Below are 72,089 nucleotides of genomic sequence, written 5' to 3'. Positions count from 1 at the left end.
ACCAATTATCATAGCAAAACAGCTTTTTCAAACAGTCTGTAATGCATTTTGGAAACGGGAGATGGGCTCATGGTGTAATGGGCCACCTGGCCTGAGAAACATAAGGAGGAAAGAAAAAGTAAGGACTTACTTCTGGTCATTATTTGGGTAGAACACACATATCTTGAATGCCTTCGGCAGTTTTTTTTTTTTTTTTTTTTTTTAGCCATTTTAAATCCAGGATTGCAGATAGATTAATCTAGATAATTTTTTTTTTTATCTATGCCCACCTCTAATTTATATATAAAGTACATGTTACCTAAGCCGAGCGCATACAGTACAGATATCCTCATAAGCATCTATTAATTCGTATCAATTAGATACTCTTTGGGCTTGTTTGTATCTACTTATTCTGAAAGAGTTTAACTAATTATTTCCGCTAGCAATAGATCTCATTCGATTATTCATTCCATTACCTACTGCCATCAGGCACCTTTAAAGAAATATAATCTGATTTATTGGGGTAATGAGGGATTTAACATTAGCCTATAGATTATGCATTTAACTTGTCGGCGAGGCTATTGAGCCGTACTGTATTGTACCCATTCTGCAATATGTTAATAAAGTTTTAAATCAATCAATCAATCAATGCCGTTAGAAAATCAGGATTTCTGCGATCGACACCTGCTTTCTTTTCAGCTGAGGCGGCCGCGTGCAATTATCCTGAGTATCAAGTCTGGTTTGAATTAACGAGACTGAATCAGTGTTCGAGGAACAGGGAAAGCGCGGAAATCAAACATCAGGTTAATTGAATCTGGATAATGGGACTTTTGATCGACTTAGTTGAACCAGGTACGGGGGAATAGGGCCCAGGTCACATGACCACTGCTCAGCTCTTCAACAGGCGGGGCTAGACTAATCTGTTTAATTGATCCTCCATTGGTTGTCGTTGTTGTTGTTGTTAATGGTAGTTTATATGTCTTTGTGACTATTGTTGTCTGCACCCTCTTTCTCTTTTCTCTAGTCTCCCTATAGGATGACATTCTTATGCCCTGATGCCAATTGTCTGAATTGAAGGAATAAAGTCATGCGTTCTATAAATAGACTGTCCTCTCGTAGCACAGACCAGGAGATTTGACCCTAATCCCACAAGTGAGACGCTACTTAACCCGTTCACTACCGCACTACCAAAACGGTTAACCCTTTCACTGTGACAATACACAGAAGGTTAACCCCCTTCACTGTAAAGGGTTAACCTTCTGTAGTGTGGCAGTGAAGGGGCCGTTAACGATGAAAAGAAACTGAACCGAATCTTGACTACTAATTTAGTTTTGTCACGCGAACACTACTTTGAAAAAGTAGTTAAACTACCTCCAAGCAATACGGTGGAAAATTATCACAATCTGATAATATGCAATGTACAGAATCTGTCACATGGTGCACAACCGAGAGAGGTGTGGGTGTGTTTTGATCTTGTGACCAGGGCGGGCGGAACGTATGTGTTTTAAGGAGAGGGCGGAGAGAAATTGTTGAGGTGGAATCAGAAGATTTTGAATTTTTAAATATATACATTTAAATATGGAGTTTATAATTAACTACCCAAACTGCATGACCCAAAGTAGTCAACGACGGAACACAAACGAGCAACATTTGAATGTAGTTAAACTACCACCCAACTACTGCAAAATGTAGTTAAACTAGTAATTGAACTACATGTAGTTAACCAAGTCCCAACGTTGCCTCGTGGATATACCGTACAGACACGTAATCCCCTACACGTGGAGAGGTCAGAGTGCAGAGGTCGCCCGTAGGGTCACTGGTGCGGACAGTCGGTTCAGTGCCTTGCTCAGAATCAAAATATGCAAAGCACGTCCAAAACATGGATCCTAGGCTAGATTGGCAAATGGTAAAAAGAAATAGCATTTTATATAACAAGCTTTTATTCACATTTTACCCATTCACAGTGGAGGCGACCACGCAAGGTGCCAACCTGCACATTGGGAGCAGTTAGGGGTTAATAAGTATCTTGCTCAAGGACACTTCGACACGCTGCCCCCCGGGGAGGAGCGGGAATCGAACCGGGAACCTCCCGGATTACCAGACGACTGCTCTACCTCCTGAGTAGTGACCGGGATGTGCGTGTGATTGATTGATTGATTGATTGAAAACTTTATTAACAGATTGCAGAATGGGTACAGTACAGTACAGCTCAATACATACAATTGTTAAGGGGATGCAGACCAGAGAAAGACTTTCGTCTTGTTTACATCAGGGTCCCCCATTTTCAATTCATCGTAACATATGTGACATACATGACATACCGATAGACAGTACTGCTACATCTATACATTTATGACATATAACATCGCATGTTGTTGGGTCCTCCCTGGTGGACGGTGGATTACGAGTTTAGCAGCACTAAGACCGTTTCTCCAGCCACCGCCACCGTCTGGCTCAGTGGTTCATTAACGCCCCGGACGCCACGACGCAGACACACACCTGACGGAGTCCCTCTGCTCAGGTAACACAGGAATCCTTTCATAGCGGTCAACGAGTTGTGCTCGACGACGTAGATATATGACATGATGATTGTGTGATCTCTTCTTGTGGTCAATTGGGATCATTCGTAATAGTTTTCATCCATGTCACCGGCTATATTTATCTTGTGTTAAATACAAGACACTTGAGCAGTTAAGCAGCCTGTCGACAGACGACTTGGTGCTGGAAATAGGTCCAGTTGGCCGGTGACATGTTGAATCCATGTGCGACTGTAGCTGGTTGTCAAAAGAGGGTTGGTTTAGTGCCGTGTTCTCGCATGGGGGATGTCAGTGTTTCTGTTGAGATTCTGTGAACTAAGGGGAGGTTTTGGCCCATGTGTTGTTGTCTTACTCTGTTCTCTCGATGCTTTGATTCTCATGTCCTAAGTTAAAAAATGTTTTTTTTTACTAATTACTAGTGCTGTCAATCGATTAAAATATTTAATCTGATTAATCGCATGATTGTCCATAGTTAACTCGCGGTTAATCGCATTTTCTTAAAGGGGACATGCATTGCTATTCCTAGCACTATTTGGGCAACTTTACACAATGCCTGTGAGTCTATGGAAGACATCTGTAAGGTTTATATAAAAAAATAAATGGTTTTATATTTCTAATGGAGTACTCAAAAGCATCATTTTCCAGCCTCAGGATTTTAGCCTGTTATTGGCTGGGCTCCGCCCATAAGCACTTTCAGTGACAGTCACCCACACAGCGTGATACGAGAGAGAGAGAGAGATATAGAGATATATATATATATTGAAATTATTTTATTGGGAAAACCACATTGAGATACAGTATCTCGTTTTCGAGAGGGTCCCACATAGGGGTGGGACGATACATCGATCCAGATCGATATATCGATCTATTATCAATAATCAAATAGGATCGATGCAACGTAAAAAGATCGATTTATATTGCGATACTCTTATTTTGAAAATCCGGCGACGGCGACGTCATATCCGCCCCGCGGATTGTTGTTGTGAAACTCTGTGTAGCTCTGTACAGCAGAGCAGCGCTAGGGAGCGTCTGTAAACTCAGTGTAGCTCTGTACAGCAGAGCAGCGCTAGGGAGCGTCTGTAAACTCCGTGTAGCTCTGTACAGCAGAGCAGCGCTAGGGAGCGTCTGTAAACTCTGTGTAGCTCTGTACAGCAGAGCAGCGCTAGGGAGCCTCTATTTTGCGAGCCGATATAAGTCTGTGCAGTTTTCCCCCCGCAACGGGTCAAATGTATCTAACATGCTTTGCATCGTCGCCATTCTTTTATGCCCACGTCGCGCGTGTGTGTGTGTCAGATGAAGTCAGGAGTATTATTATATTGATATTATTTACTGAGGATGGACAGATAATGTTGATATTTAAACATGAATACATAATGAATGTATTCATGATCATCATGCAACATAAAACAATGGACCTGTCTCAAACCCTGCCCTCTTTTCTTGATCCTCCAATCACAGCTGTCGCTTACCTCGGACTTCCTCGTACAAACAAAGTTTGTCCGAGGTAAGCGACAGCTGTGATTGGAGGATCAAGAAAAGGGGCAGGGTTTGAGACAGGTACGGTTTGGGAGAGGAAGGGGTTTTAGCTTGCGTGTTGTGAGTTCCAAAACATTTTACTTAAAGTTTAAAGCTCAATATATAAAAACGTGGCACTTTACAGTGAACAGGAGGTCTATTTGTATTAAAAACAATAGATTGTTTTTAGTTTAAATGTCTGGAAGAGCTCAAAAATAAAAACGTCAATTGATATTTCCGTAGCCTTTTTTTAGTTGATCTAAATGTGACTGATTGTGTTAAATGGGCACATAATATCGTCTCATCGATCGCAGGCACCTGAATCGAATCGAATCGTATCGTATCATGGCAGACTTTGTGATATCGGCAAATATCGTATCGTTGTCCAAAGAATCGATATCCTATCGTGATGAAACTGGTGATTCCCACCCCTACTCCCACATGGGTCCCACAATATATAGAGAGAGAGAGATGTAAATAGGGCTGCGTCTGTGAGATTAGCAGGTCCCCTTGTCTCTCTCCCTCTCCCGTTTCAGGAAGTGTTGCACTGTGCCGCGCGCTATAGACGGGGCGTTAGTTATGCTCCCGAATCGAGAGAGAGAGAGAGAGAGAGAGAGAGAGAGCACTGTGTAAACAGGGCTGCATGTGTGAGATTAGCAGGTCCCCTTGTCTCTCTCTCTCCCTGACAGTGCGCCGCGCGCGTGTGTATGTGTGCTCTGTCGCGAGGGTGTATTTCTCCCTCTCTCTCTCGTTCGCTCGAGCTACAACCACAGAGCCAATCGGATCACTATCCGCTCCATCCTCGCCACGTGACGTCACCATGCGAGTCAAATCAGAATGACCTGATTTTTTTCGACCAGGAAATGGTCTGCCCTGAATGAGAGCAATCCGCCAATATGGTATTTAGAGACACAGACACATTGATACTAACTACTATTACTATAATACAATGCTAGACACTGAAAAAAGACATTTATAATGCATGTCACCTTTACATTTTTTGTATCTACCTTAAACATATTTTTCAAGTTCCAAGTTTTAATACTCTTATCAACATGAGAGTCAACAAATGCTTGCTTTATGCAGCCATTTAACACAAAAGGATGACCCTCATGCATTGCAAATTTGCATCAAATTCAAAACAGAGTGATGCACAAAATAACTTAAAAGAAAATAATAATTTAAAACAATGAATAAAGTGTGCATGAAATAATAGGGGAAAGAAAACATTAGGAACTTGTTACATTCACCCACACAAGGGCTGAGTACTCACACCCCCCCTTCACACTGCCAGCTCTCTTTCTCTCTTGCCCCTTCCTCATCTCTCTCACCCCCCCCCCTCTCTCTCTCTATCTCTCTCTCACACACACTCTGCCAGCTCTCTTTCTCTCTTGCCCCTTCCTCATCTCTCTCACCCCCCCTTTCTCCGTCTATATCTCTCTCACACACACACACACTTTGAGTCAGAAACAAACATAGTATCAATGAGAGTATCAATAATACACCTGAGTGAAGTCTATAAAAAAAATAAAAATACAAAAATTCTAAAAAGTTAATCGTGAGTAAAAAAAGAAAATAGTGGCGTTAATAGAATCGTGCGTTAATACCGCGTTAACTTTGATTATTAATTACTCGTTACAATTGATTGCACTGTGCATTAATTTAGCTTCACAGCATGTTCATAAGGAACCGAGTGATATTCACTGGCGATGTTCTACATCAATATTGTTAAAATCTTTGGTAATGATTTACATTAACTCATTGACTGCCACGCTCTTTCCCCATCTGTACTGCCTGGCGCCAGCCTTTTTTTTTTTTACTCCTCTTTTTATCTGCCTGATTTTCTATTTTTTTTCCCCATCCCAACTTAGTCGTTATGCCAATTCCCCCCCTCCCCTACCTGGTCGTTGTGCGCATGTTCCTCCTACTGGTCGGTACAAGGGAACCCTCAATGAATGAATGAATGAATGAAAACTTTATTAACAGATTGCAGAATGGGTACAGTACAGTACAGCTCAATACATACAATTGTTAAGGGGATGCAGACCAGAGAAAGACTTTCGTCTTGTTTACATCAGGGTCCCCCATTTTCAATTCATCGTAACATATATGACATACATGACATACAGATAGACAGTACTGCTCCATCTATACATTTATGACATACCAGATTTGCAATTACAGTACTGTTTGTGATACAAAAAGAGTCCAGAAAGAAAAGAGTATATACATTAGGCGTGGAAACTGTACATTGGATTGGGTAGGTGGGGGTGGGGGGGGACTGTACATTGGAGGTGGTTGGGTGGGTGGGGGGGGGGGGTTGGTTAGGAGTGGGGGGGGGTTGGGTAGGAGTGGGGGGGGGGGGGGGGTTGGGTAGGAGGGGTGGGTGGGGGACACTGTACAACTGTACAAACAACACTGTACATTGGATTATTGACAAGACCATACTTGGTAATTTACTGTACATTGGAGGGGGTTGTGTTCGGACATTTACAGGGGCCAGTTTCGAGTTGCAGTCTCCCTTAGGTGTTTTTTGAGAGTGTTTTTGAAAGTGGGTAGTGATTCACATTCCTTTACAGCTTTGGGTAGGGCGTTCCACATTGATGTGGCATAATTGCGAAACGTGTTTAGTCCCTTGTTTGAGCCGAATCTGGGTTTAACATGATTTGTGGAGCTCCCTCTGGTGTTGTGATCGTGGTATTCACTGACCTTTGGGAAGTATTTTGTCATGTACATGGGTACCTTGGTCGTGTAGTGTATCTTGTAGACCAGGCCCATTGCAAGTTGCTGTACTCTGTCGTCTACTCTAAGCCATCCTAGGTTGTCAAAGTGGGCAGGGGTGAGGTGGGTTCTAGGAGTAAGGTCAAGCAGTAGTCTGACCAGTTTGTTTTGAGATGTTTGTAATTTTGTTTTTAGCGCCTTTGAGGTGCTTTGGTACCATGAGGTGCAAGCATAGTCGTAGTACCCTTGAATGAGTGCTCCTGCTAGAGTCTTCAGGGTATTCTTGTTTACCAGTGAGGAGATCCGGTACAAGAATCGAGTTCGTTGGTTGACTTTTTTTATTACATTGGATGCCATTTTGTCACAGGAAAGATTTGCCTCTAGGATGGAACCCAGGTAGGTAATATCTTCTTTCCTTGTGACAATATTGTCACCCACTGTAACTGAGAAGCCGTCGGTCTTGCTGAGTTTGTTATTTGAACCGAAGAGAATGGACTCTGTTTTGCCCATGTGTAATGATAGTTTGTTATCAGCGAGCCATATGCAGATTTTGCCTAGTTCTGAGCTGAGGGTTTTTTCAACCTGTAACTTGTTCTTGTCAGAGACCAGCAGGGCTGAGTCGTCCGCAAACAGGAACAAGTTGCAGTCACAAGCTGACGACATGTCATTTGCATAAATTAGGAACAGTAGCGGACCTAGTATGCTTCCTTGTGGAACACCACAGTTTACTGTGAGGGGGGGGATAGGGTACCGAGAGGGGAGAGTCCACCACATGCTTCCTCCGACACATGTGGAGACAGCCAGTGGCTCTCTTCTCACCTACGCCACCTGACCGCTGGTGCCAGCTTTTTTTGACCATTTTCACTATCTTTGCGGAGCTATTGTATATTCTATAGCTATAGAGACGATAGTATGGCTCATTTGACAGACACTATTTATAGTCCAACATGTAAAAAAGAGAACTACATACCCTCGTTCGTTCACAATCCCGAGCTAAACATTGCCCTGTTTCAAAATAATCCAGGCTGGTTTTCTAGATTGTGAGATAAAATGTGTTTTGTGCAGCGTATGCGCAAATCTCCCGGCTGCTCGCTTGAAACGTATATTATTGCCAGGTCAAAGGTAAACAAACACATGGCCTTGTTTCTTCACAAAGCCGGGGGGGGGGGGGTCGTATTCCGACGCTGCAATCATACAAACGCATGTTTTATGATGGAGTTTCAGTAAAGTAGAAGTAAAATAGGCGTTACCTTTGTTTTAGAGGTACTCCTTTTCTCGCTTCGAGTCCAAAAGTGTCTTGAATCAGAACAGGATCAATACATATAACGTTAGGTAGCCCTCATCCGTTGTCATCTTCATCTGCTCTGGCCAGACTAGAAGAGTCCAACATAGTCTGGTGGAAACGCACCTTATCGTCCATAATCATCCATATAATCCATTTTGTCTTTTTCATAATATCCAATAGTTCGCTCTAGGCGATCGCCATTGTCGAACGTGTCCTAAGTTGCTCACTGCTGCTCGCAACGAGTCCCTAGTTGTTTGGGGGCTGTGGGGCTGGCACTAAGCTGGCCCATGCATGTTCATAAGGTAGGTGATACTGCCACCTGGCGGGATTCAATAAGTGCAGACTTAATAATGGCATAAAATAAGTAGGGGAGAGTGTGGTTTACCTGCCAGGTGCGCAGGAAGGACACGCCAGCGACTAGAGGTGTTATTTAGAAGCAGGATTAGATTACCCAATTCACCAGATAACTCTACAAACCATCAAGAAATAACGTTTTGTTGTGTTCAGTGGCGGCCGCTGGCGCTGGTGCCTTGTAGGTTGCAGTTCTCGTTAATAGGTCGAGTTGAAAATGTAATGCTCTGAGATGCTCTGGAGCAATCTCTCTCTGTCTCTCGGATCAATCAAATCAAATAATTAACACATGTATGTTGTCATTTTAAACAACTCACCATTCAATCATTATGCATCAGCAGCAACACAAACACGCACAGCTCTCTCTCTCTCTCTCGCTCTCTCTCTCTCTCTCGCTCTCTCTCTCTCTCTCAGATGATGTCAGATCCATTCAATAATAAACACATTTGTAAAGCTCGTTATTTTAAACAAGTTACCATTCATTGTCTGAGTGGTTATGTCCCACATGCGGCGAAATTAGAGAGAGAGAGAGAGAGCGAGAGCGAGAGAGAGAGAGAGAGAGAGAGCGAGAGAGAGAGAGCATTTTAGTAAAGTTACATTTTCAACAAGATTGCTGCTATTTAAACACTTCATGGAAACGGGGTAACGTTAACCTTATGTCGACTGTAGTATTGTATGACCTCGACATAACGTTTAAACGTTAACGTTACTCCGTTTCCATGCAGTAATTATAAAAGTGGCCAGCTAAGCTAACGGAGCTAATAGCTAGCAGTAGCTGTAACGTTACAACGTTATGCGGCATCAGTAGACAACGTATCATGTTATGTATTAAACTAGAGTTAAGATCGCTAATCTACCTTGTTGTTGGCTTGTTGATAAAGTATATCCACTCCATGGCATTGTCCATCCAGCCTGTGTTGATGTCCATCCATTGTCCGCATTCATATAGCTTGTTGTTAGCCAACAAGCTGTGTGAGTGAAGAGCTGTGTCTTTGTCCATTTCCGCCTCGAACAGCCTGCAAACTACCTGGCGTTCTATCGCCATGCTCTAAGACAAACTCTAACCTTAACCAACTTTGAAAGAGTGCCTAAGCTCAGTGTAGTTGCTGTTGTTGTTGACGAGTCGACTGAACTGCTGTTGCTGTGTTGCATTCTAAGCCAACCCGAGAAATGCGGCTATGGAAAAAAACTGGCATCGCGTCGGCCAATCAGAGAGCGTCTCCACGAAAATGCGGCTATGGAAATTCTTCACGGAAGTTCACGCTGCTGCCTAGACCGCTTCAAATCGTGCTCGGATTCCAACATAATAGTCATATTTCAACGCACAACGCCGTATGCACTGATTGGCTGTGACGGAGACAGCGATCAAACTGTGACGCGCACTCAGAGCGCTATCGCTTCTAGCCCGGGCGAGAAATACGAAAAAATTAAAAAAAACGTCACTTCCTGCTCATGAAGACCTTGTTTTTTTAATTTAGATAATAACGTTATATTGTGCATTGGAAATACAAACATACTTAAAATGAGTAAATATTATTCATTTTAAACATGTTTATATTATTTATAGGGCTATAAAAAACAAAAACAAAAAAGTTTTATTGTCTTCTTCTCTGATTTAACAGCAGCTGGCCAGCAGGTGGGTCGGCGCCCTTGCGCCCCTAGTGGCGAGCCGCCACTGGTTGTGTTGTTTACATTTACATCGCCATGGTTCATTGTGAGTGCGCAACATTCCAGTGAGTGCTAGTGCTACAATCTCCCGATAATGGATTTATAAACACCTTGTCGTTTCATCAGGGTATATCTGCAGAGCCGCACTGCCCAATGCCTTGGGGTCTGAGCTCGGATGGGCGGGGCTTCGGGGGTCTGAGCTCGGATGGGCGGGGCTTCAGGGGTCTGAGCTCGGATGGGCGGGGCTTCGGGGGTCTGAACTCGGATGGGCGGGGCTTCGGGGGTCTGAACTCGGATGGGCGGGGCTTCGGGGGGCACCCTTCCGTTTGACAGCAAAACAGCATAAATAAGCGTTTGTTATCAATAACATTGTTTCCAAAACAATGCTGATTTATATTGCACACATGCGAAAACTATAAACAGTTTTGCACACATTGATTTGGTTTGACAGTTATTGAGAGTAAATTAGTTTGAATATAGCAGCTCAAAGAAATGATAAGGTAGCAGTCCCTATCAAGACAAGATTTTATGCCGTTTTTTCATCTACATAATTTCACAGAGCTGTAATTAACACAAGGAACACTGTCAAACTAAATTAATATGTACAAAACTGTTTTTGGATGTGTGAGATGTAAAAAATAAATCGTCAATCTGATGAATTGAAAATGGGGGACCCCGATGTAAACAAGATGAAAGTATTTTTCTGGTCTGCATCCCCTTAGCAGTTGTTTGTATTGAGCCGTACTGTAATCTGTTAATAAAGTTTTCAATCAATCAATCAACCATGTGCCCCTTTAATTCCCAGCTGGAGGTATGTGTGTGCGTTTGCGTGTGTGCATATGTTGCTACTACTTTAGCGATTACTCTTTGTGTCACCAAGAGATTTAAAGTGGCTAATACTGGTGTATTAATACATTGTAAATACAAGGTGTGCGAGTGAATGTGTGTGTGTGTGTGTGTGTGTGTGTGTGTGTGTGTGTGCATTTATAAGTGTGTGTTTTCTCACCTGACCAATGGGAATGTTGCCAGTTTGTCATAATCCCCATAATCCCCCACCTGCAGACAGTTGACTGATTCTGGGAAAAGCAACAAAACAACATATATGTTTAGTAGGGCTGACCCCTATTATCCTATTAACCCTTAGTCGGGGACAGCCCTAATGTTTAGGTATATATCTGCTTCTCTCTCTCTACACCCACCTAACGGTTTTCATCATCAACCAAAACCGCGTTGGAGACATTATTTCTGGAGCAGTTAAAGGCTATTTAATGCTCGCTTCAGAGCCAGCTTCAGCACGTTTTTCCCTTGAAGCTCTTTGTTTAGCTGTCTGTACTTACTGTCTGTGCCTTGTATATATTATATATGTATCTATTTTTACCTTATTTTCGAGCACTCGCTTGTATTTAAATTAGGGATGCTCGATATTGGCTTTTTTACCGATACCGATATACCGATATTGTCCAACTCTTAATTTCCGATACCGATATCAACCGATACCGATATATTCAGGGTTTCCCCCCCAAAAATGGAATAATTTCAGGTAATTAACATTACATATCTCTTGTTGTGAAATTAACACAACATTATGCATACTTTTGACAATAAATAAAATCAGAATTTGTTCTTACTTGCTTGCCTGGGTAAATAAAGGTTATAGAAATGTAAAAAAGAAAATTAGAAAATTTAAAACCGATACCGATATTTTCCGATATCACATTTTAATGCCAATATCGGCCAATAATATCGGTAGGCCGATAATATCGGACATCCCTAATTTAAATATGTTTAAGTTAAGTATAGTGTGATTTTGTGTGAAGGGCGGACTAGCAAAGTAAGATTTTCATTGTATGGCAAACTGTCTGTTTAACTGTCTGTTTAACTGTCTGTTTAACTGTCTGTTTAACTGTCTGTTTAACTGTCTGTTTAACTGTCTGTTTAACTGTGCACATGACAATAAACAATCTTGAATTTTTTATCTTGAGCTTGTTGTGCTTTCTGGATGGTCTTGTTTCACCAGAGGGGGCCAGGGTCAGTGCCTTGCTCAAGGACACTTTGACAGGGATGAACACATCTCTCTCTCTCTTTACCAACTCTTATCTATCTTTTGTATTGTATACTCTTTGTATTTCTCTCTCTCTCCGTCTCTCTCTCTCTCTCTCCCTCTCTCTCTCTCTCTCTCTCTCTCTCTCTCTCTCTCTCTCTCTCTCTCTCTCTCTCTCTCTCTCTCTCTCTCTCTCTCCTCTCTCTCTCGCTCTCTCTCTCTCTCTCTCTCCCCTCTCTCTCTCTCTCTCTCTCTCTCTCCCCTCTCTCTCTCTCTCTCTCTCTCTCTCTCAGCAGGATGAATGGTGTGGAGGGTGTTCCTCTGAAGATGGCGATAGGAGCTCAGCAGGAGGAGGTGGAGTTGATCGTCGCTCCTGATATCACCGTTCCCGACTACCTCACTATACTGAGAGACACAGAGGTGAGTGTGATGAGGTTAGATTAAAACAAGACATTTATTGTCCTCCTCGACGAGGCACTGTCTGAGCGAGACTGAATTATGAATTTTCCGAACACCTCCAACACCGTCCGCCAATCCATGAGCAGTAAAGCATGTGTTTTACAAGATGCTACAAGATGCAGAGAGACTCAGAAGCAGCTTCTATCCTCAGACCGTCAGTACAGAGAGACTCAGAAGCAGCTTCTATCCTCAGACCGTCAGGACAGAGAGACTCAGAAGCAGCTTCTATCCTCAGACCGTCAGCACAGAGAGACTCAGAAGCAGCTTCTATCCTCAGACCGTCAGGACAGAGAGACTCAGAAGGAGCTTCTATCCTCAGACCATCAGGACAGAGAGACTCAGAAGCAGCTTCTATCCTCAGACCGTCAGTACAGAGAGACTCAGAAGCAGCTTCTATCCTCAGACCATCAGGACAGAGAGACTCAGAAGCAGCTTCTATCCTCAGGCCGTCAGTACAGAGAGACTCAGAAGCAGCTTCTATCCTCAGACCATCAGGACAGAGAGACTCAGAAGCAGCTTCTATCCTCAGACCATCAGGACAGAGAGACTCAGAAGGAGCTTCTATCCTCAGACCATCAGGACAGAGAGACTCAGAAGCAGCTTCTATCCCCAGGCCATCAGGACGCGTCTATGCCAAATACAACGCAGTTCGGTTTCCGGGTTCCTCTGATTGGCCACGACACCCATGTGACCCCGCGCTAGCACGCCCCCTTATCCACGCCTGCCGCTACGCCGCGCCAAGCTCCTCTGTGTTGCAGCGCGCGGCAGAGCGGCAGAGGTCCCTGTGTGTTAAGCGAGCCTTGTAATGTTAAGCGACCTACTCGCGGAAATGTAATGTTAATCGGCGGAATGTACATATTTATCAAAACAACTACCAGATTCACTCTACCAGATTCACTCTACCAGATTCACTCTACCAGATTCACTCATAAACGTTATATAACATAACGTTATATGCGTTTTATTCATAACGTTATGGGTTTGAATCACTGTACATTGAGGGGGGTTGAATCACTGTTTACACTCCCCACTACATTCGTCACTCAGTTTTAACATCGACGGTTAGCTCAACTCGTTCGTCAGCTTGCTGTGTTTCAAGTTCAAGTTTCTTTAATAGTTGTCATACAGAAGTACAGAATACTTTCATACAAAATGCTTCTTACTGTTACGCTCCAGAGACTGTGCTAGACAAGATAGTATCAAATAACATAGTATAGCATGTAATTTAGAAGAAGAAAATGAGGTCACAGTGTTCGGTATAGACATATGTACAATGTTCTGAGTTACCATATAATATACAATACTATGCAGTGTACTAATGTACAGTACTATATAGTGCAAAGCAGAAATGGGATGAGGTACAATTTAGGTACAATTTACAGTAAGGTGTACGAGTTGTAGTGCAATCCTTCATCAATAAATATAAAGTGTGGGGAGTGGGTGCTACAGTGTGTTTGTTTAAAGTGGGTGTGTGCTATAAAGTGTGTGGAGTGGGTGCTACAGTGTGTTTGTTTAAAGTGAGTGTGTGCGTGTGGATGTGTGTGCTATGTGCGTTTGTTTGGTGGTTGTTGTTGTGTAGTGTTCATTGTTCGTTTAGCAGCCTGATGGCCTGGGGATAGAAGCTTCTTCTGAGTCTTTCTGTGCTCGCCTTGAGACTGTGGAGCCTGTGGTCAGTTGGTGGCAAGTTTGAATCACTTCAATTATTATAATTTTTTTTTAACGTTTAATTAATTGATCATCTCTCTATATACACGTAACTAGCTATTCATATCAATCGAAATAACGTTCATCTCCGCGAGCCTTCAGAGCTGCTCTTATTTGTAAATGGAAGAAAAAGGAGTTTTTCATTGTTCAAGAGTGGATATGTTGCAGAAAAAGAATTGAAGTGATTCGAACTTGTCACCAACTGACCACAATAAGAGCAGCTCTGAAGGCTCGCGGAGATGAACGTTATTTCGATATGTTCTGTGTTATGTATATATATATTTTAAGATCTGGGGTCAAACAGTATTTAGAAATTATGCTTAGCGTTTGTTTAACCTGCTTGGAGTACATGGGCGGGGTTTTCTACATCGGGACACTTCAGATAGTGTCCGGTAAGTGGTCACAGCCAGGGAAGCAGAATACATTGACTTTCGGTCTAAACTTCCTGGAACTCTGTGTATTGTCCTACTCAGCAAACCCCACCCCTCCGGTATGCCAAGCAGGCTAAACCCTAAGTTATTAGGAAATGCTTTTTTCACCCAGGTCTGGCCTAAAGACTCTAAGAATTATTCTTCTTCCTGCTCCTTTTGCCCATGGTATGGTATTTATGATTTTGTATGAAAACTCTGATGATTGTATTGCCTCCATGTGGCAAATAATAAAACTCTGAATCTGAAAGATATTCTATTCTATTTTATTCTATTCCAAATTAAATGCAATTGAAATAAATCTTAGTACAGGTGATATTCAGAGAACCAAGGTTGTTAATGTAAACAACGGTTCACTCTCGATGTCAGCTAGTGCACCTCTGCTCATCAATTCATTTTACAAACAGACTGAGAAACACACAAAGTTATGCACGTTAACAGGAAATAAACTTGCTGTACAGTTTAAAGGAACACGCCAACATTTTGGGAAATTAGCTTACCGTCTTCTCCAGAGAGAGACAAGAAGATAGATACCAGTTTCCTCTCTGTGTGTTCAGTAGAAAGCTATCTGGCTGCACGTTAGCCTAGCTTAGCACAATGAATGGACATGGCCGGTTGTTAGTTGGACAATGCGGCACTGTCCGCTTCCATTCATTGTGCTAAGCTAGGCTAACGTGCAGCCAGATAGCTTTCTACTGAACTCACAGATCGTTTTTCACATTAGGATCTAACATCCCAATAGGCCGCTTACGAGTTGAAATAAAGGTTTGAAATGGAAAAGAAATGCACAGCCTAAAACATCACTAACATGCAGTGGTGGAAAGTAACTAAGTATTTCTACTCAAGTACTGTACTTAAGTACAATTTCGAGCTACTTGTACTTTACGTGAGTATTTTCATTTTAGGGAACTTTATACTTTTTACTCCACTACATCAGTTACTAGTTACAGTACTTTGAGGAAAACGATTTTGCATAGAAAACATGGCAAATTCTTTTGAAGATTATATACCGTAATTCCTCTAATAGTAACCCCGGCTTGTATTTGTTTCAAATGTAGCGGGTACCAGGCTTGTATTAGGAGGAGGCCTGTATAAGAGGGAGGCCTATATTTCAAATTTTCAAACGGATCATAATGAATAAATCAACATTTTGTGTCAGTTTGAACCCAGTAAAATGTACTGGGTTCATTTATTGAAACCAAGTACTGTATGAAATAGTAAACAGTGCAATTACAGGTGGTCACTGGTCATTTCAACGTTTTCAAAGTGAAATCACGTAACTAGCTCAGTATGCAGCTCAGTATATTAGTAACCCGGCTTGTATTAGGAGGCCGGCTTATAATTGCTTAGCTCAAGAGCGCACCCGGCCATTAATAGAGACCCGGCTTGTATTTGAGACCCGGTTACTATTAGAGGAATTACGGTACTTTCACATTTGAAGCCTGTCGACCTCAAGAGGACGTAATCAGAGCAGCATAACTGGACCACATACCACTTTAACATAACCTTTAATCAGAGCAGCATAACTGGACCACATACCACTTTAACATAACATTTAATCAGAGCAGCAGAACTGGACCACATACCACTTTAACATAACCTTTAATCAGAGCAGCATAACTGGACCACATACCACTTTAACATAACCTTTAACCAGAGCAGCATAACTGGACCACATACCACTTTAACATGACCTTTAATCAGAGCAGCATAACTGGACCACATACCACTTTAACATAACATTTAATCAGAGCAGCAGAACTGGACCACATACCACTTTAACATAACCTTTAATCAGAGCAGCATAACTGGACCACATACCACTTTAACATAACCTTTAATCAGAGCAGCATAACTGGACCACATACCACTTTAACATGACCTGTAATCAGAGCAGCATAACTGGACCACACACCACTTTAACATGACATTTAATCAGAGCAGCATAACTGGACCACATACCACTTTAACATAACCTTTAATCAGAGCAGCATAACTGGACCACATACCACTTTAACATGACCTGTAATCAGAGCAGCATAACTGGACCACACACCACTTTAACATGACCTTTAATCAGAGCAGCATAACTGGACCACATACCACTTTAACATAACCTTTAATCAGAGCAGCATAACTGGACCACATACCACTTTAACATAACCTTTAATCAGAGCAGCATAACTGGACCACACACCACTTTAACATGACCTTTAATCAGAGCAGCATAACTGGACCACATACTACTTTAACATAACCTTTAATCAGAGCAGCATAACTGGACCACATACCACTTTAACATAACCTTTAATCAGAGCAGCATAACTGGACCACACACCACTTTAACACAACCTTTAATCAGAGCAGCATAACTGGACCACATACCACTTTAACACAACCTTTAATCAGAGCAGCATAACTGGACCACATACCACTTTAACATCACCTTTAATCAGAGCAGCATAACTGGACCACATACCACTTTAACACAACCTTTAATCAGAGCAGCATAACTGGACCACATACCACTTTAACACAACCTTTAATCAGAGCAGCATAACTGGACCACATACCACTTTAACATGACCTTTAATCAGAGCAGCATAACTGGACCACATACCACTTTAACATAACCTTTAATCAGAGCAGCATAACTGGACCACATACCACTTTAACATAACCTTTAATCAGAGCAGCATAACTGGACCACACACCACTTTAACATGACCTTTAATCAGAGCAGCATAACTGGACCACATACCACTTTAACATAACCTTTAATCAGAGCAGCATAACTGGACCACATACCACTTTAACATAACCTTTAATCGGAGCAGCATAACTGGACCACACACCACTTTAACACAACCTTTAATCAGAGCAGCATAACTGGACCACATACCACTTTAACACAACCTTTAATCAGAGCAGCATAACTGGACCACATACCACTTTAACATCACCTTTAATCAGAGCAGCATAACTGGACCACATACCACTTTAACACAACCTTTAATCAGAGCAGCATAACTGGACCACATACCACTTTAACACAACCTTTAATCAGAGCAGCATAACTGGACCACATACCACTTTAACATGACCTTTAATCAGAGCAGCATAACTGGACCACATACCACTTTAACATAACCTTTAATCAGAGCAGCATAACTGGACCACATACCACTTTAACATAACCTTTAATCAGAGCAGCATAACTGGACCACATACCACTTTAACATAACCTTTAATCAGAGCAGCATAACTGGACCACATACCACTTTAACATAACCTTTAATCAGAGCAGCATAACTGGACCACATACCACTTTAACATAACCTTTAATCAGAGCAGCATAACTGGACCACATACCACTTTAACATAACCTTTAATCAGAGCAGCATAACTGGACCACATACCACTTTAACATAACCTTTAATCAGAGCAGCATAACTGGACCACATACCACTTTAACATAACCTTTAATTAGAGCAGCATAACTGGACCACATACCACTTTAACATAACCTTTAATCAGAGCAGCATAACTGGACCACATACCACTTTAACATAACCTTTAATCAGAGCAGTATAACTGGACCACATACCACTTTAACATAACCTTTCATCAGAGCAGCATAACTGGACCACATACCACTTTAACATAACCTTTAATCAGAGCAGCATAACTGGACCACATACCACTTTAACATAACCTTTAACCAGAGCAGCATAACTGGACCACATACCACTTTAACATGACCTTTAATCAGAGCAGCATAACTGGACCACATACCACTTTAACATAACATTTAATCAGAGCAGCAGAACTGGACCACATACCACTTTAACATAACCTTTAATCAGAGCAGCATAACTGGACCACATACCACTTTAACATAACCTTTAATCAGAGCAGCATAACTGGACCACATACCACTTTAACATGACCTGTAATCAGAGCAGCATAACTGAACCACACACCACTTTAACATGACCTTTAATCAGAGCAGCATAACTGGACCACATACCACTTTAACATAACCTTTAATCAGAGCAGCATAACTGGACCACATACCACTTTAACATGACCTGTAATCAGAGCAGCATAACTGGACCACACACCACTTTAACATGACCTTTAATCAGAGCAGCATAACTGGACCACATACCACTTTAACATAACCTTTAATCAGAGCAGCATAACTGGACCACATACCACTTTAACATCACCTTTAATCAGAGCAGCATAACTGGACCACATACCACTTTAACATAACCTTTAATCAGAGCAGCATAACTGGACCACATACCACTTTAACATAACCTTTAATCAGAGCAGCATAACTGGACCACATACCACTTTAACATAACCTTTAATCAGAGCAGCATAACTGGACCACATACCACTTTAACATAACCTTTAATCAGAGCAGCATAACTGGACCACATACCACTTTAACATAACCTTTAATCAGAGCAGCATAACTGGACCACATACCACTTTAACATAACCTTTAATTAGAGCAGCATAACTGGACCACATACCACTTTAACATAACCTTTAATCAGAGCAGCATAACTGGACCACATACCACTTTAACATAACCTTTAATCAGAGCAGTATAACTGGACCACATACCACTTTAACATAACCTTTCATCAGAGCAGCATAACTGGACCACATACCACTTTAACATAACCTTTAATCAGAGCAGCATAACTGGACCACATACCACTTTAACATAACCTTTAACCAGAGCAGCATAACTGGACCACATACCACTTTAACATGACCTTTAATCAGAGCAGCATAACTGGACCACATACCACTTTAACATAACATTTAATCAGAGCAGCAGAACTGGACCACATACCACTTTAACATAACCTTTAATCAGAGCAGCATAACTGGACCACATACCACTTTAACATAACCTTTAATCAGAGCAGCATAACTGGACCACATACCACTTTAACATGACCTGTAATCAGAGCAGCATAACTGAACCACACACCACTTTAACATGACCTTTAATCAGAGCAGCATAACTGGACCACATACCACTTTAACATAACCTTTAATCAGAGCAGCATAACTGGACCACATACCACTTTAACATGACCTGTAATCAGAGCAGCATAACTGGACCACACACCACTTTAACATGACCTTTAATCAGAGCAGCATAACTGGACCACATACCACTTTAACATAACCTTTAATCAGAGCAGCATAACTGGACCACATACCACTTTAACATAACCTTTAATCAGAGCAGCATAACTGGACCACACACCACTTTAACATGACCTTTAATCAGAGCAGCATAACTGGACCACATACCACTTTAACATAACCTTTAATCAGAGCAGCATAACTGGACCACATACCACTTTAACATAACCTTTAATCAGAGCAGCATAACTGGACCACACACCACTTTAACACAACCTTTAATCAGAGCAGCATAACTGGACCACATACCACTTTAACACAACCTTTAATCAGAGCAGCATAACTGGACCACATACCACTTTAACATCACCTTTAATCAGAGCAGCATAACTGGACCACATACCACTTTAACACAACCTTTAATCAGAGCAGCATAACTGGACCACATACCACTTTAACACAACCTTTAATCAGAGCAGCATAACTGGACCACATTCCACTTTAACATGACCTTTAATCAGAGCAGCATAACTGGACCACATACCACTTTAACATAACCTTTAATCAGAGCAGCATAACTGGACCACATACCACTTTAACATAACCTTTAATCAGAGCAGCATAACTGGACCACACACCACTTTAACATGACCTTTAATCAGAGCAGCATAACTGGACCACATACCACTTTAACATAACCTTTAATCAGAGCAGCATAACTGGACCACATACCACTTTAACATAACCTTTAATCGGAGCAGCATAACTGGACCACACACCACTTTAACACAACCTTTAATCAGAGCAGCATAACTGGACCACATACCACTTTAACACAACCTTTAATCAGAGCAGCATAACTGGACCACATACCACTTTAACATCACCTTTAATCAGAGCAGCATAACTGGACCACATACCACTTTAACACAACCTTTAATCAGAGCAGCATAACTGGACCACATACCACTTTAACACAACCTTTAATCAGAGCAGCATAACTGGACCACATACCACTTTAACATGACCTTTAATCAGAGCAGCATAACTGGACCACATACCACTTTAACATAACCTTTAATCAGAGCAGCATAACTGGACCACATACCACTTTAACATAACCTTTAATCAGAGCAGCATAACTGGACCACATACCACTTTAACATAACCTTTAATCAGAGCAGCATAACTGGACCACATACCACTTTAACATAACCTTTAATCAGAGCAGCATAACTGGACCACATACCACTTTAACATAACCTTTAATCAGAGCAGCATAACTGGACCACATACCACTTTAACATAACCTTTAATCAGAGCAGCATAACTGGACCACATACCACTTTAACATAACCTTTAATCAGAGCAGCATAACTGGACCACATACCACTTTAACATAACCTTTAATCAGAGCAGCATAACTGGACCACATACCACTTTAACATAACCTTTAATCAGAGCAGCATAACTAGACCACATACCACTTTAACATAACCTTTAATCAGAGCAGTATAACTGGACCACATACCACTTTAACATAACCTTTCATCAGAGCAGCATAACTGGACCACATACCACTTTAACATAACCTTTAATCAGAGCAGCATCACTGGACCACATACCACTTTAACATGACCTTTAATCAGAGCAGTATAACTGGACCTCATACCACTTTAACATAACCTGTAATCAGAGCAGCATAACTGGACCACATACCACTTTAACATAACCTTTAATCAGAGCAGCATAACTGGACCACATACCACTTTAACATGACCTGTAATCAGAGCAGCATAACTGGACCACACACCACTTTAACATGACCTTTAATCAGAGCAGCATAACTGGACCACATACCACTTTAACATAACCTTTAATCAGAGCAGCATAACTGGACCACATACCACTTTAACATAACCTTTAATCAGAGCAGCATAACTGGACCACACACCACTTTAACATGACCTTTAATCAGAGCAGCATAACTGGACCACATACCACTTTAACATAACCTTTAATCAGAGCAGCATAACTGGACCACATACCACTTTAACATAACCTTTAATCAGAGCAGCATAACTGGACCACACACCACTTTAACACAACCTTTAATCAGAGCAGCATAACTGGACCACATACCACTTTAACACAACCTTTAATCAGAGCAGCATAACTGGACCACATACCACTTTAACATCACCTTTAATCAGAGCAGCATAACTGGACCACATACCACTTTAACACAACCTTTAATCAGAGCAGCATAACTGGACCACATACCACTTTAACACAACCTTTAATCAGAGCAGCATAACTGGACCACATACCACTTTAACATGACCTTTAATCAGAGCAGCATAACTGGACCACATACCACTTTAACATAACCTTTAATCAGAGCAGCATAACTGGACCACATACCACTTTAACATAACCTTTAATCAGAGCAGCATAACTGGACCACATACCACTTTAACATAACCTTTAATCAGAGCAGCATAACTGGACCACATACCACTTTAACATAACCTTTAATCAGAGCAGCATAACTGGACCACATACCACTTTAACATAACCTTTAATCAGAGCAGCATAACTGGACCACATACCACTTTAACATAACCTTTAATCAGAGCAGTATAACTGGACCACATACCACTTTAACATAACCTTTCATCAGAGCAGCATAACTGGACCACATACCACTTTAACATAACCTTTAATCAGAGCAGCATCACTGGACCACATACCACTTTAACATGACCTTTAATCAGAGCAGTATAACTGGACCTCATACCACTTTAACATAACCTGTAATCGGAGCAGCAGAACTGGATCACGTACCACTTTAACATAACCTTTAATCAGAGCAGCAGAACTGGACCACGTACCACTTTAACATAACCTTTCATCAGAGCAGCATAACTGGACCACATACCACTTTAACATAACCTGTAATCAGAGCAGCATAACTGGACCACATACCACTTTAACATGACCTGTAATCAGAGCAGCATAACTGGACCACATACCACTTTAACATAACCTTTAATCAGAGCAGCATCACTGGACCACATACCACTTTAACATAACCTTTAATCAGAGCAGCTTAACTGTCACCACTTTAACATAACCTTTAATCAGAGCAGCATCACTGGACCACATACCACTTTAACATGACCTTTAATCAGAGCAGTATAACTGGACCTCATACCACTTTAACATAACCTGTAATCAGAGCAGCATAACTGGACCACATACCACTTTAACATAACCTTTAATCAGAGCAGCATAACTGGACCACATACCACTTTAACATGACCTGTAATCAGAGCAGCATAACTGGACCACACACCACTTTAACATGACCTTTAATCAGAGCAGCATAACTGGACCACATACCACTTTAACATAACCTTTAATCAGAGCAGCATAACTGGACCACATACCACTTTAACATAACCTTTAATCAGAGCAGCATAACTGGACCACACACCACTTTAACATGACCTTTAATCAGAGCAGCATAACTGGACCACATACCACTTTAACATAACCTTTAATCAGAGCAGCATAACTGGACCACATACCACTTTAACATAACCTTTAATCAGAGCAGCATAACTGGACCACACACCACTTTAACACAACCTTTAATCAGAGCAGCATAACTGGACCACATACCACTTTAACACAACCTTTAATCAGAGCAGCATAACTGGACCACATACCACTTTAACATCACCTTTAATCAGAGCAGCATAACTGGACCACATACCACTTTAACACAACCTTTAATCAGAGCAGCATAACTGGACCACATACCACTTTAACACAACCTTTAATCAGAGCAGCATAACTGGACCACATACCACTTTAACATGACCTTTAATCAGAGCAGCATAACTGGACCACATACCACTTTAACATAACCTTTAATCAGAGCAGCATAACTGGACCACATACCACTTTAACATAACCTTTAATCAGAGCAGCATAACTGGACCACATACCACTTTAACATAACCTTTAATCAGAGCAGCATAACTGGACCACATACCACTTTAACATAACCTTTAATCAGAGCAGCATAACTGGACCACATACCACTTTAACATAACCTTTAATCAGAGCAGCATAACTGGACCACATACCACTTTAACATAACCTTTAATCAGAGCAGTATAACTGGACCACATACCACTTTAACATAACCTTTCATCAGAGCAGCATAACTGGACCACATACCACTTTAACATAACCTTTAATCAGAGCAGCATCACTGGACCACATACCACTTTAACATGACCTTTAATCAGAGCAGTATAACTGGACCTCATACCACTTTAACATAACCTGTAATCGGAGCAGCAGAACTGGATCACGTACCACTTTAACATAACCTTTAATCAGAGCAGCAGAACTGGACCACGTACCACTTTAACATAACCTTTCATCAGAGCAGCATAACTGGACCACATACCACTTTAACATAACCTGTAATCAGAGCAGCATAACTGGACCACATACCACTTTAACATGACCTGTAATCAGAGCAGCATAACTGGACCACATACCACTTTAACATAACCTTTAATCAGAGCAGCATCACTGGACCACATACCACTTTAACATAACCTTTAATCAGAGCAGCTTAACTGTCACCACTTTAACATAACCTTTAATCAGAGCAGCATCACTGGACCACATACCACTTTAACATGCCCTTTAATCAGAGCAGCCTAACTGGACCACATACCACTTTAACATAACCTTTAATCAGAGCAGCATAACTGGACCACATACCACTTTAACATGACCTTTAATCAGAGCAGCCTAACTGGACCACATACCACTTTAACATAACCTTTCATCAGAGCAGCATAACTGGACCACATACCACTTTAACATGACCTTTAATCAGAGCAGCATAACTGGACCACGTACCACTTTAACATAACCTTTAATCAGAGCAGCATGACTGGACCACATACCACTTTAACATAACCTTTAATCAGAGCAGCCTAACTGGACCACATACCACTTTAACATAACCTTTCATCAGAGCAGCATAACTGGACCACATACCACTTTAACACAACCTGTAATCAGAGCAGTATAACTGGACCACATACCACTTTAACATAACCTTTAATCAGAGCAGTATAACTGGACCACATACCACTTTAACGTAACCTTTATTGATTGATTGATTGAAAACTTTATTAACAGATTGCAGAATGGGTACAATACAGTACGGCTCAATACACACAATTGTTAAGGGGATGCAGACCAGAGAAAGACTTTCGTCTTGTTTACATCAGGGTCCCCCATTTTCAATTCATCATAGGTCAATAGATCGAGGCTTGAATGCTCCCAGGCACTGGGAGACACAAACCTCATGTAGAATGCATACTTTGGGATGGGGGGTCTGTCCACTGGGACTCCAGCGTGGTTGCATATCGATTCCTCCCATTGCGGCAAAACATTGTTGCAAGCTTTGATTAGTTCAGCCCTTCCGTTGAAATTGGACGCTTACCGATATGACCCGATAGTGCATCACTCTCTTAGAATCTGGATACAGTGTAGGAGAAGGTTCGGTCTACAATCAATGTCATCTCGGGCACCGATCCCCTGCAATCGTATGTTCCCACCGTCCCTATTGGACTCTGCTTTTAGGAACTGGAGCGATAAGGGAATATCTAGTTTTAAACATCTGTATATTGACACGTTTTTTGCCTCTTTTACTCAGCTGACTCAAAAATATGATATTCCTTGGACTCATTTCTTCCGTTATATGCAAATTCGCTACTTTGTACGCAACAGATGACAAATGTCCAAATATGCCTGAAAAAACAACTTTAGATGAATTTCTAGATGTTAATGTATACAGCAGGGGAGTGATTGGAGTATTGTATGATGATAATAATAATAACTTTGTTTGTATAGCACTTTTCATACAGAGGTTGCAGTTCAAAGTGCTTCACAACAGTATAAGAAATACAGGCATAAGCGAGCATACAAATTATATAAAATTAAAAAAAAGATAGAGAGGTAGCAAGGTGAGGTAAATCAGTGTTTCACATTAGGATCTAGCATCCCAATAGGCCTCTCTGTTTACAGTTTCATTCAGTAATACAAATAATAAAAATAGAATAGACAGAGTAAAAAAAAAAAGTGCAGTGATTCAGTTTAAAAATAGGCTAAAAATAATAAAAATAGAACGGACATACAACAGGGTATTTAACATACAACAGAGCACTGCATCAGTGAAAAGCAAAAAGTGTGATAAAATAGTTCAATACAAATATAACAGCGCAGTGCATCGCTCTTAATCAGTTTTGAATTACAACAGAGCAGCGCTCTTAAAATTACAGCGCATAGGAGGCAGTGAGATCAAATGAGCATAGAACCGACACATGAATTTGATAGGAAGTGTATAAAAGTAGGCAGGGTAAGACAAGTGCAGGTAAAGTACAATTTGTGTCAGGATATCCCTGATGTTTCATTTAAATGCCTGAGCAAAGAATATGATATGTTGTCGACCCTACATTCCCCTTCTCTCACTATTATTAGATCGCATTGGGAGGATGATTTGTCTGTGGAATTTCCGTATGAACAATGGCAATCTATTCTCCGGAATGTTCACTCTTCCTCGATCTGTGCCAGACACGGGCGCCTGCAGTTTAATGCACCGTCTGCATTTCTCAAAGGAAAAGTTGGCTAAGATCTATCCAGGGACAGATCCTTTGTGCAATAGGTGCAAAACGATGACTGGTTCTCTTCTCGTTCATACATTTTGGACTTGTCCAAATCTATATAACTATTGGACATCTATATTTTGATACTTTTTCTGTAATATTTGGAATCAAAATGTACCCTTCCCCCCCCACTCAATCTTTGGAGTGGCACCAGAGGATATGCCTATTCCCATAAAATACTGGAAAGTCATTGGGCCTCATTCAACAATACTCTCTTATTATTTTTCTTATATTCTTGCTTACCTGTCTGTTAAGAGAACAATCAGAAAAGCCACCGCCACATTCATCAAGCCGTTCGCTAAAATCATTTGCATACAGACACGCCCGCCATCTCCTTATAAGGCGAATGAGGCGTGTGTAAAACAGCCGAGTTTCGGCATCTGATCGCTGTCTGATCCATTCAACTGGAAGCGATTTGCGACTGATCTAAAAATCAAAAGTCATCTCTCTCTGAAAGGTCCCTGTGGCTAAAACTTCGAATGCGCTCAGAACTTGTACGAGCAGAGAAGAGAAGAGAGGAGAGGAGAGGAGAGGAGATGTTGTAAATATGCGTTCTATGCGTACGCCTGGGCAGCCAGCATAACTAACTGTTCTAACAGCAATATATAATCCATTTCAGAAGAAGAACATACGCAATAAGTTATAATAATAATTATTATTGAAAAGTTCTGGGTTTATAAAGTCGTATTTGGGGGCAATTGACCAATGGTTTGCTTTCAACCCATGAACTCCTTCCTCTCTCACCTTTTTATATATATTTTTTTATTGTATCTACTAAAACTTTGAGCATTAGGAATGGTAGGCTTTTTTAATGTTTCTCATCTGGGTAAGAGTTTCTTATCTGGGTAAGAGTGCTCTTGACCACTCTTAGAATTTGTTCTTGCCTGAGAGAAAAGCAACAATAAGAAAACATAGCTAAAATCCCAGGTAAGAACAAAATAAGAGGAAATGCTAGTTAAGAACGAAATCTGTTCTTATATCGCTTCATGAATGAGGCCCATTGCTTTTACTGCCCTAATTGCTCGGCGTCTAATACTTGTGATGTGGAAGCAGAAGGCCTCTCCCACACAGAGATGTGATGGGGTTTACTTCCTACACTCGGAGAAGATGAGATGCACCTTAGGAGGCTCTACGGATAGATTCTATAAGACATGGCAACCTTTTTTGACTTATATGGAACATGTAAAGATGTGTACACTTCCATAGTTGACTCTGTAGGACTGTGTTGAGACTTCATGGCAGGTTGACTTGTGACTGACGTGTGAGAGATATTGAAGATGTGAGTGTGTCTTTGTTATGTTTTGTTTTGTCTTTTACTTATTTACTTATCTGATGTGTATGTCTCTGTTAGTTTAGTGTTTGTGGTCTTAAGTTTGTAATGTTTGTCTTAGTTGAACCTGTGGGGGGGGGGGGTGTAACAGGGATGATTGGGGGGGGGGGGGGCTGGTGGGAGGGATTATGTATGTCTTTGAGTTTTATACTGACCATTATCCTGTATCCATGTTGGTTGAAAATGAAAAATAAAATTATAGAATGCATACTTTTACTTTAGATACTTAAGTACATTCAATAGCAAATACTTCTCTACTTTTACTTAAAGGAACACGCCAAATTAGCTTATTTGCCATCTACCCCGGAGTTAGACGAGCAGACGCCCTTTTCTTCTCCGTGCATTAGGTTTAGAAACAGGCGCACCGTTAGCCTAGCTTAGCGTCATTCACTGGAAGTAGGTGTGCCAGTGTAGCCTAGTTCCCAACAGTCACGAAATACACTCCAAATACAACTCCAAAACGTTCCTGTAAACATGTTGTGACCTGTGTATTTACCACGTGGAGAAATAAAAAATAAAAAAATTATAATTCGACATTTTCGTTTTCTAAGCAGAAATATACTCTGAACAATTTTTTGCCAAACCACTGCTGCCTGGGCGCAGTGATTTCATCACCTCAAAACCCCTGTTGGTTTTTTTTAAACTGGGCTTTTGAGGTGATGAAATCACTGCGCCCAGGCAGCAGTGGTTTGGCAAAAAATAGTTCAGAGTATATTTCTGCTTAGAAAACGAAAATGTTAAAAAATATATATCTCCACGTGGTAAATACACAGAGGTCACAACATGTTTACAGGAAAGCTTTGGAGTTGTATTTGGAGTGTATTTCGTGACTGTTGGGAACTAGGCTACACTGGCACACCTACTTCCAGTGAATGACGCTAAGCTAGGCTAACGGTGCGCCTGTTCCTAAACCTAATGCACAGAGAAGAAAAGGGCGTCTGCTCGTCTAACTCCAGGGTAGATGGCAAATAAGCTAATTTCCCAAAAAGTTGGCGTGTTCCTATAAGTATAATTTGAATGGAGGACTTTTTTACTTTGACCAGAGTACTCATCTGGGTATTTCTACTTTTACTTAAGTAAAGGACCCGTGTACTTCCTCCACCACTGCTAACGTGGCCTCTCTCTCTCGTCCTCTCTCTCGTCCTCTCTCTCGTCCTCTCTCTCGTCCTCTCTCTCGTCCTCTCTCGTCCTCTCTCGTCCTCTCTCTCGTCCTCTCTCTCGTCCTCTCTCTCGTCCTCTCTCTCGTCCTCTCTCTCATCCTCTCTCTCGTCCTCTGTCTCGTCCTCTCTTTCGTCCTCTCTCTCGTCCTCTCTCTCGTCCTCTCTCTCGTCCTCTCTCTCGTCCTCTGTCTCGTCCTCTCTCTCGTCCTCTCTCTCGTCCTCTCTCTCGTCCTCTCTCTCGTCCTCTCTCTCGTCCTCTCTCTCGTCCTCTGTCTCGTCCTCTCTTTCGTCCTCTCTCTCGTCTTCTCTCTCGTCCTCTGTCTCGTCCTCTCTCTCGTCCTCTCTCTCGTCCTCTGTCTCGTCCTCTCTCTCGTCCTCTCTCTCGTCCTCTCTCTCGTCCTCTGTCTCGTCCTCTCTCTCGTCCTCTCTCTCGTCCTCTCTCTCGTCCTCTGTCTCGTCCTCTCTCTCGTCCTCTCTCTCGTCCTCTCTCTCGTCCTCTCTCTCGTCCTCTCTCTCTCTCTCTCTCTCGTCCTCTGTCTCGTCTTCTCTCTCGTCCTCTCTCTCGTCTTCTCTCTCGTCCTCTCTCTCGTCCTCTCTCTCTCTCTCTATCTCTCTCTCTCTCGTCCTCTCTCTCGTCCTCTCTCTCGTCCTCTCTCTCTCTCTCTCTCGTCCCGCGACAACAGTACGAGTTCAGCCTGGAGAGGTGGGTGCTGACCAGCCTGCAGGGGGGCTACCCCAGCCACCCCCGCGCCCGCGCCCTCTGCCACCTGTCCGAGCGCCCGCCCTCCTGCCCCCCCTACTGGCAGATGTTCAGCAGCCCGCAGCAGAGCCGCCTGGCCAGCCGGCACCGCTCGGACTTCTGGGAGCCCAACCCCCGGCAGCGCTCCCACAGCCTGGACCCCAAGGACCTCAAGCTCCGGTTCTCCGCCTCCGACGACTCGGAGGAGGACGAGGGGGAAGGAGGCGGGGCTTCAGACGGGGGGGGGACCGAGGAGAAGGCCAAGAGGACGCGCGAGAAATCTCCTCTGGTGAGACAGGGCCGTGCGAGGAACCCCCCCCCGCGACCCTTCACCCCTGACCTCTTGAACCCGCCGGCGTGTCTGAGCAGCCTGCCGCACCAACGCCGGAAGAACCTGCGGCAGTCTTCGCTCTCGGTGCTGCCGACCCCCCCCGGCGGCGCGACCCCCGGCTCGGAGAAGCAGAACAACATCGGTCCTGCCGGGCCTCCCCGCCAACCCAAGACCCCCCAAAGACCCCCCACCAACACCAGGGCAAATGCCGTCAACAGACCCCCCAACGTCAGGGCAAATACCATCAACAGAGTTCCCAAGACCAAGAAGCACAAGCCGTCACCTCTGGTAAGAGATGCACACCTCCAGGTCTGGGGTCAGAGGTCACCTCTGGTAAGAGATGCAAACCTCCAGGTCTGGGGTCAGAGGTCACCTCTGGTAAGAGATGCACACCTCCAGGTCTGGGGTCAGAGGTCACCTCTGGTAAGAGATGCAGACCTCCAGGTCTGGGGTCAGAGGTCACCTCTGGTAAGAGATGCACACCTCCAGGTCTGGGGTCAGAGTTCAGGTGGATTAAAGGTGAAGTAGTGATGAGAGAAGTTGTAGAACATCTCTGATTTTGATTATTATTTATGGAGGCCCATAAAAGGAGAGAGAGACCGTGCAAACTCTTAAAAACCTCGGCTTGGGTTATGTTTTCATGCGTCTGCTAGGAATGTTTTCAGTTTAAAAACTAAGTTGTTTTCATAATTTGATGTGATTATTTATTCGAGGCGCCATAAAGGAAGGAGACCATGCGACGTCTTAAAACCCGTCTCTTGAGTATGTTTTTTTTACGCGTCCGCTTGGAATGTTTTCAGTTTAAACTTAAGTTGTTTTCATAAATTTTCTGGGCTTTTTTTCTTCCAGATTTGTTTTGTTTTCGTTGTTTCGGCACACGGCTCCCATTCGTGTCTGGCGGACGTTCATTTTAATCTTCTTTCCTCCTCCTCCTCCTCCTCCTCCTCCTCCTCCTCCTCCTCCTCCTCCTCCTCCTCCCATTTCCCGCCCACTGGGCCGCGTGTTCTCGGTTTGAGCAGGAACACTCTGCCCCCCCCCCCCCCCCCCCCCCCCCCAAAAAAGCCCTTTCTCTGGGGAAGTGCAGTGGAGAGGACAGCTGCTGGGCTCCCAGGGGCGCACGCTGTTTGGTTTACAGCCCAGGGCACTTGAACCTCGGTGGGCAGTGGGGACTTACTATAACCGGCCCCACACACAGGCCTGGAACAACCCAGAGTGGTATTTTAATCACTGTGCTTAGCATCGCTGGTGTCCTCAGCACCCAAGACGGCGCTCGTAGGATTAACTGAACCGTTCTGTATCGGAGCTCTCTCTAAAAACAACCTGGTTTTCCTTTCATTTCATTTCGTTCGTGGCAACGCACAGCTCCACAAAAGCACAACGGCATCATTTCATAATCAAAGCATGTTTCAATTTGCACATTCCGTGAGCGAAAAGGAGCAGGGAGAAGAAAATAAATCTTATTTAGCCTTCCCCCTTACTCAAAACATAAATAAAAAATGGAAATAGATGGTCTGTCAATTACGCATATTTAACAAGCAATACTTACAATAACATGAGCATTTTTTTAAATAATAATATAATAAAAAGAAAATGGTCATAGGGAAAGCTATTACCCCTCAACTTCATAAAGTCTAAATGTTCTTTCTTTATACATTTTCTCGAACTGAAAGATATTTGTACAACTCTTCAAATCATTCAGTTTGATGTCCTTGCTATATATATTTATTTTCTAAATTACAGTGTAGAATGTGTTTCTAACTAAAGGTTTCTCGAGATACGAGACTCGCTTAACATGTCAACTTCAACAGTTCATTTCCTTTTTTTGCTCCACTTTTTCTCCTCTTTTTCTATTTTTTCTCCCATCCCAATTTAGCCGTGCCAATTCTCCCCTCCCCTGTCTTGAACATTGCTCGCATGTGCCCCCCACTGGCCGGTTGTAGGGAGGATAGAAGCCTTGCATCACGTGTCCCCTCCGGTACACGAGGAGGCAGCCAGTCGCATCTTTTCACCTGCCAGCGCGGACTCTCATTGGCGAGGTGTAACGTGTGGGAGGCTCACACTGCCCCCGCCATTTTCCTGTCTCTGCTGTGCAGGCGTCCCCCAACCGACCTGTAGGAGTCGCTGTCCACAACGTCCAGATTACCACCCATCGACTTCCCACCCGCTGACTCTGCCAATTGAGCCAGTATGACGGCCGGCCCAAGCCGGAGGCAACGCCGACAGCCGGATTCGACACCAGTGTCTCATGCGTTGGTGACGAGCGCAATGTCCGCTGCGCCACCCAGCCGCCATTTCAACAGTTATTTCAAGTGAGAAAAGTGATCGAGGTCCCCCCCCCCCCCCGATCGCAGGGATATTCAAGTTCACATAAACCTGTTAGTTACTGTTCAGCTGGTAAATTCCATCGTTCCAAATCCCACCAGTGGGTCTTCCATGTCCAGTTGTTTATGTTTCTTTCAGATGGAAGTGAAAATAGATCCTTACAATCTAAACTTTGAATGTTTCCTCAAAGGATGTGCATTCTAAGAATAGTCGGCGTAAAGCCAGGCCCTGGAACGCTGCCCGGTTACCCCAGGTGCCGAGTCTGGGTTCGATGGAAGTTCCCCCGAAATGACATTCCTGAGCAGCGGTGGGTTTCGAGGTTAATCAGCTGAACGTGTCAGTGTTGTAATGAACCATGAACGGCCTGCTGCTCCTAACGTCCAGTTCACACTGCCGGGCTCCACGGGGCACCCCGATGTAAACAAGACCAACGTCTGTCTCTGGTCTGCATCCCCTTAACAATTGTGTGTATTGAGCCGTACTGTGTTGTACCCATTCTGCAATCTGTTAAATAAAGTTTTCAATCAATCAATCATTCATTCATTCATCCATGCAAACATAAGGTGTGAGATATTACTTTATTGATCCCCTTGGGGAAATTCGATCGTCATAGAGCAGCATGGAGGATGGGAGGTATGGCCAGGGTAATGGAAGAAAGACATAAATAATATAGGCGATACATATTAGATCAAATAAACAGTGTAAACAAAGGTGCAGATGGGGGTCTGTCTGTATGCCCTCTATCCCTATCGCTTATATTATACGTTACAATAAATATGGCAATAAAGAATATTAATCTGAATGTATACCGTGAGGAGTACGAGTAAGAGTAAACGGTATACACAAGGTGCAGTATACACATTAACCCTTTCACTGCCACACGACAGCCGGTTAACCCTTTCACTGTGACAATACAGACAATACAGCGGAGCTAATGATGCTAATGATGGAGCATCGCCGTCGGTTGTGTCATAGTAAAGGGTTAACCTTCTGTCGTGTGGCAGTGAAAGGGTTAAGGTACCCTAACTGGCCATATGTTTTAGTCCCTGCAGACATACTGCAGATAAACCTGTTTTGTTGACGCTCTTTCCCTCTTTCTCTCTCTTCACTCACCTCCTTTTAATCCATCTCTCCTCCCTTTCTTTCACCCCATCTTCACTCACTGCTATCGATCCATTATGTTAAGAATGTAAAATAAAAAGCCTGGTTAGTTTGTTTGTAAGAGTTTGACTGTTAAATCCTACAATAGCAAAGTGAGTCAGTGGTTTTGTTTCTTCTTTCTACACACAAACACATACTGTACATTCACACACAATCATACACAATCACATACTACAGTCATTCACACACAATCGCATGCAGCAAGGCCAACGGCTTCTCTGTTACCGTGGGTGACAATATTGTCACAAGGACATATAGAGGCAAATCTTTCCTGTGACAAAATGGGCATCCAATGTAATCAAAAAAGTCAACCAACGAACTCGATTCTTGTACCGGATCTCCTCTCTGGTGAACAAGAACACCCTGAAGACTCTGGCAGGAGCACTTATTCAAGGGTACTACGACTATGCTTGCACCTCATGGTACCAAAGCACCTCAAAGGCACTAAAAACAAAATTACAAACATCTCAAAACAAACTGGTCAGACTACTGCTTGACCTTACTCCTAGAACCCACCTCACCCCTGCCCACTTTGACAACCTATGATGGCTTAGAGTAGACGACAGAGTACAGCAACTTGCAAATGGGCCTGGTCTACAAGATACACTACACCACTAAGGTACCCATGTACATGTCGAAATACTTCCCAAAGGTCAGTGAATTCCACGACCACAACCCACCCACCCCCCTCCAATGTACAGTTTCTTCCCTTTCGGGTGTATATATGTTTTTTATGATCTCTTTTTCTTACACAGTACTGTATATTTGTATGTCTTGTATGTCATAAATGTCTTGATGAATTGAGAATGGAGGACCCTGATGTAAACAAGACGAAAGTATTTTTCTGGTCTGCATCCTCTTAGCAGTTGTTTGTATTGAGCCGTACTGTATTGTACCCATTCTGCAATCTGTTAATAAAGTTTTCAATCAATCACACAATCGCATACATTCACACACAATCACATACATTCACACACAATCGCATACATTCACACTCAATCGCAGCTGGGCAGTAGTACCACGTTACAGATTAGATTAGATTAGGCATCCAAAATGTAACAGTAAAACACAAAAAATAAAAAATAAAAGGCATCCAAAATGCTGATGGTTCTGATATCTGTTCTGTTGTCTCCCTCTCTAGACCCACAGCCAGAGCGTCTCCCTGCCTCTGGACCCGTCCGTGGAGCTCCTGTCAGCGCTGAGCCCAGAGGAGAGGGAGCTTCTGGGGGCCATCACAGAGCAGGGCTACCCCCTCCGCACCGCCATCCTGGCCCTGCAGAAGACCGGCCAGCAGACACCAGAGAAGGTCAGAGGCTACAGCCGTTATGCACTGATGGGCAACTCTGATGGCAAACTGTGTGATGTTGTCCGGCAGCGTGGCCACGTGAGTAGAGCTCCGGACTCGTGTTCGGAAGATCACCGGGTTTGAGCCCCGTTCAAGGCCGTTGTCGGGTTAGGGTTAGGCGTTGTTGTCCAGCAGGGAGACACTCTGTCCTCTGGACCTGGTGGTGTTGTTGTCCAGCAGGGAGACACTCTGTCCTCTGGACCTGGTGGTGTTGTTGTCCAGCAGGGAGACACTCTGTCCTCTGGACCTGGTGGTGTTGTTGTCCAGCAGGGAGACACTCTGTCCTCTAGACCTGGTGGTGTTGTTGTCCAGCAGGGAGACACTCTGTCCTCTGGACCTGGTGGTGTTGTTGTCCAGCAGGGAGACACTCTGTCCTCTGGACCTGGTGGTGTTGTTGTCCAGCAGGGAGACACTCTGTCCTCTGGACCTGGTGGTGTTGTTGTCCAGCAGGGAGACACTCTGTCCTCTAGACCTGGTGGTGTTGTTGTCCAGCAGGGAGACACTCTGTCCTCTGGACCTGGTGGTGTTGTTGTCCAGCAGGGAGACACTCTGTCCTCTGGACCTGGTGGTGTTGTTGTCCAGCAGGGAGACACTCTTGGTACAGTGGTCTGTGATGCCGCCCGCGACGCGGGAGACCGGGGTTCAACTCCCACTCAGGGCGATCCCTTAACAGGGGTCGAATCGAAAACACAATGCAGAGTAAGATCACACCGGCTACACTAGGAGCCCCGAAACCTGCTAGCCCATCCTGGTGCACTGCACATAGTGATTAACATAGTATTTAACACCTCGTTAGCTGCAGACTCTCTGTGTTTAATACCTCGTTAGCTGTTTCCACTCCAGTCTCTCTGTGTTTAACACCTCGTTAGCTGTTTCCACTACAGACTCTCTGTGTTTAACACCTCGTTAGCTGTTTTCACTCCAGTCTCTCTGTGTTTAACACCTCGTTAGCTCCAGTCTCTCTGTGTTTAACACCTCGTTAGCTGCAGTCTCTCTGTGTTTAACACCTCGTTAGCTGCAGACTCTCTGTGTTTAACACCTCGTTAGCTGCAGACTCTCTGTGTTTAACACCTCGTTAGCTGCAGACTCTCTGTGTTTAACACCTCGTTAGCTGCAGACTCTCTGTGTTTAACACCTCGTTAGCTGCAGACTCTCTGTGTTTAACACCTCGTTAGCTGTTTCCACTCCAGACTCTCTGTGTTTAACACCTCGTTAGCTGCAGTCTCTCTGTGTTTAACACCTCGTTAGCTGTTCTCACTCCAGGTCTGAGCTTGACTACGAGCTTGGAGGGGAGTATGGTATTGAATGCTGAGCTGTAGTCGATAAATAGCATTCTCACATAGTTCCCCTGCCTCTTGTCCAGGTGTGATGCTGCTGTGTGCAGCACATGGGCTATGGCGTCCTCCGTGGACCTGTTGGGGCGATATGCAAATTGCAGGGGGTCCAGGTTGGTGCGCAGGGAGGAGCAGATGTAGCCCTTTACTAGCTTCTCAAAGCACTTCATAGCTATGGAGGCGAGAGCTACAGGGCGGTAGTCGTTGAGGCAAGCAGGCGTGGTTTTTTTGGTACAGGGACAATACAGGGACTGTATGACTAACAGTTCAGGAGATACACTCATCTGAAAATGTCAAGTTTGGCCTGATGGTGGCGCCGGAGGCAGAGTTCCTCCTCTAGGGGTCATGAATGTGAAAGCTTTTGGAGTTATCGCGTTCACACGTCGTTCGGGGATATAATTACCTGTGCTTCAAGTCTCACAGAGTATTGTCCACTCCTTCTCAACCTCCCTGCCAATGTGAACGGCCTTTAGGTAAGCTGAGGTCAGCTACAACGCACACTGTACACCACAGAAGAAGAAGAGGTGATCTGCACGTCAAAGTTAGCCTGGTGTTGTCCTTTTGAAAGGTCAAACTCTCAGCTGTGTATGTATTGTACATACATTCACACACTATCACACACATTCACACACAATCACATACATCGCATACATTCACACACAATCACATACATTCACACACAATCGCACACATTCACACACAATTGCATACATTCACACACAATCGCATACATTCACACACAATCGCACACATTCACACACACTTGCATACATTCACACACAATCGCACACATTCACACACAATCACATACATTTACATACAATCGCATACATTTTGTCTTTTTTGTTTTAGTCTAAACCTAGTTGGGGGGAAAAGCTTCGTAATGACGACCATATATAGTCATCATTTTCGTTGACAAAATTAACACTGCATGCAACGTGGCTGAAAATAACTCCGGATTAAAAGCGACCGTTTGAACTCTTAACCTCGTTTTCCACTCGTGAGCCACTTCAGATTCAAAGGAATACGAGAACGAAACCCAAAACATGAAGCCCAGTGTCGGAGCTCAGCGTGTTCTGAAGCCCGTCACGCTACGTGGCTGCTCTCTGACCTCTGACCCCTGGCTTCCACTCGGGCTCATTAAAGGCCTGCTGGAGCAAAGCAAAATCTATTGAAGGGAAAATACAACATTAAAGCCCCAATCTGTGATTTGTTTGACCGTATCAATGTGGATTATATTCACAAGCATTCTAGAATCTGATCTGTAGATGGGGAAAATATACCTTTTGGAACTTTTTCTTAACCTATTGTGAATCAGAATATAGATTTGATTTACTCCAATGCCTACAAACCTTTTCGACCACCAGATACAGCGACTTTTAAAACTCATCTCGTCGTATCAAGAGGTAGAGAATGAACCGTCTCGTTTCTTATTGTTGTTACTGTAGGTGGGGCGGTGGGCGGTGGGGCGACCCATTTGTTTACATTTGGACCACTGACTGGACCTTTTAAATGGAATTCATTATGTCATTGCCATGATGTTGGAACGTTTCACGGAAGTAGCCCCCCCCCCCCCTACCTTAAGAAACTCCTCACCCCCAATCCTCCACCCGCACCCTCCGCTCTGGCACAGCCAGCCTCCTCCAGCAGCCCAGGACCAGGCTGCGTGAATACTTTCCCTAAGGGGTTTGTACTTTTGCGCGATCTGATTGGCCACTGATGTTTCTGGACATGTGCGCCAATCGTGTGACGGCAAGTTCTGCCACCGGTTAAGCTTGGGCACTCTTTCGAAGTTGGTTAAGGTTAGAGTTTGTCTTCGAGCAGGGCGATAGAACACCAGCCCTGATTCCAAACTCTAACCTTAACCAACTTCGAAAGAGTCGCCTAAGCTTAACCGGTGATAAACTAGACGTTAGGTCGTTTGCAGGCTGTTCGACCCGGAAATAGGCGCAGAACTTGCCGTCACACGATTGGCGCACATGTCCACATGACCAGAAAGTTAACGTCAGTGGCCAATCAGATCGTGCAAACCGAACGCGGAAGTACAAACCCCTTAGGGAAAGTATTCACGCGACCAGGCTCCGTACCGTGGGGAGACCAGCGGGCCAGGACCAGCGTCCTGAGCGTGGAGCGGAGCGGGCTCCAAGACTAACACCCTCTTGATGTTGTAACAAATGGTTGCGCCGGTCTTTTGACAGAGTGACTGAGAGGAGTTGACTTTGTGGACACAGTTCATGTCGAGGTTAACGGTTCTGCTTTGTGCTGTGGTTTCCTCCGACCCTGTGTCCTCGTGTCATATCATGTTATACACAGTATTATAGAACATTTAGTTCCAAACACGCATTTTTTATCGAAAGCCTTTGACTGCTGCAGGATACTGGAACCTTACATTGCTCAGCAACAGGGAACTAATTATTGGAAGACCTAAATAAGGCTTTATCTTTATCTTTATGTTTGAATGGATTATGTAAAAAAGAATGTTTAAAGCAATAACATGGAGGACATGCTATTTAGTGGTTTATTGGCCACCTGTGTGTTATCTATGGAATATAGCCCTGCGATACACTGGCGCCAATAACTATAATATACGACTTCCTCTGGTATGTGATTTAACCCTTTACAGATTAATGTGTTCAGTAGTCACATCATGAACTCTATTCATAAAGATTCCAGTACAATGATATAAAAAACGCTTATTGTGGACTATTAATGTCACGAGTATCATTTTTAATTATTTCCTTTTATTATGTTTTTTGGTAGATTTTTATTGCTTTTTACTACCGGGCAGTCCGGAGAGAGAGAGAGAGAGAGAGAGAGAGAGAGAGAGAGAGAGGAATAATGGGAGACAGAGCAGGGGAAGACATTCGGCAAAGGACGCCGGGTCCGGGAATCGAACCCGGGTCGGCTGTGCCACGACACAGCGCGTTACGTGGTTCGCCACTTGGGCACCCGCGAGTATCATTTTTACCCGAGAAGCCAATGTCACTAACTCGTTCAGTCATGCAGTCATTCACTCACACTTAACCACTCTGCCCCTAGTGGTGGCTCACAGGTAATCTGTTCAATTAATTTATTACCAAAACATTTAAAATTATGTGTAAAATTAATTACTAATGTAAAAAACATAAAATAGTGTCATAGCCGTTTGCAAAAAACTGGCTCATGGAGCTCCTCGCCACTGAGAGTCCGCGCTGGCAGGTGAAAATTTTTTACGCAAGGCTTCTATCCTCCCTACAACCGGCCAGTGGGGGGCATATGCGAGCAACATTCAAGACAGGGGAGGGGAGAATTGGCACAATGAAATTGGGATGGGAGAAAAATAGAAAAAGAGGAGAAAAAGTGGATTAAAAAAAAAAGAATTCACTGCTCTGACCAAAACCCCCAGAGTTTGTATAATTTGCAACAGGGCCAAATATTGTGATTAATGAGCCCACGTAGCCACTCTAATTGACCTTGCGTAATTCTCACAAGTCTGCCAAGTGCTTTTCTTTGTACCTTTATCAGCAGGATTTTCCTCACTGATGGCTTGCTCTAAAAATGTATATACTGTAAAAGGAAATAATTGTATACTCTATTCAGACTCATCAAGCTAATGCCGACATATACTGTATATATATATTTTGTATATTATGTACTGTGAACAAAGCAACCTTACCACGCTGGCAGATAATGATATTGGTTGCTAGACGTTTCACGCATGTCATGATGTATAACTTGTATCTAGACGACAACTCGTAAGAAGTGAAGTCACTTACACTCACAAGTATCTTATGTTGTGATTTATTTTGTTTGTTTCACTATTATTTACAGACATAATTTATGATATGCTGCTGTCATAAAACAAGTGTAATTCCTCCCAACTAACCAAATGATCCACAACAGTGAGATATCTTCGACTTGATCTTGAAAATATCTCGAGTACAAGATACCGTCCCTTCTTACATACAGCGTGTTATTATTTGCAGTGCCCCCCCCCCCCCCCCCCCCATAGTGGAACATGTGGTTTTAAACTCATGTCTGATGTTTTCCTTCGAGGAAGTAAATGAGAAGAAGACGGCGGCTGAGTAAAAATAGACCCCAGCCGGCGGTCAGAGTTTCCACGGCCTCTTGTTGTGTTCCGGTCCGTCCCTGATTCTCAGCAGCTCCCAGCTCTCCCAGAGGACGGGGGACATTTATTTAACCAGGAAGTCCCATTGAGATACAAGATCTCTTTTGCAAAGGAGACCTGGCCAAGATCACAGCAATAACATTTGCAATATATCACACAGCAATAAAATGTGCGGTACATCACACCAGAACATAATAAAAGTGCATGTATTTGAATATACAATACATCACATGTAAACACAAAGCAGAATAGTCTACGTGATAGTAAAAGTGTATGACAAGTAAAATACAGGGTAATACAGTAATTTTGCAGTTGGGACCCGACTACAGAAAGCAGCGACATTCTTCTTGTAGGGAGTTATGTAATACAGATTTAAATTTGCAGAGAGAGACCGGGGTGTCTAAGTGGATAATGGTCCTGTAGCCCATTTCATGCCCAAGGTGCGAAGCTTGAAAAAGCTGTTCTTCCTATAGTTCAGTGTGTATTCTTGGCTTCTTGGCAATATATCTCTCGTTTGTTATTATCCCCTCATGTGTGTGTGTGTTGGGGGGGGGGGGGTAGTTTTTTGATGCTTTGATCGTCACCAACGGCACACGTTGTGGAGTAACGTTACACACATATGTTGTGATCGAGGTGACGTCATGGTCGGATTACAGCAGGATTGATACCATATAGGCCTTACCTTCACTAGGAGGTACCCCAAAAAGAATATTCCAATTATCTGATCGCGAGTCCCAGTATTGGTGTCGATCGCGTCGCCAACATAATCTGCCACACACCATGCACCGGGAGCATTTCACGCTTCTCAATCCAATCAGGACAACCGCTCCCCTTGCCCAACAAGGAAAAATCCGACCGGAGACTTTTGATCGACACACAGGCCAAGATATAATGTTGGTGCTCGATACTGCCACCTGGGTGGATGCGGCCGGTATTGCACTTTGACATTCTCAGGATGATTCCCCATGTTACCCCCCGAGTCCGTGTGCCTGTAATGAATGGAAATATTTAATAAAAGAAATAACAATGAAAACCCGGCTATACTTGGGTCTGGCGCTGAATGGTTGGTGAGTTAACCCGACTTTACTCGGGCCTGGCGCTGATTGAGTTAAGGTTTGTGCTTTACTATGTTTTACTATGTAAGAGAGTATTAATGAACGAGGGAGGCAGAGGAGATGAGGAATGTGCTTTACTATGTAAGAGAGTATTAATGAACGAGGGAGGCAGAGGAGATGAGGAATGTGCTTTACTATGTAAGAGAGTATTACTGAACGAGGGAGGCAGAGGAGATGAGGAATGTGCTTTACTATGTAAGAGAGTATTACTGAACGAGGGAGGCAGAGGAGATGAGGAATGTATAAAAACCATAGAAATAGAATAATGTATTAATGTGTTCATTATTCTATAGCCACACATTGGCTGCTTCCCATGTAGCTTGTTGAAACTGTAGTGCGCTGATGAAGACACCGACCAACACAACAGACCTTTTCCTAATCATTTTTTTAAAAGGATTTATGGCTCTCTCTCTCTCTCTTTCTCTGTTTCTCTCTATACATCTCTTTGTTTCTTTCTCTCTCTCTGTCTCTCTTTCTTTTTCTCTCTCTTTCTCTCTTTTTTTCCTTCTCTCTCTTTTTCTCTCTCTTTCTTTCTCTCTCTTTCTCTTTCTTTCTTTCTCTCTATCTTTCCTTCTCTCCTTTCTCTCTTTCTCTCTCTTTCTTTCCTTCTTTCTTCCTTCTCTCTTTCTTTTCCTTCTCTCTTTCTTTCTCTCTCTTTCTTTCTTTCCTTCTTTCTCTCTCTCTCTCTCTCTCTCTCTCTCTCTCTCTCTCTCTCTCTCTCTCTCTCTCTCTCTCTCTCTCTCTCTTTCTTTCTTTCTCTCTCTCTCTGCCTACGTACATTCTTCCCTATCTCTCCATCGTATCCCTCCCCTCACCACAAAGAGAAAAACAAGCAAGCCCCTGCTTTTCTTTATCATAAATCGATCCATACAGTCCGTATTAGATCCCCAATTATCATATCATGGGGTATCATTGGAAAGCCACACTCATTGGCTACAACCCTGTGCAAAATGTCTCGAGATCGCCAAATGATTGGAGCGAGAGCCCCGGGAGTTGGGGGTGGTAATGTGTACTTTGGCGCGCACACCACATAACGGCATGTAACTCGAGAACCGCTGAACGGATCTTGTCACCTGAAAGGGCAATCGACAGGCAACAAATAGGGCTTTAATTCTATCTATATATTGTATTAAAAGAAATGCACACCCGAGCCGCTAGAGGTCGGCAAAGTGGCATTGCGAATCGTCCTCACGAGGGCCCACATGTGGGCCCTTGGATGTTAAAAGTTTTAATGTTTTTTCTTTTTCTTTTTTTTAGCCAATAGTAAAGACCGTACCCCTATCAAAACAGCAGTCAAAGTGTATATTTTCATTTTTACCGATGTTTTATACGATTTACCGAAAATAAGAATTTATCGTAAAACCGCAAGAACATGTCTAAATCCAGATTTAACCTTGCCATTGGAAAGAGGAGCCTTTTCCCTATCCATAGATGTATGATTTGGCCATAATAAGGTCAAGGTCAAGTTCAATGTCAAATATGAATTTATAATTAAAATCGATTATCATTTATTACTGTATCTACAAATCCTTCTGTTTAATCATCTTCCCTTTATTCATTTGCTTAGATTTTTACACATGATCTCAAGAAGGTGGTGAATGAGCTCAGTGAGCGACCTCGGTTACGGCACAATTGCATGGTGTTATTCACCGGCACAGATGCAAAAATAAATCATAATTTATATTCTCCTTTTTTTCATTACAATTTACTCAAGCCTAGTAACAGACACACTATTTCTGACACTGGAAATACATACCCCCAGGTCCATAGATGTTCCTAGATACCAAGAACATGCTAATTGACCTTGTAGAAGTGGAGCAATCTTCCATTTACTTAGGCATGTACCTTTAGGCGAAATTTCTGAAAATAGGGCTACAGCTTAACAGGTTAACATGGTTTCTTACCATGTATTGAAAATCAAGTAATAATTTGTCAACTTGCAAAAAAAAGAAATGTAACTTATTTAAGCATTACATCACGCGCAGGAGTGGTTTGTGACCAATAAACCATGCCTAGGGGTGGTCGTTAGGCCCGAGGCGCAGCCGAGGGTCGTTAGACCCCCCTAGGCATGGTTTATTGGTCACAAATCACGACTACAAGTGGTGTAAAGCTTTTATACAACTGCCAGATTCATCCAACCTTATTTCTATACAATAAACACACATTAATCGAAGATTTATTGAAAAAACCATCCGCCAGAAAAAGTAGTTCCCACAACTACAAAAAAGACAAGTTGCCTCCATGTGGAAGCAGCTTGAAGTGCATCCAACCAAACTAACACATCCAACTGTGTATTATTGGAATGATTGAGAGAAGTTGCCTCATGTGGAAGCAGCTTGAAGTGCATCCAACCAACTAACACATCCAACTGTGTATTATTGGAATGATTGATTGAAAATTGTATTACCAGATGCAGAATGGGTACAATACAGTACGGCTCAATACACACAATTGTTAAGGGAATGCAGACCTACTTTCCATAGAACTTCATTCTTAGATGCTTCTATATAAAGTAGGTAAAACAAATTAAAACGTTTTCTTTGCCCTATAGGAAAAAAACGTTTTCTTCGCCCTATTTTTTTATTTATTTCTTTTAGCCTAAACTTAACCAGTTGGAAACCAGGGGTACAGTAATAAAATTAGCAATCAACCAATCAATCAATTCAATAGACCATGCTCACTTAAAACAGCGCTGCTTCTCTCTCAGTCTGACTCCCCCGCTGTTGCAGACAGGAGTGTGTGTGTGTGTGTGTGTGTGTGTGTGTGTGTGCGTGTGTGTGTGTGTGTGTCACAGTGTGTGCGTGTGTGCGTGCGTGTGTGTGTGTATGTGTGTGTGTGTGTGTGTGTGTGTGTGTGTGTATGTGTGTGTGTGTGTTTGTGGGTACGCCAGCGTCGGACAGTGTGAGAGAGAACGCTGCAGTCAGTAGAAAGTAGGAAGGAAGAAATTTAAATCAATCAATTAATCAATCAATCAATCCGCGATTTTTCTTTTGTTCTAGATTGACTCAAGACCCATCAATTACATCATCCAACATTGTTTAAAGGACTAACACATTCCCCTTGACAGAATCGCTTCATATTTAGTCGTTATGGTGCTTTCAACATAACCATTTGTTGTCCGCGATCTTGTTTTCTCCCGGAGTGAGCCGGGGAGTGATATGTGATTCGGTTGTGGGCGGGTCCTGAGCCCAGGACCGTGGATTGTTGCCAATAAAGACGTGTAAATGGCCAATCAGAATCGAGAAATTTGCATGCCGTTGTATAATTTACGATAATGTGATCTTTTCAAATCTATAAACAGATGAAATTACCTTAAAACAATGTTCCCTTTTCAAGTTTCCTCATAATTTTTATAGCCTTAAATTCATATCTCTTGACACCGTCAAAATGATCTGCAGACTGCAGTGCAGTGAGAGACGATTATCAAATGTATCTTGAATTAAGATCTGAAGAAAAGATGAAAATCCATTCCTTTCGTTGACAGAAGGAGATACAACAGCTGGTGTCTGTGCTTAAGTCAGCGCTGCATCATCATCGACAGGGATCAACTCATTACTGGTCCAATCAGAGTCCTGTTGCTGTGAGCTCCACAGAGCAGGTCACACCCGTCTCTCACACGGATCACGTTTCACTCTGCTCATCTCACGCCACTGTTCATCTGTCTCAGTGTGATCAATGTTAAAGCAAGATAATAGCTTTTAAAGCACGCTTTAATACCTACGCAACATCGGCTAATACCATTACCAAGCTCCACAATGGCGGAACGAACTTCCCACTACAGTCAGGACAGCCGAAACATGGCCAATTTTTCGCAGTCGACTAAAAACACACTTCTTCAATCAATATCTGAAATGAAAGAAGTAAAAAAATATATATAATAATAATAACAAGTTATAATAAGTTATAATAATAACCTTCTTACGGTCTTCTACTATCATGCACTCTTCCACTAAATAATCGTCCTTGTCTATATTACTACCTACTATACTAATATGTCTCTCCCACGATGCACTCAACACTGCAGCACCCACGTTTCAACACTGTTCGATGAACATTGTTACTCAGCTGATAGAGTTGTACCCTTCCTGATGACTTGGCGTACAGAACTTGTAAGTCGCTTTGGATAAAAGCGTTCAGCTAAATGACTAAATGTAATGTGTGACATCATGGCAGGAATCCAGGCACAGACCTACGATAGGATGATAGGTCTGTTTGACGTAGAAATACAACTGTAAATCATACCTCAGTCCTTTTTATCCATATGTCTATATTGTTTAGTAAAAGTAATCGATTGGATCAATAGGGTAACAAAAACTGATACTTATTAAAGGCCCAATCAGTGATCCAAATGTAACCAAATGGATAGCCCCACATCTAAAGGTAAAAAGTAAGCATGGAGACAGGTTTCTATTCCCTAGTTCAGTGGTTCCCAACCTTTTTCCCCCCAGGGACCCCCAAACATCTCTGATAAAATTCGCGGACCCCCTCCTAATAAGATACCATAAAATACTTTTTTTTTTTCATTTTAATAACAAACTGCTTATACACAGGCATATGCATCACAATTAGACCCACTATGCTTCTTTGACTTGTGCCTTCAATCAACAAATCTCATCTTGCACCATATGCATTTCAAAATGTTTGGCCAATATTCAAATGCTGTATTCATCCTCTCAAATCAGGCCCTAATGGTGAACGGTTTGCATTTATGGAACAAATCAATGCAACAAATTAAACTAAATATGAGACAGGAAATTACAATCAGTAGCAGAGAGAATCTGTCCTAGCTGGGTTTAATACCTTTTTTTTTTGTCATTTTAATAACAAACTGCTTATACACAGGCATATGCATCACAATTAGACCCACTATGCTTCTTTAACTTGTGCCTTCAATCAACAAATCTCATCTTGCACCATATGCATTTCAAAATGTTTGGCCAATATTCAAATCCTGTATTCATCCTCTCAAATCAGTCCCTAATGGTGAACGGTTTGCATTTATGGAACAAATCAATGCAACAAATTAAACTAAATATGAGACAGGAAATTCCAATCAGTAGCAGAGAGCATCTGTCCTAGCTGGGTTTAATACCTTTTTTTTGTCATTTTAATAACAAACTGCTTATACACAGGCATATGCATCATAATTAGACCCACTATGCTTCTTTGACTTGTGCCTTCAATCAACAAATCTAATCTTGCACCATATGTATTTCAAAATTTTGGCCAATATTCAAATCCTGTATTCATCCTCTCAAATCAGGCCCTAATGGTGAACGGTTTGCATTTATGTTGAATGAAGTAAGAATCCACTGCAGTAAAAATATCCTCACCTCGAGTGGTGGTAGTAAGGTTGACTGACATGAGAATGTCCTGCTTCAGATCCTCATTTTCGATATATTGCACATAAACGATGAGCACAGCCTCGTCTGCGACAGTTGTAGTTTCATCAAGTTGTATGGCAAATGGACCCTTTCTAAGCTTTTCTGACAGCTGCTGCTCGCAATCACTTGACATCTTATCAATTCGGTCTTTCACTACATTGTTCGAGAGTGGTACTGATTTTAGTTTATCCGCCACCTGTGGGCCGCACAGTTTCTAAACCATTTTGATGCAGGCTGGTTTGATGAGCTGCTCGCCAATATTGTGCGGTTTCTTTGCTTTTGCAATTAAAAGCGAACACTCAAAGGAGGCTTCGGTAGCCTTCTGTAAATCACTGCCACCCCTGCTCCACGCTACTCTAACATCAACAGGCTTGTTCGCCTTGAGAGACTGTTCTTTCCTCCGAAAAAAGTCCGGATCCTTCCCAACGGTTTCTGGGTGCTTAGACGCCTGATGTCTCTTCAGCTTGCTGGGCTTCAGGCTCGAGTTTGCCAACTTTTCTCCACAAATCACACACTCAGGTCGTTTGTCTGGTCCCTCAGTGAAGCCCATGGTGATGTAATTTTCGCGATTGCTGTAGGTCCTAACCTTTTTTGCAGATGAGCTGCCGTCATCTCCTTTTCGTTTGTCACACATTTTCGCCTCTGGCGGCTGACTGCAGACGAGCCGAGAAAGTTAACTAGCGTGCTAGGCTAGCTACAGAAAGTGATACAGTCAACTGATTCGCGTTTTAGCGGCTACCCGGTAGCCTACTGTTAACGTTCAAAAATCATGTCTAGATGTTTATTTATTTATCTTTATTTTTTATTGTAGTGGAGAGACTATTCATGCTTCTGATGATACAAATATGCTAATTAAATATTTCTCTCTAAAAAAAATAAAAATAAAAATACCTCAAATCATCTGTGGTCTGGCGGACCCCCTGCGCCCCCTGGCGGACCCCCAGGGGGTCCGCGGACCCCAGGTTGGGAATCACTGCCCTAGTTGATTGACTGAGTGAACGGTAGGACTAACACACTAGACTAACTAGGACTAACACTAGACTAACTAGGACTAACACACTAGACTAACTAGGACTAACACTAGACTAACTAGGACTAACACTAGACTAACTAGGACTAACGCTAACGGGTGAGTAACATGAGTTTTTTAATTGACGGACGAGAGAAGCAACAGCTGTGATTGGAGGATCAAGAAAAGAGGGCGGGTTTGAGATACAGTAGGTCCATTCATTGTATTTTCATTGTATTTATTTATTTGTGTATTTTATTATTATTATATTTTTTTTATTTATGTTTTACATTCTGTATATACAGATAGATACATATCAGTATCTGTGATGGAACGGGTGTTATGGGGTGTATCCCTAATCCCTATTAGCTCTTCATTTGATCAAGCTTCTAAACCCGTCGGACATCTGATCCGGAGTCAGTTGTTTCCTTACTTCCTGTTTCCCCTCCAGTCCTCATCGTCTTGGCGGCCTTCCAGGCAGCAGTGCAGTCTCGTCTTCTCGTGGCTGTCATCATTATTCATGTAGCTTCTCCTCACGGCTGTCATCATTATTCATGTAGCTTCTTCTCACGGCTGTCATCATTATTCATGTAGCTTCTTCTCACGGCTGTCATCATTATTCATGTAGCTTCTTCTCGTGGCTGTCATCATTATTCATGTAGCTTCTCCTCATGTCTGTCATCATTATTCATGTAGCTTCTCCTCACGGCTGTCATCATTATTCATGTAGCTTCTCCTCATGTCTGTCATCATTATTCATGTAGCTTCTCCTCATGGCTGTCATCATTATTCATGTAGCTTCTCCTCACGGCTGTCATCATTATTCATGTAGCTTCTCCTCACGGCTGTCATCATTATTCATGTAGCTTCTTCTCATGGCTGTCATCATTATTCATGTAGCTTCTTCTCACGGCTGTATTCACGTGTAGCTCGTCAGAATCTACATTCCTCATGAGGTGTTCTGTGAGAAGCTGATGCATGTTGTTATGCATTGCAGACCGTACCGAATGTTTTGATAATGGCCAAGGCATGATGTATTTGTTTTTCGGCAAACCTAACAAATACTGTTATTTTTAGGTTTATTTGAGACGGGATGTTATTTAATATACATTGAAAAGCCAAGATGCCACAACCGAGTTATTTTGTATTTATTCAGTTTATTTTTAGGGACGATGCAAAAGAAGACATTGTAGAGGCGGCTGGGTGGCGTAGCGGAGATTGCGCTCGTCGTCACCAATGCAAGAGACTCCGGTATCGAATCCCAGTCTCAGCGTTGCCTTCGACTTGGGCCGGCCGTCGTACCGGCTCATTTGGCAGAGTCAGCGGGTGGAAGTCGGTGGGTGGGGATTGGACGTTGTGGACAGCGACTCCTACAGGTCGGTTGGGTGACGCCTGCACAGCAGAGACAGGAAGTATCGGGGGCAGCATGAGCCTCTCACGCGTTACTCCTCGCTGTCCGCGCTGGCAGGTGAAAAGATGCGACAGGCTGCCTCCTCGTGTACCGGAGGGGACGCGTGATGCAAGGCTTCTATCCTCCCTACAGCCGACCAGTGGGGGGCATAGTCTAGCAACGTTCAAGACAGGGGAGGGGAGAATTGGCAATACGAAATTGGGATGGGAGAAAAATTTTAAATGAGGAGAAAAAAGTGGGGAAAGAAAAAAACATTGTAGCAAGTTACAATAACCAGATACAGATGCATTGCATGTAGGATATTTCTAGCCGAGGCTGATTTGCAGCCCCTGTCCCTGGTTAGGCGTTTCCACTTAAAAGTGGTCATTATTACATATCATCATTACCAAAAGTACATTAGTTAAAAATGTCAGCACATGATTAATAGTGATACTCTTTATCATAATCATACAATAGTTACATCACATTACACTCATTGTAGATGTGTGTGTGTGCCCTGCTTCATGGCAATATACTGTATGTGTATGTGTGTGTGTGTTTCCGTGTCCGTGTGCATGTGCATGCATGTACTGTAGTCTTATGTAGTGATATGTATGTATGTTTGTCCATGTGTGTGTGTGTTCCTCTATCAGTGTGTACATGTCCATGTGTGTGTGTGTTCCTCTATCAGTGTGTACATGTCCATGTGTGTGTGTGTTCCTCTATCTGTGTGTACATGTCCATGTGTGTGTGTTCCTCTATCTGTGTGTACATGTCCATGTGTGTGTGTTCCTCTATCTGTGTGTACATGTCCATGTGTGTGTGTTCCTCTATCTGTGTGTACATGTCCATGTGTGTGTGTTCCTCTATCAGTGTGTACATGTCCATGTGTGTGTGTTCCTCTATCAGTGTGTACATGTCCATGTGTGTGTGTTCCTCTATCAGTGTGTACATGTCCATGTGTGTGTTCCTCTATCAGTGTGTACATGTCCATGTGTGTGTGTGTTCCTCTATCTGTGTGTACATGTCCATGTGTGTGTGTTCCTCTATCAGTGTGTACATGTCCATGTCTGTGTGTTCCTCTATCAGTGTGTACATGTCCATGTGTGTGTGTTCCTTTATCTGTGTGTACATGTCCGTGTGTGTGTGTTCCTCTATCTGTGTGTACATGTCCATGTGTGTGTGTTCCTCTATCTGTGTGTACATGTCCATGTGTGTGTGTTCCTCTATCTGTGTGTACATGTCCATGTGTGTGTGTTCCTCTATCAGTGTGTACATGTCCATGTGTGTGTGTTCCTCTATCAGTGTGTACATGTCCATGTGTGTGTGTTCCTCTATCAGTGTGTACATGTCCATGTGTGTGTGTGTTCCTCTATCTGTGTGTACTTGTCCATGTGTGTGTGTTCCTCTATCAGTGTGTACATGTCCATGTCTGTGTGTGTCCCTCTATCAGTGTGTATCTGTGTGTGTGTGAGTGCATGATCAATGGTCGCAGGTTTGGTTTTGTTTCAGCCAGTGATTCACCTTTTCATTCAATGTTTTCAGATCATATGTAACTACAGGTAATAACCTTAACCATTCCACTGCCGCACTACCAAACTGTTAACCCTTTCACTGCGACAACACACAAAATGTTAACCCGTTCACTGCCACACGACAGAAGGTTAACCATTTACTATCACACTACCGATAGTAAAGGGTTAACCTTCTGTCGCGTGGCAGTGAAAGGGTTTTAAAGGTGCTGTAAGTGATATTTTTTGTTTGTTAAAATAAGTGGTCTACATTTTAAAATAATAGCGCTACATTCCAACAGCCACCACTGATATAGAGTGTCTGGTCAGTAACATGGGTCTCCCAGTCCCTCCACTCTGCAGTAAACAGCCATCACTGATATAGAGTGTCTGGTCAGTAACATGGGTCTCCCAGTCCCTCCACTCTGCAGTAAACAGTCATCACTGATACAGAGTGTCTGGTCAGTAACATGGGTCTCCCAGTCCCTCCACTCTGCAGTAAACAGTCATCACTGATACAGAGTGTCTGGTCAGAAACATGGGTCTCCCAGTCCCTCCACTCTGCAGTAAACAGTCATCACTGATATAGAGTGTCTGGTCAGTAACATGGGTCTCTCAGTCCCTCCACTCTGCAGTAAACAGTCATCACTGATATATAGTGTCTGGTCAGTAACATGGGTCTCCCAGTCCCTCCACTCTGCAGTAAACAGTCATCACTGATATAGAGTGTCTGGTCAGTAACATGGGTCTCTCAGTCCCTCCACTCTGCAGTAAACAGCCATCACTGATATAGTGTCTGGTCAGTAACATGGGTCTCCCAGTCCCTCCACTCTGCAGTAAACAGTCATCACTGATACAGAGTGTCTGGTCAGTAACATGGGTCTCTCAGTCTCTCCACTCTGCAGTAAACAGACATCACTGATATAGAGTGTCTGGTCAGTAACATGGGTCTCCCAGTCCCTCCTGCTCTGCAGTAAACAGTCATCACTGATATAGAGTGTCTGGTCAGTAACATGGGTCTCCCAGTCCCTCCACTCTGCAGTAAACAGCCATCACTGATATAGAGTGTCTGGTCAGTAACATGGGTCTCCCAGTCCCTCCACTCTGCAGTAAACAGCCATCACTGATATAGTGTCTGGTCAGTAACATGGGTCTCCCAGTCCCTCCACTCTGCAGTAAACAGTCATCACTGATATAGAGTGTCTGGTCAGTAACATGGGTCTCTCAGTCCCTCCACTCTGCAGTAAACAGCCATCACTGATATAGTGTCTGGTCAGTAACATGGGTCTCCCAGTCCCTCCACTCTGCAGTAAACAGTCATCACTGATACAGAGTGTCTGGTCAGTAACATGGGTCTCTCAGTCTCTCCACTCTGCAGTAAACAGCCATCACTGATACAGAGTGTCTGGTCAGTAGTCCCTCCACTCTGCAGTAAACAGCCATCACTGATACAGAGTGTCTGGTCAGTAACATGGGTCTCCCAGTCCCTCCACTCTGCAGTAAACAGCCATCACTGATACAGAGTGTCTGGTCAGTAACATGGGTCTCTCAGTCCCTCCACTCTGCAGTAAACAGTCATCACTGATACAGAGTGTCTGGTCAGTAACATGGGTCTCTCAGTCCCTCCACTCTGCAGTAAACAGCCATCACTGATATAGAGTGTCTGGTCAGTAACATGGGTCTCTCAGTCCCTCCACTCTGCAGTAAACAGTCATCACTGATACAGAGTGTCTGGTCAGTAACATGGGTCTCTCAGTCCCTCCACTCTGCAGTAAACAGTCATCACTGATATAGTGTCTGGTCAGTAACATGGGTCTCCCAGTCCCTCCACTCTGCAGTAAACAGACATCACTGATATAGAGTGTCTGGTCAGTAACATGGGTCTCTCAGTCCCTCCACTCTGCAGTAAACAGTCATCACTGATATAGAGTGTCTGGTCAGTAACATGGGTCTCTCAGTCCCTCCACTCTGCAGTAAACAGACATGATTGATTGATTGAAAACTTTATTAACAGATTGCAGAATGGGTACAATACAGTACAGCTCAATACACACAATTGTTAAGGGGATGCAGACCAGAGAAAGACTTTCGTCTTGTTTACATCAGGGTCCCCCATTTTCAATTCATCAGGACATATATGACATACATGACATACAGATAGTCAGTACTGCTACATCTATACATTTATGACATACCAGATTTGCAAATACAGTACTGTTTGTGATACAGAAGGAGTCAAGAAAAGGGGGTATATACATTTGACGTAGAAACTGTACATTGGAGGAGGTTGGGTGGGGGGGGTTGGGTACGTTGGGATATTGACAACCATTCTGGGTAATTTACATTGGAGGTGGTTGGGGGGGGGGGGGGGGGCACACTGTATAAACAAGCAAAACTGTACATTGAGGGGGGGGGGGGGAGACACTGTACAAACAAACAAAATTGTACATTGGACTATTGACAAGACCATACTAGGTAAATGACTGTACATTGGAGGGGGTTGGGTTAGGATATTTACAGGGGCCAGTGTTGAATTGCAGTCTCCCGTAGGTGTCCCTTGAGAGAGGTTTTGAAAGTGGGTAGTGATCCACATTCCTTTACAGCTTTGGGTATCACTGATATAGAGTGTCTGGTCAGTAACATGGGTCTCTCAGTCCCTCCACTCTGCAGTAAACAGCCATCACTGATATAGAGTGTCTGGTCAGTAACATGGGTCTCTCAGTCCCTCCACTCTGCAGTAAACAGTCATCACTGATATAGAGTGTCTGGTCAATAACATGGGTCTCCCAGTCCCTCCACTCTGTAGTAAACAGTCATGGTCCACTCTGCTCACCTACAGTATGGTACGTCTGGACTATGACCGAGCCTTTATGGTGCCGTTGTGTTTGGTTTCAGATCCTGAACTACCTGATGTCCTGTGATCACCTGTGTGGGCGGGGCTACGACCAGGCTCAGGTCGAGGAAGCCCTGGAGATGTTCCAGAACTGTGAGACTAAGGTAAGGGAACTAAACTAAGGTGCTAGCTTGGCTCAGGGTTAGTTGAAAGTCTCTCTTGTCTTCCTGTGTTCCTGTTTAAAGTCTGCTGTGTTCCTGTGTTCCTGCTGCAGGCTGAGGAGTTCCTTCACCTCCTGGCCCAGTTTATTGAGATGGGTTTCCAGCAGAACACCATTAAAGAAGTCCTGCTTGTCCACGAGAATCACAGAGAGAGAGCCCTGGAGGAACTCATGGCACGTGTCGCATGACACATGCACACTCACACACACACACACGCACACACACACACACACACGTTGCATGACACACGCACACACACACGCACACACGCATGTTGCATGACACATGCACACACACACATGCACACACGCACGTTGCATGACACAATCACATGCACACACACACATGCACGTTGCATGACACACGCACACACACATGCACGTTGCATGACACACGCACACACGCACGTTGCATGACACACGCACGTTGCATGACACATGCACACACGCACTTTATTTGCAACCTATCTCAAAGGAGGTTATATCATCATGCATATCAGTCCATTTACCTTTTAGCACGAAACAGACTACATAATACTCACAGTAGCCTACAGACAGTCACAGTACAGGGAGGTGTAGTCTGACGTCACTCTGGACCGCCCGCGAGGTCCACCCGTATAGGGAGGTGTAGTCTGACGTCACTCTGGCCCGCCCGCGAGGTCCACCCGTATAGGGAGGTGTAGTCTGACGTCACTCTGGCCCGCCCGCGAGGTCCACCCGTATAGGGAGGTGTAGTCTGACGTCACTCTGGACCGCCCGCGAGGTCCACCCGTATAGGGAGGTGTAGTCTGATGTCACTCTGGAGTGCCTGCGAGGTCCACCCGTATAGGGAGGTGTAGTCTGACGTCACTCTGGCCGCGAGGTCCACCCGTATAGGGAGGTGTAGTCTGACGTCACTCTGGCCGCGAGGTCCACCCGTATAGGGAGGTGTAGTCTGACGTCACTCTGGCCGCGAGGTCCACCCCTATAGGGAGGTGTAGTCTGACGTCACTCTGGACCGCCCGCGAGGTCCACTCGTATAGGGATTTATCATTGGGAAAATGGATTATCGGCTATTGTAACAATTCTGCCTCATGAACATTGAAAAGCTTTCTATTTTTGCACAAAACGAGTTCCCTTCTATCACTAACATTATTGTTTAAGCATTTTTGGTTGAAATAAAATTCAGCGATTTTTTTTTTTACGATTCATTGCGAATATTCTCATGTTGAGCTATAGATTGTGGATGAATACACACAGAAAGGTACACCATGCAAATGTTAATGCTTTATTTGTTTTAAACGAGACGATTTAGAAACGGGCAATGAGGAAATACATTGCATTGGACAGAGGGTGGACCGGCCGGAAACAGCAATGACGTAACCACTACACCTCCCTATAGACCAGGAAGTAAACACTACACCTCCCTGTAGACCAGGAAGTAACCACTACACCTCCCTATAGACCAGGAAGTAAACACTACACCTCCCTGTAGACCAGGAAGTAACCACTACACCTCCCTATAGACCAGGAAGTAAACACTACACCTCCCTGTAGACCAGGAAGTAACCACTACACCTCCCTATATACCAGGAAGTAAACACTACACCTCCCTGTAGACCAGGAAGTAACCACTACACCTCCCTATTAGACCAGGAAGTAACCACTACACCTCCCTATAGACCAGGAAGTAACCACTACACCTCCCTATAGACCAGGAAGTAACCACTACACCTCCCTATAGACCAGGAAGTAACCACTACACCTCCCTATAGACCAGGAAGTAACCACTACACCTCCCTATAGACCAGGAAGTAACCACTACACCTCCCTATAGACCAGGAAGTAAACACTACACCTCCCTGTAGACCAGGAAGTAACCACTACACCTCCCTATAGACCAGGAAGTAATCACTACACCTCCCTATAGACCAGGAAGTAACCACTACACCTCCCTATAGACCAGGAAGTAACCACTACACCTCCCTATAGACCAGGAAGTAACCACTACACCTCCCTATAGACCAGGAAGTAACCACTACACCTCCCTATAGACCAGGAAGTAACCACTACACCTCCCTATAGACCAGGAAGTAACCACTACACCTCCCTATAGACCAGGAAGTAACCACTACACCTCCCTATAGAGAGGCTGCTGTAGTTCAGTATACGGACCACCGTCACTAGAGAGTGTCAACAGCACATTTGCCCATATTGCACAATTTGTTCCATGCACGTTTTCTGACGTGTGATATTTTGTTAAATGTCATTATGAAAAAGATGTGTATTTTTTTGCGTTTCTTTTTTACATAGACGTTGTGTGTGTTCAGGTGATGTATTGCAGTCCCAAGTTATTTGGTAGTATCACAACAAGTATAGTTGTGATACTAGTCTGAAGGCTTCAACTGATTGTTTAGTGTGTAACTCGTTTTGTGTTTTCTTGCTGTTTGACGTCTGTGCTGCTGCTGAATGACTGAATATTACTGCGCTGTTTAACTTTTTTATTTGATTGAAAACTAAGGTAACGGTTCATCGTTTGCCAACTTTGTCTTTTTTATTTTGATTTGCCTATGATTTTCTGGAATCAATACTTTGTGTTGGCAAATTAAATTAACAATATTGTTGGTCTAAGATTCATTAAACACAGGAACTGTTGCTGTGATTTTGTTCATTTCTGTTCATGATATCCCTCCTAACAGCGTGATTTGAATAGTCTTTTAATGGGTTATTATTACAAAACACAATATCATGATTTGTGCAACGGATACCTCTGAATTATTTTTTAAAGGTGAGGGGGCAGTCCGCTCCTATTAGTATTATTTCTTTATTGAGAAAGTAGGGGAGACACAGGAGACATAGTTCTTTATCGAGACAGTAGGAAGGCTGAGAGGGAGACAGAGTAGAGGAGACACAGGAGAGAAGGTTCTTTATTGAGACAGTAGGAAGGCTGAGAGGGAGACAGAGTAGAGGAGACAGGAGAGAAGGTTCTTTATTGAGACAGTAGGAAGGCTGAGAGGGAGACAGAGTAGAGGAGACACAGGAGAGAAGGTTCTTTATTGAGACAGTAGGAAGGCTGAGAGGGAGACAGAGTAGAGGAGACACAGGAGAGAAGGTTCTTTACTGAGACAGTAGGAAGGCTGAGAGGGAGACAGAGTAGAGGAGACACAGGAGAGAAGGTTCTTTATTGAGACAGTAGGAAGGCTGAGAGGGAGACAGAGTAGAGGAGACACAGGAGAGAAGGTTCTTTATTGAGACAGTAGGAAGGCTGAGAGGGAGACTGTTCTGGTAGGATTAAATCCCAGGCCAGCAAGGGTCCAGTACTTTCCACATGGTTCTAGCATCAGACACATACCTTTTCATTTACGTATATCCCTATCTCTTTATCAGACACATACCTTTTCATCTACGTATATCCCTATCTCTTTATCAGACACATACCTTTTCATCTACGTATATCCCTATCTCTTTATCAGACACATACATTTTCATCTACGTATATCCCTATCTCTTTATCAGACACATACCTTTTCATCTACTGTACGTATATCCCTATCTCTTTATCAGACACATACCTTTTCATCTACGTATACACTATTAGGGAATGTCAGGTCATGATCCAGAATCCCAACCACAACGATGGGAATGCAAGGTACAGTAAACTGTACACCTGAGCTACGGAGCCCCTATCCTCTATCCTACAACGGCAAATAGTAGTAACTATATACAGTATAATATGTAATATATATATATAATATACTAGTAATAATACACTTTCTATTTTGTATACCAGCAATGTCTTTGGTGGCACATCCTTTACGAAACAGTATGATGGTAATTTCAGTTCAACCCTGGTCATTCTATAGATAATTTATCATAACACTGCCATGTTAAAAGTTATATAGTTCAATTTATGATCCAATTCAAACCATGTTGCTGATGGTAATATTGTGGTATTTCCATTATTCTTATGTCACAACCATCATTTTAGTGACCAAGGAAACAATGGAAATACCATAATACTTTTTTTTGGAGGGGAAATACCATGATCGTTTTTTGTAAGGGATGAGGAACTAAGCTTTGAAGTATCACAACCGCTTGCCTTTATAGGGCAGCCTTTTCGGCTGGCACATTTTTCCCATGCCTTCACCGGGGAGGTGTGCCCGGTTCAGGAGGCTCGTTGTTTGCCCGGTTCAGGAGGCTCGTTGTTTGCCTGTCAAAGTTCTGGAGGGTGGAAGTGAAGAGTGTGTTTTATTAAAAGATGTGTATCTTCTGCCGATGGACCAGGCTCTGCCTCGGCCAGGGAGAGACTTCCTTTGATCACTTCACTATTAATGAACTGCGTGCAGAGACGGGAGACAGGGGGGCGACGGACAGTGGTCCGGGAGGAGGTGGAGCAGTCGTCTGGTAATCCGGAGGTTCCTGCTTAGATTTTTTCGGTTTGAAGTGTCCTTGAGCAAGACGCCATCGCTGTGTGTGTGAATGTATGAGTGGGTCAAATGTGAGAGGAACACATTGTAAAGCGCTTTGGATGAAAGCACTATATAAATGCACCATTTAGGACACCAAAGACACACTTACAATTGGGTCATTTTATCTTGTGTCAAATCTTCTTACTCCTGTATAAAAAGGATGTACTGTATTACTGTACACAAACAGACAACGTTGCTGGTTTAAAGACACGTCATTCCGTTTCACGATAACGTATATTTTCAAGACGTCTCCTTTGAGGTGGACTTGTCTCAAAACGACTGTCCTCTTTCTTACTTAAAACAAAATGCTGTCGTGAAACAAATCGTAGGGGTCACGAAAACACAACCGCGGAAGCAGAAAGACGCTCCGCTTGTGACCTGGAATTATTTGACTTTACATATCGTAAAATAAGATTGAAGTCTGACACCGGATCACATCCTGGGTTGAGGTTAAAAGACCAGTCTACTGGTGGAGCAGAGAGTCTGTCTGAAGAGGAGCTTTGTAGATAAATGTATTACTAGACGCGATAGATGCTCCTCAGTCTATTAGATAGCCTTTCATGACACATGAAAGCGTGATTTCAAGTCTTTTATTGGTTTATTACAAAATTCCTTCATGTAATGGAATCTCCTACATCAAGGCGGTTTGTTGTTCTGTATCTACTATCCATAATATAACTCTTTGTATCTTATTAAACATCCCTTACCCACACAGCTGGCTCCAGTCAGACCTGAAACACACCGGTGATCCTGAAGAGACCTTTACCCAACAGAGCAGGTGTGACGGTTCTTACAAATGAAAAACCATCACGGCAGTTTGATGGTCATTTCAGTTTTACCACGGTACATAAATAGTTTACCATCATGGTACCAGCCATTGTATAAATAATTGACCATGGTACTGCCACGGTACAAGTCATCACCATGGTACAACATTTTCACTTGAATAATACCATAATCTATCATTTAAATAATCTAATTTAAACCATGATATACCAACTGTAATATTATGGTATTTCCATCATTTGTTTGGTAGTGACCAAAATAATTATGGAAATACCATGATACCTTTTTGTCAGCATGCAGACAGTGAACAACTAGGGGTTGCTTTTACACAGAGGGCCACAGAGCAACCTCCTGTTACTGACAAATGTCTACAATCTCGTCTCATACATTTTCTCCTAAATTTTCAAGTTGTCAAAAAACCACAGTATTTTTATGATCATATAGTTTACAGAACATGACCATATGACCAGACAAGCTATGGCAGGCCATCTACTGGCACCTAAACCCAGGCCATCTACTGGCACCTAAACCCAGGCCATCTACTGGCACCTAAACCCAGGCCATCTACTGGCACCTAAACCCAGGCCATCTACTGGCACCTAAACCCAGGCCATCTACTGGCACCTAAACCCAGGCCATCTACTGGCACCTAAAGCCAGGACAAATCTACTAAAATCGTACAGAGCTATCATGGAATGGAACTCATTGCCGAGCTACTTCGCTGAAATAGAATCCAAAAGCACTTTCAAGAAAATACCATCTACTGGCGGCTGGATGGCGCAGCGGACATTGCGCTTGTCACCAATGCAAGAGACTCCGGTCTTGAATCCAGGTGTCAACATTGCCTCCGGCTTGGGCCGGCCGTCATACTGACTCAATTGGCAGAGTTAGCGGGTGGAAGTCGATGGGTGGTAATCTGGACGTTGTGGACAGCGACTCCTACAGGTCGGTTGGGGCGCCTGCACAGCAGAGACAGGAAAATGGCGGGGGCAGTGTGAGCCTCCCACACGTTACACCTCGCCAATGAGAGTCCGCGCTGGCAGGTGAAAAGATGCGACTGGCTGCCTCCACATGTATCGGAGGGGACATGCGATGGGCTTCTATCCTCCCTACAACCGGCCAGTGGGGGGCACATGCGAGCAATGTTCAAGACATGGGAGGGGAGAATTGGCACGGCTAAATTGGGATGGGAGAAAAAATAGAAAAAGAGGAGAAAAAGTGGATAAAAAAAAGAAGAAAAATACCATCTACTTGGACTGAACCTTTATGGCATAGCGGTGAAAACCAATTGACTGTTTGTTAGTTGTATTTATGTTTATGGCAGTGAGTGCTGCTCAGGAAGCACTATTTATTTGATTTTAATCATCCTTAACTGAGGATGAAATTGTTAATGATGTTGATAATGATGTAATTGATGATGTAATTGATGTTGATAATGATGTAATGTATTGCATATTGTTGTAAGTGACGGACCCCAGGAAGAATAGCTTTTGTCAAGTGCAAAAGCTAATGGGGATCCTAAATAAACATAAACATAAACACACTGAAGGTACCGGGGCACCCAGCTGGTCTGAGGGACCCAACACCCTGAAGGTACCGGGCCCCCAGCTGGTCTGAGGGACCCAACACACTGAAGGTACCGGGGCCCCAGCTGGTCTGAGGGACCCAACACCCTGAAGGTACCGGGCCCCCAGCTGGTCTGAGGGACCCAACACACTGAAGGTACCGGGGCCCCAGCTGGTCTGAGGGACCCAACACCCTGAAGTTACCGGGCCCCCAGCTGGTCTGAGGGACCCAACACATGTTCAGTTGATGATCGTTGACATGAAAGAAACAACTACTCACATCTACAAATACACGGCATCATGATAACATTTATTTTAGTGCAATATTGTTCAGAGTGCTCTTCTCATTCTTATTCTTTCTGGTGTCCTTATTCTACCCCATTCTATCCTTATTCTCCGGCCTTACTTACTCACAATATCACAGGTTTATTTCTTTCCCAGACTTTGATTTACATGATAGAATAAGTGAAAATGAAATAGGTCCTTGCAGCTGGCACACAAGGCCGTCGTAACTTCAACAGGTCTGTTTTACTTCAATATGAACGGTGCAAAAAAATAATGTGGAGAACTGAAGAGACGCACTGAAATAAATCCACCCTCTTGTCTGGCCCTTAAGACTCTGGAGGTCAAGCAGTGCTTCCGTAATGTTCATATAATCATCAATCGTCACAATAAATTAGGAAACTGAGACGTGCTGCTCAGTGCTTTTTTCATCACAGACTAGAGGGGAAAATCTCATCGACTCTCTGTGCCGTAGTGTTGCGAGTAAGACAAACATTTGCAAACTCCTGCTTTGTTTCAGAGCAAATGTTATTCACCATCTTCAGTACAGTCTTTAATTAACAAATTCGCCCTCAGCAAAAGGCTTTCCGCGTTTTGCGATTAGCATCACCACTTCATAACTAGCCCTGCTAGTGTTTAGTGATTAGCATCACCACTTCATAACTAGCCCTGGTAGTGTTTAGTGATTAGCATCACCACTTCATAACTAGCCCTGGTAGTGTTTAGTGATTAGCATCGCCACTTCATAACTAGCCCTGGTGGTGTTTAGTGATTAGCATCACCACTTCATAACTAGCCCTGGTAGTGTTTAGTGATTAGCATCACTACTTCATAACTAGCCCTGGTAGTGTTTAGTGATTAGCATCGCCACTTCATAACTAGCCCTGGTGGTGTTTAGTGATTAGCATCACCACTTCATAACTAGCCTGGTAGTGTTTAGTGATTAGCATCACCACTTCATAACTAGCCCTGGTAGTGTTTAGTGATTAGCATCGCCACTTCATAACTAGCCCTGGTAGTGTTTAGTGATTAGCATCGCCACTTCATAACTAGCCCTGGTAGTGTTTAGTGATTAGCATCACCACTTCATAACTAGCCCTGGTGGTGTTTAGTGATTAGCATCACCACTTCATAACTAGCCCTGGTAGTGTTTAGTGATTAGCATCACCACTTCATAACTAGCCCTGGTAGTGTTTAGTGATTAGCATCACCACTTCATAACTAGCCCTGGTGGTGTTTAGTGATTAGCATCACCACTTCATAACTAGCCCTGGTAGTGTTTAGTGATTAGCATCACCACTTCATAACTAGCCTGGTAGTGTTTAGTGATTAGCATCACTACTTCATAACTAGCCTGGTAGTGTTTAGTGATTAGCATCACCACTTCATAACTAGCCCTGGTGGTGTTTTGCGATTAGCATCACCACTTCATAACTAGCCCTGGTAGTGTTTAGTGATTAGCATCACCACTTCATGACTAGCCTGGTAGTGTTTAGTGATTAGCATCACCACTTCATAACTAGCCCTGGTAGTGTTTAGTGATTAGCATCACCACTTCATAACTAGCCCTGGTGGTGTTTTGCGATTAGCATCACCACTTCATAACTAGCCCTGGTAGTGTTTAGTGATTAGCATCGCCACTTCATAACTAGCCCTGGTAGTGTTTAGTGATTAGCATCGCCACTTCATAACTAGCCCTGGTAGTGTTTAGTGATTAGCATCACCACTTCATAACTAGCCCTAGTAGTGTTTAGTGATTAGCATCACTACTTCATAACTAGCCCTGGTAGTGTTTAGTGATTAGCATCACCACTTCATAACTAGCCCTGGTGGTGTTTAGTGATTAGCATCGCCACTTCATAACTAGCCCTGGTAGTGTTTAGTGATTAGCATCACCACTTCATAACTAGCCCTGGTAGTGTTTAGTGATTAGCATCGCCACCTCATAACTAACCTGGTAGTGTTTAGTGATTAGCATCACCACTTCATAACTAGCCCTGGTAGTGTTTAGTGATTAGCATCGCCACTTCATAACTAGCCCTGGTAGTGTTTAGTGATTAGCATCACCACTTCATAACTAGCCCTGGTAGTGTTTAGTGATTAGCATCACCACTTCATAACTAGCCCTGGTAGTGTTTAGTGATTAGCATCACCACTTCATAACTAGCCTGGTAGTGTTTAGTGATTAGCATCACCACTTCATAACTAGCCCTGGTAGTGTTTAGTGATTAGCATCACCACTTCATAACTAGCCCTGGTGGTGTTTTGCGATTAGCATCACCACTTCATAACTAGCCCTGGTAGTGTTTAGTGATTAGCATCGCCACTTCATAACTAGCCCTGGTAGTGTTTAGTGATTAGCATCGCCACTTCATAACTAGCCCTGGTAGTGTTTAGTGATTAGCATCACCACTTCATAACTAGCCCTAGTAGTGTTTAGTGATTAGCATCACTACTTCATAACTAGCCCTGGTAGTGTTTAGTGATTAGCATCACCACTTCATAACTAGCCCTGGTGGTGTTTAGTGATTAGCATCGCCACTTCATAACTAGCCCTGGTAGTGTTTAGTGATTAGCATCACCACTTCATAACTAGCCCTGGTAGTGTTTAGTGATTAGCATCGCCACCTCATAACTAACCTGGTAGTGTTTAGTGATTAGCATCACCACTTCATAACTAGCCCTGGTAGTGTTTAGTGATTAGCATCGCCACTTCATAACTAGCCCTGGTAGTGTTTAGTGATTAGCATCACCACTTCATAACTAGCCCTGGTAGTGTTTAGTGATTAGCATCACCACTTCATAACTAGCCCTGGTAGTGTTTAGTGATTAGCATCACCACTTCATAACTAGCCCTGGTAGTGTTTAGTGATTAGCATCGCCACTTCATAACTAGCCCTGGTAGTGTTTAGTGATTAGCATCGCCACTTCATAACTAGCCCTGGTAGTGTTTAGTGATTAGCATCGCCACTTCATAACTAGCCCTAGTAGTGTTTAGTGATTAGCATCACCACTTCATAACTAGCCCTGGTAGTGTTTAGTGATTAGCATCACCACTTCATAACTAGCCCTGGTAGTGTTTAGTGATTAGCATCACCACTTCATAACTAGCCCTGGTAGTGTTTAGTGATTAGCATCGCCACTTCATAACTAGCCCTGGTAGTGTTTAGTGATTAGCATCACCACTTCATAACTAGCCTGGTAGTGTTTAGTGATTAGCATCACCACTTCATAACTAGCCCTGGTAGTGTTTAGTGATTAGCATCACCACTTCATAACTAGCCCTGGTGGTGTTTTGCGATTAGCATCACCACTTCATAACTAGCCCTGGTAGTGTTTAGTGATTAGCATCGCCACTTCATAACTAGCCCTGGTAGTGTTTAGTGATTAGCATCGCCACTTCATAACTAGCCCTGGTAGTGTTTAGTGATTAGCATCACCACTTCATAACTAGCCCTAGTAGTGTTTAGTGATTAGCATCACTACTTCATAACTAGCCCTGGTAGTGTTTAGTGATTAGCATCACCACTTCATAACTAGCCCTGGTGGTGTTTAGTGATTAGCATCGCCACTTCATAACTAGCCCTGGTAGTGTTTAGTGATTAGCATCACCACTTCATAACTAGCCCTGGTAGTGTTTAGTGATTAGCATCGCCACCTCATAACTAACCTGGTAGTGTTTAGTGATTAGCATCATCACTTCATAACTAGCCCTGGTAGTGTTTAGTGATTAGCATCGCCACTTCATAACTAGCCCTGGTAGTGTTTAGTGATTAGCATCACCACTTCATAACTAGCCCTGGTAGTGTTTAGTGATTAGCATCACCACTTCATAACTAGCCCTGGTAGTGTTTAGTGATTAGCATCACCACTTCATAACTAGCCCTGGTAGTGTTTAGTGATTAGCATCGCCACTTCATAACTAGCCCTGGTAGTGTTTAGTGATTAGCATCGCCACTTCATAACTAGCCCTGGTAGTGTTTAGTGATTAGCATCACCACTTCATAACTAGCCCTAGTAGTGTTTAGTGATTAGCATCACTACTTCATAACTAGCCCTGGTAGTGTTTAGTGATTAGCATCACCACTTCATAACTAGCCCTGGTGGTGTTTAGTGATTAGCATCGCCACTTCATAACTAGCCCTGGTAGTGTTTAGTGATTAGCATCACCACTTCATAACTAGCCCTGGTAGTGTTTAGTGATTAGCATCGCCACCTCATAACTAACCTGGTAGTGTTTAGTGATTAGCATCACCACTTCATAACTAGCCCTGGTAGTGTTTAGTGATTAGCATCGCCACTTCATAACTAGCCCTGGTAGTGTTTAGTGATTAGCATCACCACTTCATAACTAGCCCTGGTAGTGTTTAGTGATTAGCATCACCACTTCATAACTAGCCCTGGTAGTGTTTAGTGATTAGCATCACCACTTCATAACTAGCCCTGGTAGTGTTTAGTGATTAGCATCACCACTTCATAACTAGCCCTGGTAGTGTTTAGTGATTAGCATCACCACTTCATAACTAGCCCTGGTGGTGTTTAGTGATTAGCATCGCCACTTCATAACTAGCCCTGGTAGTGTTTAGTGATTAGCATCACCACTTCATAACTAGCCCTGGTAGTGTTTAGTGATTAGCATCGCCACTTCTTAACTAGCCCTGATGGTGTTTAGTGATTAGCATCACCACTTCATAACTAGCCCTGGTAGTGTTTAGTGATTAGCATCACCACTTCATAACTAGCCCTGGTAGTGTTTAGTGATTAGCATCACCACTTCATAACTAGCCCTGGTAGTGTTTAGTGATTAGCATCACCACTTCATAACTAGCCCTGGTAGTGTTTAGTGATTAGCATCACCACTTCATAACTAGCCCTGGTGGTGTTTAGTGATTAGCATCGCCACTTCATAACTAGCCCTGGTAGTGTTTAGTGATTAGCATCACCACTTCATAACTAGCCCTGGTAGTGTTTAGTGATTAGCATCGCCACTTCTTAACTAGCCCTGGTAGTGTTTAGTGATTAGCATCGCCACTTCTTAACTAGCCCTGATGGTGTTTAGTGATTAGCATCACCACTTCATAACCACTTCATAACTAGCCCTGGTAGTGTTTAGTGATTAGCATCAACACTTCATAACTAGCCCTGATGGTGTTTAGTGATTAGCATCGCCACTTCATAACTAGCCCTGGTAGTGTTTAGTGATTAGCATCACCACTTCATAACTAGCCCTGGTGGTGTTTTGCGATTAGCATCGCCACTTCATAACTAGCCCTGGTAGTGTTTAGTGATTAGCATCGCCACTTCATAACTAGCCCTGGTAGTGTTTAGTGATTAGCATCACCACTTCATAACTAGCCCTGGTAGTGTTTAGTGATTAGCATCACCACTTCATAACTAGCCCTGATAGTGTTTAGTGATTAGCATCACCACTTCATAACTAGCCCTGGTAGTGTTTAGTGATTAGCATCACTACTTCATAGCTAGCCCTCAGGGGCGGAGCTTCCTACAGGCGATATAGGCGGTTGCCTAGGGCGCCACCCAGAGGTGGGCGCCAACATTTTAAAACAAAATAAAAATAATAATAATTTTTTTTTGCTTGGCACAGTTTTGGCGACCCCCTCTATATCTGCAACCATTATTTTTACATTAATAAAAATCTAACATAAGGGAAAATGACCCAAAAATCTAAAATGGTTGGTTGATCTGAGCCTCAGCTTTAGGTGTTCAGTCAGAACATGCTAGAGCGCTGTGCATTGATGGGTATCGGTCAAGTGTTTATAGAATTGAGCATCGAGGAAAGAAAGACTAATGTTAGAGAACTATGAAGAGACAAAAGCCATCCGGGGCGCCTGTTACTGTTCCGCAACTGTAAGTTACTTCCGGGGTAGGCCTGATTGGCCCCGACAGGCACGTGACAGGCGCGGCCACGCCCCGCGGCAGCCTCAGGACGCGCAACTTTCTCTGCCGCGCGGCACGCTCCGCGGCAGCATTATGTAGATTATGTAGCAGTAATACGCCCTTTTTCACTATCCAGAAATAGCTCAATTGGCAGCGCTGCATTGGTGTGGATCCTACCGTCCGTTGCTGGCGAGTTCGATTCCCTTCAATTTTTTTTTTTTTTTTTTTTAACGTGCATTCGTTCGCCGTTAAGTTTAGGCATGTTAACTTTAAGCATTGTTTCGGAGTTGGTTAAGGTTAAAGGGTTAAGTTTAGGCGCTGTTAAGGAGCTGGTTAAGGTTAGAGTTTGTCTTAGAGAATGGCAATATTCTTTCGGAGTTGGTTATGCCTTATGGTTAAGGTTAGGCATGGTTAAGGTTAAGGTTAAGGTTAGGCATAGTTTCGGAGTTGCTTAAGGTTAAAGGGTTAAGTTTAGGCGCTGTTAAGGAGCTGGTTAAGGTTAGAGTTTGTCTTAGAGAATGGCAATAGACAGCCTATTTCCGCGCGACAGCTCTCAGCAGCCTCGTTGCGCGTCCTGAGGCTGCCGCGGGGCGTGGCCGCGCCTGTCACGTGCCTGTCGGGGCCAATCAGGCCTACCCAGGAAGTAACTTACAGTTGCGGAACAGTAACAGGCATCCGGGGCGCAGTATAAAAAGAGAAGAAAAGAAGAAGAAGAGAAACATGCCAAGGTGAAAGGTATGCAATTTTGTACAACTTCAAAGACCTGCCACACCAAGAGCTGATGAAGCAAGCAGAGGCACTTGCACACACCTTAAACCATGGAGGGCAATCTGATTTGGATGAGAAGGAGCTGGCTCAGGAGTTGGAAAATGTACCTGACTTGCCATCAAAGAGCATGACAACTCTTGAGTTGTTGAAATTCATACACACAAAGCAGCTCACAGAAATATATCCCAACTTGTGTATTGCTCTGCGGATCAGTGCAACGCTACCAGTAACAGTAGCTTCAGCCGAGAGGAGTTTTTCCAAATTAAAACTCTTGAAAACATACCTGAGGTCAACCATGGCTCAAGAACGCCTCAGTGGTCTGGCTGTAATCAGTATTAACCATGAGGTTGGTGGTCAGATTTCATATGATGATGTGATTGATGACTTTGCAGCGAGGAAGGCCAGAAGGATTGCACTGTAAATGGAAACCAGTAGGAGCTACAGGCTAACCTTGAAGTGTGATGATAGGGAGTGGAATGTAAATAGTTCTTTAGACAAAGTGAATTTGTAATTTTTATTTATTTGTTTGTTTATTTAGCATAATAATATTTTGATTATATATGTGTAACATATTTTACAATACATAATTTTCTTTTAAAGCAAATTTGCACATTATTTTATTGTTTGTTATTATTATTATTGATTGTTAGCTAAGTTGTTTGTTTTAATTCTTTAGTGTGCACTTTACATTTATTCTTAGCTCTTGTTCTTGCTTGTAAAAAATAAAGGTGCAGTACATTACTGTATAACTGTTAACCCTTTCACTGCCACACGACAGAGGGTTAACCCTTTACTATCACACAACCGACGGTCGTGAAAGGGTTAACCTTCTGTGTATTGTCGCAGTGAAAAGGGTTAACCGTTTGGTAGCGCGGCAGTGAAAGGGTTAAGATGTTTTGCTTTTTTTTGGGGAGGGGGGGGGGGGCGCAGTGGTGAAGCTCGCCTAGGGCGCCAAACTGTGCTACGTCCGCCTGGTAGTGTAGTGATTAGCATCGCCACTTTATGTTGTAGCTATGGCTACAACAATCGCTGGTATGAATTATGCTTAGTCTTGTAATGTCTCTTCACATTGAACTCTTTCAAAACAGCGACGGTCTCTTGGCAAATGAGACAAACCATTTATTTTCGGCTTTCATTGAAAAAGTATTACACTTTCCACCTCTCCTGAAAGCGGTGGCCCTCGCTGTAGACTTCACGTTTCTTTGCTGTGGCCAAGTCTTCTACATAGCAGGCGATGGTGTCTGTCGCTAGGTACCCGTCCATTTGCTTTGTTCACTATAGGGCTGACCCCTATTAATCGATTAGTCGACTAATCGGTCGAAAGGGGCCGTAGTCGACTGGCCAACCTCTTAGTCGAATATAATAAAAAAAGAAAAATGTATATATATATATTAATATTTTTTATTTTATTTTTTTATCATTTTTTTTCAAAAGAAAAGAGGCCTAGAAGCGTGGCTAACGCTAATGGCACGCATACCAGAGGTTAACTGCCTACGAAAACAGGCACAGAGGCACTGAAAGAGGATTTCACCCGTCTAATGAACACACTAGACTAGACAAATATCAAGATGTATCCATCAGTGGACCAATTGCATGCTTTTGCAGAGGACAACAAGCCTTCAGTCGACTCCTTCAGACATTAAGCACCCCCCACAGCCCAAATGGAATGATAAAAAAATTTAAATTAAAATTAAAATATTATACTTTTTTTTTTAAGTCGACCAATAGTCGACTAACGGCAAATTTTGGCCAATCCTAGTCGACCATCCAAATCCTTAGTCGGGGACAGCCCTAGTTCACTATAATGAAAACATTAGTTCTACCTGAGTAGTTTCTACTTGGTGCACTTGGTTCCATCGTAAGGTGTCGGCCACATAATAGTATATTTTGAGGGACAAGCCTCCGGGCCTTTTCAAATTGGTCGAGCGGCTACGATTGGCCCTCGTGGCCGGCCTTTGGACACGCCTGAACTAGATCAATCGGTCGCCATCAGTTCGGCCATTTTCTATGACTTTGGGAAAAGCTTGATATCACGACGGTTGACTAGTTTGTCACCCACGGAAAGTTGACCAGGGCTTAAATGCTGTCCACCAGTGTCAGCAAGCTGCATCTTCACTGGTGAACACACTTGACTTTGGCGTCAGCCTTCTCGGTCACCCTCATACACTGAACAACCACCAGCTTTGATGGTGAAATGATTTCCATTTTTTTAAATTAATTCTCATGAAAAACTTCTCAGAAGCGCTAAATCATTTCCCCACCCAGGCCAGGGTCTTTTGGTTTTTAAAGAATATATATTTTTTTACTTGTCCTTATGTTTTTGTAGGTTTTTATTGATTTTTGCTACCGGTCGGTAGAGAGAGAGAGAGAGAGAGAGAGAGAGAGAGAGAGAGAGAGAGAGAGAGAGAGAGGAGGAATGGGAGATAGACCGGGGAAGACATTCGGCAAAGATCACGGGGTCCGGGAGTCGAACCCGGGTCGGCCGTGTTGCACCGTAGTGCCGTATGCGGTGCGCCACTCGGGCACCCCTCAAAACCTCGTTTTTTTATTGAAAATATATCATATTGGGATTCATTTGACAGATATTGCAATTGTGATATGATTCAATATATTAGAGGGAATGGTATTTATTTAATTTTAATTCTGATTGAAAAAAGTATTAAAATGATGATGTGATCTGTGGGTGGGTCTGTACTGTACCACCAACACAGACGTGTTCTCACGGCTGTAGAACATGATTTGTAGTCCGGGGCGCAACACACATCTAGCCTTTATCAAATAGTACAACCTCCTGCCATTTGGATATTATTGCACTGCCGGGCCCACATTGTGATTTCAATAACAATTTTATGAATCGCAACTACCGACTCAAACGGGTGGTTCATAATAAAACAGGTCCGGGCGGTTCAATCAAAGCACTGCACTGACGACCTGGGCCTGCGGTCAGAAACCTTCTCGGTCTTCCCGCTGCGTGTCGTCGGGCCCTGCGGGGCGGCGGGCGGCGTCAGGCTGGGTCTCGGCCCCCCGGCGGCCCTGGTGGGCAGCCTCATCAGAAACGTGTACATGGAGCCGATCCTCCCGAAGCCCTTCATCTCCCTCTTCACCGTCCACTCGCCGGCGTCCCCCCCCCCCACGGCGTACTCCGTGGTCTGCAGGCGGCTGAGGGTGAAGGCGGAGCCCCCCCTGACCACGGCGGTGAACAGCGAGCCCTTGCTGTTGCCGTACTGACCCGGCACGGCCGTCCACTGGCCCGACGTCAGGTTGTAGCGGTCCATCACGCACAGCAGGAAGTCCTCGCCGGGCCCGTTGCGCATCACGTACAGGTTGTCGCCGCGCGCCACCATGCAGTGGCCGTAGCTCTGGGGGCGCAGCAGCGTGGTGACCAGGAGCCACTGGTCCCTCCGGGGGACGTACTCGTGGATCTCCGTGGCGCCCTTGGCCCTCCAGAGGCAGATGAAGATCCGGCGCATGGTGGTGGCCGAGGCCATGGAGGCCGCGGGGCAGGGCAGGGGAGCGGCGGGGCTCCAGGTGCCCTCGGACACGGTGTACCTGGAGACACGGTCAAGACCAACTGTTTGGTTACTCTTTCATACATGTTACATGTTACTCTTTCACACACCAGATGTTTGGTTACTCTTTCACACACATGTCCAGATGTTTGGTTACTCTTTCACACACATGTCCAGATGTTTGGTTACTCTTTCACACACATGTCCAGATGACAGCGGAAGGAAATTCTAGTTTAAGCACCAATTTGCACGAACCGCCTTAAAACAAAGGTGCACCTCAGTTATAGTCATAGTCAAACTATGGAACTCTTTGCAGAACGATGAAAAGAGGTCTACTAATATATTTCACTTCAAAATGTTGTACAAAGAAAAGATAAATAGACAGTATAGCACAGTTTAGTATAATATTGCAGTTTAGCATAACAGGATAACATAGCATAGCATTACAGTATAGGCTAGTAGGAGTATAGTAATATAGTATATAGCAGTGTAACATAGAATAATAATATATTAAAATATTGTATAATACTGTATACCAATATATGAATATAGTATGATTTAGTTTTATTATAATAAAATAAAAATAATACAATGATATAGTATAGTATATAGAAGTATAATATAGAATACAGTATATAAATATATAGATAAATGTGTGTGTGTGTGTGTGTGTGTGTGTATAAATGAATGAACCTAAATATGCAATTTAACTGATAGATACACAAAATGTATTTATTTATGTTAATTTAATTGTGTTGATGTTTCCATTTCTGCAAAATAAGTATGTACATTTAGTTTGGTTTGGTAAACATTGCACTTAGTGTAGTGTATGTGTGTAGGGGCCGGGGAGATGGGAGGCAAAGCTCCAGGTCCCCTTTGACACGGTTTACCTGGAAATAAAAAACAAATTA

The 72,089-nt window shown here is 43.3% G+C and overlaps 2 protein-coding genes across 2 annotated transcripts in view; one reads left to right on the top strand and one right to left on the bottom strand.

Annotated features, from left to right (window-relative positions):
• Positions 1 to 12,394: 12,394 nt before the first annotated feature.
• ubap1lb (ubiquitin associated protein 1-like b) lies at positions 12,395 to 54,111 on the top strand (the record flags this gene model as incomplete). Its single annotated transcript, XM_084308166.1, has 5 exons — positions 12,395 to 12,517; positions 29,804 to 30,478; positions 34,815 to 34,979; positions 53,765 to 53,866; positions 53,977 to 54,111. The coding sequence occupies 5 exons, from the start codon at positions 12,395 to 12,397 to the stop codon at positions 54,109 to 54,111; spliced, it is 1,200 nt and encodes a 399-aa protein (XP_084164292.1).
• Positions 54,112 to 70,575: 16,464 nt separating this feature from the next.
• kbtbd13a (kelch repeat and BTB domain containing 13a) overlaps positions 70,576 to 72,089 on the bottom strand; it is a gene marked incomplete at both ends in the record, with an annotated part of 8,310 nt that continues 6,796 nt past the window's right edge. Inside the window, one exon of the mRNA XM_084308165.1 lies at positions 70,576 to 71,218. Coding sequence (XP_084164291.1) covers positions 70,576 to 71,218 — 643 coding nt within the window. The remainder of the gene's footprint in view (positions 71,219 to 72,089) is intronic.

Source organism: Notolepis coatsorum (assembly GCF_963971535.1).
Source record: "Notolepis coatsorum genome assembly, chromosome: 2".
Taxonomy (NCBI): domain Eukaryota; kingdom Metazoa; phylum Chordata; class Actinopteri; order Aulopiformes; family Paralepididae; genus Notolepis; species Notolepis coatsorum.
Note: the sequence above shows the minus strand (reverse complement) of the source record. Positions and strands in the feature narration are given on the sequence as shown.